Source organism: Apium graveolens, chromosome 8 (assembly GCF_009905375.1).
Source record: "Apium graveolens cultivar Ventura chromosome 8, ASM990537v1, whole genome shotgun sequence".
Taxonomy (NCBI): domain Eukaryota; kingdom Viridiplantae; phylum Streptophyta; class Magnoliopsida; order Apiales; family Apiaceae; genus Apium; species Apium graveolens.
The window spans coordinates 71,456,719-71,528,807 of record NC_133654.1 but is presented as its reverse complement, the minus strand read 5'-3'; the positions used below and the strand labels follow the sequence as shown (position 1 = coordinate 71,528,807).

General features: G+C 35.9%; 2 protein-coding genes across 9 annotated transcripts in view; one reads left to right on the top strand and one right to left on the bottom strand.

Moving 5' to 3' along the window:
• Positions 1 to 11,683: 11,683 nt before the first annotated feature.
• On the bottom strand, positions 11,684 to 55,257 carry LOC141679687 (uncharacterized). The gene is made up of 2 exons (XM_074486120.1): positions 53,101 to 55,257; positions 11,684 to 12,727 (listed from the first exon to the last, which is right to left on the bottom strand). The coding sequence occupies exons 1-2, from the start codon at positions 55,255 to 55,257 to the stop codon at positions 11,684 to 11,686; spliced, it is 3,201 nt and encodes a 1,066-aa protein (XP_074342221.1).
• A 13,399-nt stretch (positions 55,258 to 68,656) lies between these two features.
• The window catches only part of LOC141678199 (putative E3 ubiquitin ligase SUD1), a 3,515-nt gene continuing 82 nt past the window's right edge, over positions 68,657 to 72,089 (top strand). The window contains exons 1-9 of one of the 8 annotated variants that reach the window (XM_074484462.1): positions 68,658 to 69,187; positions 69,263 to 69,299; positions 69,486 to 69,695; positions 69,785 to 69,996; positions 70,089 to 70,223; positions 70,402 to 70,514; positions 70,623 to 70,790; positions 70,898 to 70,984; positions 71,705 to 72,089. The exon at positions 71,705 to 72,089 is cut by the window's right edge and continues 82 nt beyond it. In XM_074484462.1, coding sequence (XP_074340563.1) covers positions 69,591 to 69,695; positions 69,785 to 69,996; positions 70,089 to 70,223; positions 70,402 to 70,438 — 489 coding nt within the window. In that variant the 5' untranslated portion in view covers positions 68,658 to 69,187; positions 69,263 to 69,299; positions 69,486 to 69,590 and the 3' untranslated portion in view covers positions 70,439 to 70,514; positions 70,623 to 70,790; positions 70,898 to 70,984; positions 71,705 to 72,089. Of the gene's footprint in view, positions 69,300 to 69,485; positions 69,696 to 69,784; positions 69,997 to 70,088; positions 70,320 to 70,401; positions 70,515 to 70,622; positions 70,791 to 70,897; positions 70,985 to 71,704 lie in introns of all 8 variants that reach the window. The other 7 variants (XM_074484466.1, XM_074484464.1, XM_074484463.1 and 4 more) reach the window with 7 other exon arrangements.

Sequence of the window (72,089 nt, the reverse complement as noted above, 5' to 3'; positions counted from 1 at the left end):
AGAAAAAGAGAGAGGAGGGAGAGGAAAGAAAGTGAGTTGGTTAAGTGGAGTGATCACAAATGATTACCTTGATCACTTGGTGGGTTTATATGTGTTATTCTAAGTAGTGGGGTTGAGAATTTACCTGATTATCATTTCACTATACTAACCAAAATATGCATGCAAGGCTATGCTAGTAATTTGGCTAGTAGAAAAGATGTTAGTGGGGTTGGAATGACAATAGTGTCCCTCTCTCCTTTTGGATGATCAAATACATGCATGGGCAAATTAGTAATCAACAAATTTTTATTCCAATTTCCAAATATCATTTAAAAGAATGATTTTTATAAATAAAAATATAATTTCATAAATCACAAAAATTATACCATAAAATAATTTAGAATTTTAGAGATTTAATGAGATCACTTTTATAAATTCAAAATAAAAGTATTTGAAAACTAATTTTCATCATAAACCATTATCTTTAAAAAAATCAGACACAAATTTTCAAATAAAATATCTTACATATCGATTTCTACTATTCTGCTATACTAGCCATATAAACACATAATTGACACGTATTCACCCAAATATTTACTATCAAATATTCATATACAACTTAGTTACAAGTAATCAAATATCAGTTGTTACATGTAAGCAGTTGGTAAACGGGTTCAGATTTTCACTATTTACGCGAATTGGCACGTGTTACCACAATTATCATTTTTTGAATAGTTTTGGACGGATAGGGAAGGACTTTCTCATCCATTTGTACCAGGTATCTTTTCGGATTCATCTCAAATACTTTACACTTTCAACTATGCCACTGCAAATGCACCACCGTAGTCATGGTTGTAGCAGCAGCTTCCTGGCGGATAACCAAGGGCTATCCAATTATTTCATTGCGGTAATCACGGGCTGTTGTAACCAAATTTATCTTATAACATTTTTTAAGCTAGAAGGAGGGGACTCCAAAAATCGTTTTTGAGAGAAGAAGATGTTAGAAAATTCCAACAAGAAACGAACACTAAGAAGGGGTCGAAGTGGAAATGATGGCGATCCAAATGGAGAATTTACCAATAAGGACATCTTGAATCATTTGTAATAAATGAGCACTGTGATCAAATCATTGGAGAAAAAGTCCACGAGGATGAGTAGGCGAATCAGGTTGCAGAAACTCGTGGAGAAGCATAACATTGATCATTTTCATTTGGATTTTGTGGATGAAAATGAAAAATCTGATCCTAAGAAAATAAACCTACATTTTTTTGATGTGGAGACTGATCAGGAGAAAGACGATTGCGATCCGAATAAAAAGGTTGATGAAGAACCCGAATCCTCGATTACGTGCAGCGTCGGCGTCTTTGATCGCACCGGGAAAAAGCTCACTACTTGAGCTAGACAGGAAAAAGAAAAAGTTCACTAGAAAGGAACATCTTAAAGGTTCAGCCTCTAAATGTTTGAGGAGTCCAAGGAAGGAGAAGGAGCAGTCCCAGAGTTAGTCTCGGGATATGAGGTCTGGGTCCCAACACGTACCTATACAAATAAAAGGTCATAGTGGCTCCAGTTTCACTCAAAGTTATGCTCATAGCACTGGTTCCAGTGAAAGAAATGATAATGTTGAACAAGTTTGAGATGTAGAAGGGGTACGTACAAGTACAAGAACCTCTCTAAGGTGTTGGATAAAATGAAGGCTGAAAGAAGGGGATTTTTAACTTGACAGTTGCGTCACCCTTTACAAAGAAAGTAAGGGAGTCACCCTTCCCTCGCTCATACAGGGGGTAGGTGACTTGAGGTTTGATGGGGGTAGTGATCCAGTGGAGTATCTCAGCCATTTTAATACAAAAATCAAAGTCTATCAGGTTCCCCATGCATTCTTCAGGATGAAGTGCATTTTGATGTAGGCATATGTTCCCTTCGGCATGATGAAGGCGGTCTCCAGAATATTTCTAGCATTCATAGCGATATGATGGTAGCCGTAGAAGGCGTTAAGGAAGCTGAGAACATGATATCTGGTTGTGGCATCTATCATCTGGTCAATGCTCGGCAAAAGGTAGTGGTCTTTAAGGCAAGCTTTATTTAGGTTGGTGTAGTCGACACACATTCTCCATTTGTTATTTGATTTTTTGACCACTACCACATTAGTGAGCCAGTCTGGGTACTCGATCTCCTCTATGAACTTGGCCTCTAGTAGTTTATCTACTTCAGCCTCAATGACCTTCTATCGTTCTAATGCAAGGTTCTCTTTTTCTGCTTTACAGGCTTGGCCTCGGGCTTCATATTAAGGCAATGCTTAGTCGTCTTCGGATATAGCCCTGGCATATCTTTGGACCCCCATGCGAAGACGTCATGGTATTGCATCACCAATACTATAACTTTCTCTTTCAGGTCATGGTCTATATATTTCCCTATACGAACCATTTTTCCTGAACATCCCACTAATAACTTAACTTTCTCCACTTCGGCTGCTGGCTCATCAATAGGGCAGGATAGGTCGGCCCCAAATTTCTCGAGCTCAATATTCAGCAATTGCTTGTTACCGCTTGGCTCGACTTCCTAACGCTTTCTTTTCCCATTCGTGTCATTTTCCTCGTACTTTTAATCTTTATCAATATTTTCAAGCCTTATGATCCTCATAGTCCTCTGGTCGCCCCTCATTTCTTAAACTCCCTTCTTAGTTGGGAATTTTAGCTTGAGACGGAAAATCGACTCTACCGCTTAGAAGGCGGACAAAATGGTACTCCCATAATTGCATTTTAGGGGCTTTCGACCTTCACAATATAGAATTTCACTTGTTTTTTAGCAGTATAGGTAATTTTTTTCAATAAGAACATTCAAGGTAATCATACCATAACAAGGTATGTGCTGTCCACCGAAGACTTCGAGAGGTGCCTCAATGCATGGTTCCGTTTGTTGTCCGGCTAGGTTCATCTTGGTGTACATCCTATAGAATAAATGTCGGACGAACTCCCTCCATCCACCAATACTTTCAAGATCTTATTTTTTCCAATAATGGGGTGAATGATCAGTGGGTCCTCGTGGGGATGTATGACATCCTCGTAATCCTTTTCAGTGAAGGGGTGAGGCATAGTCTTCCTAACAAGATTGAATTAATAGAGATTGTAAACTTGACGAGCGCACCTTTTTCGGGAATTTTTGCTGTCAAGACCGAGGGCACTGCCTTCATAGATTATCTTCACCTCTCTCCGGTATCTTTCTTCGGGTTATCTACCTCTTCTTTCATTCGGTCCCAACCTATTCCTCACGTCCCTTTCAGACTCATTTAGCGCTCTTGCTTTAATCATCTTTTCTATTAACCTCTTCAGGTGGAAGCATTCATCGATATTGTGTCCATTATCCTGATGGTAATCACTAACTTGTCGGCATTCTTCTTGTGATCAATCATCTTCATCTTAGCTAGACGGATGAAGCGTAGCTAACCCTTAATCTCATAGGAAATCTTGGAGATCAGTCTGTTGAGTGGTGTAAATGCGATCGATTCTCTATCTCTTTGCCTTTCTAGGCCTCCATCGGTCTGCTTTTGATCATCAACAATGCGATCATCCCTTCGGTCTCAGTTTGACCCTCGGGAGTATTCGTAGAGGCTTGACTGTCGGTTGCGATTATCCCTTCCGGGATCTCTGTATCCCTCTAAAATTTCCATCTTTCTTTGAATATTCTCACCCCTCACATATATATCATTAAGGGACTTTAAGGGATAATAATAAAAGGATGATAAGAGCTTCTTACCTTTAAACGGGTCCATTCCAATGGTCAGATATCCCATAGCCTAAATCTTGTTCAGATTGGTAATCATGCATGCTTCTTCCTTGAACCGAGCGAGGTAATCGCCCATAGACTCATTTGCTTTTTCCCTACAATATATGAGAGTTTCATTATTCTACTCCCTTTGATAGAAGTGTGAATAATGCCATATAAATTTTCCTTTGAACTGCTCATAAGAGTGGATCGACCGTGGGCTAAGTGACTTATACCACATTGAGGCCGCTCCTTTCAAATAGATCTTGAACATCTTACATAGTATTATCTGGATATGACCTATGTCCGTCAACAACAACTCATATTTGTTACAATGGTCTTCGGGATCTCCTCTCCCATTGAACTCGGTCATCTTCGAAAACTGATTTTCTTCCCCTGGTGGAGCTCGATAAGCTTCGATCTCTTCGGTCACCACCGGTTCACGGATAAATTTTCTGTCTCCAAACATGGCTTTCTCTAACCTAGATATTCTTGTTCAGGAGACGTCTTCTTCTTCCTCTTGTTCAAAGTCCGAAGTTAGTGTGACTTTCGTCCTCCTTCGCCTATGGTGTGAGTCAGAGTTCGCGGACTCGTCTTCCTCAACATGAACCCGTTTCTCTTTCCAAGAACTTTTGGCCCCTTCAGTTTCTTCTAGTGACGCTCGTAGGGCCTTCTCTTCCAGCTTTAGCTCTTCCATTCGTAGTTTTCTGGCTTTGAGTTTCAGAGCATCAGATTCTCATTTCTTGGCTCTGTCTTGCTCTTCCTTCTCGCGTTCTTTCAATTTCCCTTTTTCTTTAAAAATCCTCTCGCCCTTAGCTTCCTCAATATCGCCTATTCTTCAGGAGTAGGAACGATGTTAGCTTCTTTATCAAATCTGGTTTCTATGTTCTGAAGGGTGATCAAAGGCTGCTTTTGGGGGTTAGTTTCAGATCGATGAACTTAGGAGGGCTCTGGTCGTCATTGTTAGTTGTCATCGTCTCAGACTCATGACATAATCACCTATTTCCCACAGACGGAGCCATATGTTGGAACCGATTTTCGGCCTAAAAAGTCTTCGTCTAACAGTCCTTTCTTCGACCTAAAAAGAGAAGAATGTGAGGGATTGTACCCCCGATTCACCTCCGGTGTGAGAATAAGTAACTGGTTTTTTGTGAGTAATTCAGAATATAAGATATTCTGAGTGTTTGTGTTCGTGTGTGTAGAATGAATTGTACTCTTCTATATATAAAATGTGTAACCAATGTTAACGTTGTGCCTCCGGGGTCTTCGGGCGGTTCCACTTAATTAGAGAGGTGGACGTTGTGGCCTGGAAGACCACGTCCTTCCTTCATCCTTGATTGGTCCAATGAGCTGAATCTCTTTGGCCCATCAATGCTTTCAGCTTTTATCAGCCCATACCGACATAATGGGCCTAAGGTAGATGGGCCTCCAACACCCGAGTTGTCACATGACTTGTACAAAAAGGGCCATTTACGTCTGTTAGAAAGCCTGATATGCGTCTGTTCCCAACAGACACATATGGAGGAGTCGTATCAGCTATAAAGAATATGCATCTATTCCGGACAGACGCATATAGTTATTTAACGTCTGTCCTTAACAGACGTATAAAATAGAGAACAGACGTATAAGATCTAACTTTATACGACTGGTTGCCTTGTGCAGACGTATAAAGTCTTTTGTGTCAATCTTGAACAGACGCATAACCACAATGCACAGACGCATAAACCTTGCCTTTTACGTCTTTTCTTCAATACCAGACACATAAAACATACTTTATACGTCTGTTTTATGTAAACCAGACGCATATAATATAATTTTTTTTTTAATAATTCTTCCATTTTTCTACCTCCACCTGTGTTTTCATAATGCATCTACACTTTTAAAAGAAATAACAAAGATAGGAAATAAATTTATGTTTACAGTTTTAAAATAAGATCAATGAAAAAAACAGAGGCACATAGCCAAGAACTTGCTAAGCTTAGAAAATCAAACTTAATTCAAAGCTACAGTTATAATGCAACAATTTGTAAAGTTATAACAATGTGCGCAAAACAACATCCTTGAAATAGTCAAATATTAACTTCAGTTGCAAAAAACCAAAGTGACACCAAGCTAGATCAACTGTCGGACTTACTTTCCGAACTAATAAACAAATAATGTACCTAAGAAAAAGCAATATCTACCTAAATCTTTCCAGCATCATTCCTTGTTACCAAGTTCATGCACATTCATTTGTGAAATACTCGGCCCAAATGTCACGAATTTCATCAAGTTGTTGTCGACTATAGGGTTCTTCACTAAAAATACCCTGTAATGATTGTTATAAACATGGAAATTAAAATAATAAACTAATCAATATACTCCGAGTATGATAATTGAAAATATACTTAGTTTTTATTTAAATTGTACATACCTTCCTCCAATTAGTCTCGGGATTTTTAGCATATTATGAGACTATGTCATACATGTACCTCATAACATAGTAACCACACTCTGTCCCTCCTAGTTGTTGAGGACACTATAATAACCAATCACATATAATATATATTAAACAAGTGAATTTTGTACTTGAAACCCAAATATAAAAATAAGTACACCTTAACGTTATCATGCCAGTGGATCCTATTGTCCATGCTGCCTTTCTTGTTGCCATATGGTCCGACATAAACTTGATATGCCCTATACATAAAAAATGCACTTCAAAATGGTATATTCATATATTTAGAAATTAAGGTTCTTCTGATTTATTAGTAAGTTAAAATAGATTACTTATTTCTAAACTAAAACACATTACTTACAGATTTAAAAATCCCTTAAGGTGTATCTTTGGTGCTTTTCCTAATGAATTGAACATGTAGACCGCACTTTCGCCACAACAAATAAGAAGTAACACCCAATGATTACTATAAAATAAAGTTAATACTAATGTTAGACATTATGAATAGATGCTTGATAACAACAAACAAAAGAGATATACTTATATTCTTACTCTTGGTTGTACGGTGCTAGGATGAACTGCTTTTTACTAAACGCCCGCATAATATTAGTCATGTAATTTGTGATCAAATCTGTATTCTTACGCACCAATGCTAATACAGAAGGGCACATGAATCTGAAATCATCAATATTACATTCCTTGCAGAACTTGTGCAGTACCTGAAATTTAGTAGATATAAATATTCGTCAAAAGATAAGACAAAAATGGATTTGTCTCTAAAATACAAATAGTCTCACATCATAAAGATCTGTAAAATGGGTATATTTAGGCAACTCATCCTAAAAAATTCAGTTATATCTTCGCGTGTGACTGGTATTGGCTGTCCTTCAACAAGGTTACACTTAAAGACTTCACTATCTTTCACAACTTCAGTAAGTGATTTAGTGGGCAACATCATCACATCATACAAATATTTACATTCCTCACTCAAACTTTGTACATGGAACCCGTCATGCCTCTGAGTACTCGTAGCTGACCCTTTACTTTAAACTGTTTTTTGCTGCTTGTAATGGAATTTAGCCTTCTCAGGTAATATGGGATCCTAATGAATCGATAATACACGGTTTAAAAGAAAATGGGAAAGTTTATTAGGCCATCTAAATAGACATCACTATTTGTAATCCATATAGCAACACAATACATAATTGAAAATTTAAAATGGCTACCTATCCTAATTGCACGAGAGTCTTTGGCCACTGGACAAAACTACCGATCGCATCACCTACCATTTTGTGCTCACTACATGGCACTGGAATGGGAGTTGTTTGAAATTCACCACCAACATCATCTACACATACTTTAACATTATTTGGCAATATTTGTTCACCGTGAAGCGTACGAGCCCCGGGTAAATGTGATGGAAAAACCATCCCTCTAGCTACAATCACTTTTTCAGAATTCGACTTTATCACACATAGACAACACCGGGTTGGATTATGCAGATTCTGCGTTCAACAGAAACACTCAAGATACATAGCCAACGAATTTAGTTAAGACAAAAAATACAAATAATTAAGTAGCGGTGCAACACAAAGACATGAAACAAGAACCAGGAAATTAATTTATTTTCTGATTCTTCCTCGTATTAATTCTAAATGAGATATTGATGTTTATTTACAAGGTTTTCTATGTAACTGCTCTATATCTATTGCATATTCACAGGTTAGTCCTATTTATTAGAGTTGAATAAATTTCAAAGAGAACAATAACACGATTAATAATGTGAATTTTTTTGTCAGAATAATAATAAGTATTTGGAATTTAAAAAAGTACAGAGAAACAAGAACATGATAATTAGGTGACCTGATGAAAAATAGTACCTGGATATCTAATAAAGGATCTGGGGGGTCCGGATCCACTGATTGGCAACTGCTTCGAACTAATTCTCTTGGTGGGGTATTACGCTCAAACCGATGATTATCAGGAAGCGGCATCCTAATTTGCTTGAAATGGTCTAATATACCCTGAAGTTTTGTATGCATTTCATTCACCTCGTTATTATATTTCATACGCATTTCGCTGATCTCTTTATCATACCTGACTTGCATCTCACTCATTTCATCCTTGTATTCATCCCTCACTTTTTTGGTAATTGTAGCCAAGTCATCCATTGATATGACCCCGCTATTTTGTGAGTTTTTTTCTGATCCAAACACATCTGTAAGACATACTCCTCCTCCAACCCCTCTAACGTATCCACCATGCTCCTTCTTCTCAAGTGCACGTGTCAAAATATCGTCATGACCGCGTGGAATCCATGATCCGTCACATATTTTCCCCTTCCATGTTAGCTGTTTTAGTGCCACATTAATTAATTAGTAGTGCTATAAACAAATAATTATTTAGTACATATCATTTACATGATTATGCATTTATATTATATGCATTATTATATACCAAATGCAATTAGGAACAAAAACGATTGAAATAGTACTTAAATGCAAACCGCTCTGCATCCAACAGTTATCACAGATAACTTTGCATACATATGTATATATATATATATATATATGATGTTATGGTGGTGCCCCAATATAAAATCAAGGATTTTTGGTTAAGAGGTAGTTTAGTTCATGCAAATTACAACACAGAGCAAATCATTGATAGAGTAGCAATTTACCATTTTTTCGAACACTTCCTTGGTGGAATCTATCGGAAAGTAATAACCTTCTTCTCCAATTTTCTCCTTGACTCGAGCTCTAACCCAATCAAAACCACGACCACTGCAACCATCAGATAATACAGATGGATCAATGGATTCGGATCTGGATAAATGAATAATAGGATCCTCTTTAAGCCACTCAATCCTCTTTCCGTCATAGCCACCCTTTCCCGAATAGTGCACATGTTTGTTACATTTTTTGTGTTTCTGCGCTTTCTCGCGAATTTCCTGTTTTAAAAAAGGTAATACATGAATAACTAAACAGATTGTGCATTATAATTAACCGTATATATTAAAAATATTGAAAAAGTATTCCTCAATCCCATTACCATAAATTCAGGAGTTTCATGGGTCATCCGAAACTTTTCCCACTGTTCTTTTTTGATGTAATCGTATTTTTCACATGGATTATTGCCTGCAAATAACTCATCAACCATCCGGGACTTAAAATCCTTCCACAATTTCACACCTCTTACCATTATTCGCTTTTTATGTTCATCATCCTTTATATTCCATTCTCCCTGTAATATCAAAATCAATCATGGACAATTATTCATAAGTTGATCTATCTAATTTCGAAAATATATTGTAAATATGTACCTTGATATCTTCCCATATTGTGTGTTTCAATCCTTCACTTACAATTTTTCAACTCTCAATATTGATATCCACCCTTTGTCGAAAAACTGCTGCTACATAAGACGTGAAATTTTTTTCCACTTTCCAATCGGCTTACCATATGCGTCTAACTCAACTATCCTATCAATAACTTTATTGGCAATTTTCTCTTTCAACTTTTTGCATGTTGTTGGACCACGTGATCTTTTTTTGGATCGATCTAGACTAGAATTTGTATCCTCGTCCATGGATAAATCTGAAAAAGAAACAGGGATAGTGAGATTGAGGGTTAGTGAGATTGAGATATACAAATCACATTTTAAATGGAGGTATGACTTTCTTAAAAATTAAAAATAAATAAATAAACAGATATGAACTTATATAAGAAGTTAACATATATGATCTGAACAAATTGATAAGAAGTTAACATATATGAACTGAACAAATTGATAAGAAGTTAACATATATGAACTGAACAAATTATAAATCTGCAGGTGTGCAGCCAATGTCCAAAAAGTTATTTTTTTTTAAAATGTAATCAGGAATTTGGCTTCTACAGACTGCAGTGCTACTGGATTGTTTTATCATGTTGCTGGTAATAATGGCATAATACAGAGAACTATTCTGGAATTGTTCTGCGGAACTGTTCTGCTCTTAGATTATTGGTTTTTTTAAACTTGATTTGAATATCTAATTCAGTTGCAACTTTTATCAAGTGTTATTGAACTTTTAGAATGTTGGTCTGTATATTTTCTCTGGTATAGATACTAACAAGTAACCACTGCATTTTTTAGCATACCAGTTCTATGAGCAGCATTCTTGAACCACACCAGGAGTAAAATTCTTCTGTGCTATTTAGTAATCTGTTAACAAGTAAAAAACACATCAATTAAAAGCCTTATGTGCTATTTAATAATCTGTAAACCAGTAAAAAAACACATCAATCATTAATGAATCTGAATTTAAGTATCTTATCTTTTAAAAGATTTTATTGTCCATATACGTCAAATATTAAAATAATAGAAATGTATGTTATATATATCTTTAACAAACTTAACAAAAGTAAGAAGTGGCATTCTAATTAAACCAAATAAAAACATCAAATTCATAAGTTCATAATACTTAAGTCTTACTTAATAAAATACATTATATTAATTTAAATATAACAATTTATATCTAACAGAAGTACTAAAAAAAGTGCAAGAAAAAAATTAAAAAATAAAAAATAAAATTTGACATATGCATACTCTGATTAATTGCAATATAACCTTAATTGTATGGTTAAGATTTTAGATCTGGTAGAACAAGACAGTTGTGATAGAAAATGATATTATGATTGTAGGAAAGGAAATCATGTTTCTGTTTTAGATAGGTTTAACAATGTCTCTGTTCTCAGACTCTAGTGTAATGCTCTATTTGTTTAAAGAAATGGAATAATAGGGGAAAGAAATTGAAAACTAAACAATGAGCTTGGTGGATAGATAACATTACTGTTAAGCCAGGAAGAGAGGTAGTAGTTACATAGAATCCCAGAGAATGCAATTAACAAAAAAGGCAAAGATATTATTTTCCCATTAATTAAAAAATAGAACATTTATTAGCATACCACTTCTATGAACAACAGTCCTCAACCAGACAGTAGAATCCTTGTGTGCTATTTAGTAAGCTGTGAATCAGTAAAAAACACATCAATATAGAAGGCATAACACAGAAACATAAGAGATCGCAACTTATCAGTCTGGTGTATAATTTCACATGGTACCATTTTATAGTTAACACATGGAAATCAAATCTCACACTACTTATCAGAAAATTAAAGGTAAAAGAAACTATTTTTCCATTAATCAAAAAATAGAGCAATTTTTAGCATACCACTTCTCTGAGCAGCAGTTTTCAGTCTTCAACCAGACAACCAAACCCTTGTGTGGTATTTATTAAGTTGTAAATCAATAAAAATGTTTTGAGCCAGTGGATAATAATATTGCACAAGAACATGCAAGGACAACTCCATAAAAAAATATGGTAACTTGAAGATATAGACTATGACCAAGGATATAAGAAAATCATGTCATTTCACATATTTTTTTTATCATGAAATACATTGTAAGATGATACTCAAAGATATTATAATTTATATAAAATAAAATTATACCTTACACAATTTATACTTAATCAATCCACATTCCTTCATCATGGTCATTTCGTGCATAACTTGTATCAAAACTCTCATCCTCATATGAGGTAGGCAGCCCCGTGGAGAAAGGTGGATTCTCGTCAAATTGGTTGTACTCATCTTCATCTACAACATCATCAATACCGAGAATATGTCTATTTCCTTGAATAACAATCGAATATTTAGAATCAACATGGTCTTGAATATAAAATACTTGTTTCACTTGTGTTGCGAGTATGAATGGGTCATCTTCATGACCAAAGCGACTTAAGTCTACCAAAGTGAAACCTAACTCATCCTCTCGGACACCACGTCGAATATCAAACCATTTACATTTGAATAGAGCAACCTTGAAATCTGTATAATCAAGCTCCCAAATTTCTTCAATAAACCCATAATATGATTTTTTCACATCTCGTGCTTGATTGTTACTACCTCTAGTAATTTCTGTTGATGAAGCTTCCACACATACTCCTCTATTTTGCATAGCACTCTTGTCATCTTGATGTTGGGTATAGAAAGTGTAACCATTAACATCATAACTTTCATAAGACCTCACAAGCACGCTTGGGCCATATGCCAACCACTTTACTGTATTAGATTTCAAACCAGGCATTTGTGGTAGGGTACACATTACTCTCTCTTTAAACCATCCACTGAATGAGCGAATGTGTTCTTTCGTTACCCACATATGATTCTTAGACCGATTTTTCTGCCTAATTTTAGTTATATGTTCCTCTAGATAAACATTAACTTCTGTCATATGTTGAAGGATAAAGATATGAGCTCTATCTAGTAACTCAGCACCAGGAGAGATCATCTTCACGCCCAATGTACCATAACCTTCAAGTCTACCCTCATTACGAGATCTTGGAATTCCAATAGGATCCTCACTTGCTAAATACTCTGTGCAAAATTCAATTGCCTCCTCTATAGAATATGCTTCTACTATACTACCTTCAGGCCGGTATCGGTTCTTCACATATCCTTTCAACGTACACAAAAATCTCTCGAAGGGATATGTTAGGTCACACACACACTGTAGAGGGGGTGAATACAGTGTATAGTACACTCAAATCGAACTTTAAGAACTTAAGTAACAGAAAACAAACTTTATTGAAACAATAAACTCTGTTACAGTATGGAACTGTTACCTCTCAGTGATGAACAAATATCACGAGAGCTGATAGGGTTACAATGAATAATCTTCTCTAATAATGATAACACTTATAGTGTAAACCCTATGTCTGTGTTTATATACTACACAGTTATAAGATAATCGCCAATTGATATGGAATATAATTCTGCTTCCTAAAATATATCAATCATATATCTTTTCTTCCAAGTATTCCATTATTTACGGAATTCCTTCTTCATGCATATCTCTTCTTATGTTTATCTTGATCTTCTTTCCTTTAATCAGCTACTGTCCTTATCTGATTGTCCTTCAGCACTTAAGTTCTGATATTTATCTTCTGATGATTATCTCCTGATAACATAAGTACTGATATCCTTAAGTCCTGACTTCCGGTATAAGTACTGATCAACAGTTAAGTACTGATTTATCCTGTTCAAATAAGATCTGAAAGCTAAACATAAAACATATTAGCCATGACATTATCAAATATATCTAACAATCTCCCCCAACTTGTAAATTAACATAATATACAAGTTTAACAGATATTTGATGATGTCAAAAAATTAAGTACAAATGCATGAGAATTAGACTAGATAACTACAACTTACAGTCCTTAAAGCTTTTACCAATTTCAACTTCTGATAACAACTTCAGTCTGTATAAATATCAGTATTTAAGCAGTTGTAGATCTTCGACTTGGCTTCATCATTTTCTGTTCTCTCTGATGTCAGGAGTTGTTCTGAGATAGTTCTTCAACAAACATTTCTCAGCATATCTTAGTTCATCAATCATTCTCCTTTTGACATCTTTAAGCTCTGCAGTATCTTCACCAGTTTGAAAGATTGCAGCTCTGAGATCATTGATCTTTGCTTTTCTCAACTCCTGATCTAGTCTTATGACATAAGCTTTGTCAGACTCCAGATTGAATTCAAGTCCCTTAATACCAAGATATGTTCTGATCTGTGCAGTATTAGGCTTCATATCAACAATATCACCATTGTGATCTCTGTACTTTGGAACATATATGCTGTCAGACTTAACAGAATAAAGCCTTTTCTGTCTCTGAATCTGTTCTTTTAAGTAGTTTGTAACAGTCTCTGTTATTCTGTCATCCACTTGAAGTAAGAAAAGTACATGCTCCAATTCTTCAAAATACTTCAATGGAATGGCATTTTGTCTTATATGATAAACCCTACCATCTGTCATGAAATACAACATGATGTATTCTTTCAAGTAGGTATGGTAAACCATCTGTACAGATTCCAGTTGATTCAATCTCTCAGGAGTTGCTCCAATACCTGGTTCACTCAAGGAAGTTGGATCATTGGTAGTGTTGTGTACTCTTCTTTCATCAGCACTTCCCAATCCAGTTTTATCTCTAGCTTCCTTTCCAGTAACTACTCTTGCTTCAAAACCACTTGCAGTAGTCTTCAAAGATTGAGTCTGTTTTGCTTTAGTGAATCCTGGTAAGAGTGTCTTTGATCTATTTTCTGATATCAAGTTAACTTGAGCTCTGTCAGAGGTTACTTGCTTCTTCTGAATATCATAACTTACAATTTCTTGATTCTGAACAACTTGATCCATGTCAGAGGTTGTTTTAAGAACTTTTCTTGAAGTCAGAGCAAGATCATCCTTTTCATCAGTAATTTCTTCTTCCTCAGGAGGTACATAAACCTTGATAGGTTCACCAACCTTTTCTTTACCCTTGGATCTTGGATCTATCTGTGGTTGTGATCTAGCCAACGTTGCTTCAGTATGTGTCCTTTCTTTGATCATAATGCCTTGGAGTTTTGGAAGTGAATTTTTACCAGAAGCTTCAGATTTAGATGTGACTTTCTCTGATTTAAGTCTAGCTTCTTCTTCCTTTAAACTTTCCAAGTCCATTCCTGGATTTTCTTGAAGAAATAACTGTCTTGACATTTCCTCATCAAGATCTAGAAGTTCATCAGAACTTATCCTTTTACCAGCAGCAGAACTTATTCTTTTCCCAGTATCAGAACTTGTCCTGTGACTAGCTTGTCTTGATGTAAACCTTCTACCTTGACTATGACCGCTACCCATTCCAGAGTATCCTTGATCATCATTTCCATCATCCTTTCCTTGCAGTGTCTTGTTAGTGTTGCATTTGGACTTAATTACCTTCTCCCCCTTTTTGGCATCAGCAGGTAGTAAAAGAGAGATAAGTAATTCCACTGAGGATTGGATTTCAGTAAGTTGCGATTGCTGAGAAGCTTGATTTGTCAGAATGTCATCAATCTGAGCTTGTTGTTTCTCTTGAGTTTTCTCAATATAAGCAATCCTGTCAATGGTAGGTTGAAAGAACTTTTTCTTATCAATTTTCCAAACTTGTTCTTGTTTGATAAAGTTCTCCTGAATCTTGTGTAGCTCTGCATGAGTAGTTGAATGAAGACCTTGTAGATGTTTAATACTCAATGCAGTGACTCTAAGCTGGGTTTTTAAATCATCAGAATTTAACATTTCATCAGCAAGATGTATTGTAATAACCCCAAAATTTTCAACTTTTTGTAACCCTTGTGAATAGTGTTTTAGCTGAATGAAGAAACTTTTCACGCCACACTATGTAGGGGTTCTGTTATGGATATTCTGGGATATTATTAGTACTCTATGAAGTATATAAGTGTATGTAAAGATCGTCAGAATCCAATTCCGAACACTTTGGTTTTTCCCGGAAATCCACAAGATACGGAGAGAATTGAGTATAAGGTAACAGGATAAAAAGGAATTAAATTAAAGGATTATAATAGAGGATCATAAAAAGGAATATAATGTATTGAGAAAGGTTAAAGGAACCTAAGTAATAAGATCCCGGGTATGATCCTTCAAACGATAAACGAGAACGAAAGTTAAGCGAACTGTATAACAGATCAGCGGTCATTAGGCAAACGATTAGGAAGTTAATCAAAGGGATTAGTGGGAATGATGTCATCCAACCAATAGAAAGAGGACAAGGAAGGGAGGATGACATCATGAGGATGACATAGGCATGACATGGGAAGGAAGGAGGTGTGGTGGCTTTGTAACCACACAAATTCAAGGGCAAAAAGGTAATTGACTAAAGCAAGCACAAAAACCAAGCAACCAAGCCAAGCAAAAATCATTTTCATCAAAAATCAAAAAGCAACCAAGGCTTTGTTCTTGAAGCTCTCGGCTTTTTACTATTCATAAGGCAAGAACAATTCAAAACTCAAGATCCAAGCTTCCTAAATTGGTAAGATAATTCCCTAATCATCTTCATGCTTAGTTAGGACTATATCATGAGTTTAAGCCATTAATTCCTTCTCAATCTTCTTCATTTAATCAAAGAAGAAGACTATGAATAGTGTTTTCAAGTTTTTTAACTTGAAGTTTTCTTGTTTTTCTTGAAGATCCAAGCTTTCCTAAGACTTCTCAAAGCTTCTTAAGGCTTCCTAGCTCATCCCACCACTTCAAGGAAGGTATACCATCTCCAAACCCTAGATCCCTATGTATTATAAGATGATTTTAATTGGTAGGATGATATTGTAGCTTGTTGTTGTGATTTAGAGTTTGGGATTTGGAATGGTAGTGAAATGGAATGGTAAATGTTGTGGTTTTGATTAAAAGAACTTAAGTATGATTAAAGTTAAGTTTAGGCATAAGTATGATGATTAAATTGAATTGGTTGGGGTTGTTATGATGTGATGAGGATGGATGTTGGTTGTATGTTGGATTTGAGGTTGGTTTGTGGTTGGTTTTGAATGGTTAAAAATTGGGAAATCGCGTAAACATAGCTGTCGTAACGTCCGATTTTCTTTGGACTGTTTTTGTGCATAGCATTAGGACCCGAGAACCCCCTGCTAGATTATGACCACTGCCATGTTTAGATAGCTCATGTTACGAGCTTCGTTTTGATATGTAGTTCGTTCGATTCCGATGCACGGTTTAGGAGAAACGACCGTTTCAAGTAACGGCATTTCGCGAACGAAACTTTTTCCCTCGCCTTACTTTGAAACATAGGTTAAAGACCAAAAAGGGTTAATTAATGTATGAAACATTTATGGTAAGTGTGTTAGGCAGTTGGTAAGACACTCGCGAAGGAATCGCTTTAAAACTCGTAAAGGTTAAATTATTAAAAATGGTGGAGCCGCGGGTACCCGAGTGACTTAAGCAAATCAGTGAGCGCAAAACAAACGTTAGAGTCTAAGTTAGTTAAAGTATAGATTTACAAGTGATTTTGGTTTAATTCCAACTTAATTGTTGTTTATAGGTTATCAGACTCGTCCCGAGCCTTTCTCACCCCCAAGTCGCTCAGGCAAGTATTCTATCCGTTATACTGTTGTTGTGATGTATACATTTGTATATGCATGATCTTGCGATAAATGCATATTGGTTATTTAGCAAATTCTTGCGATATATTGTAGCATGTGATATGGTATATATGCATGCCTGTTTCATATTCTTGAAATATATATCTGTTGGTTCAGTTGATAATACCTATGCTAGAGAATAGCGGTAACTTGCATATACCCTTAGTATAGGGACCCAAAAGGTGAAAATATTTTCTAAAAACCGGGAGTCGAGGATCCCGAGTAATCTTGTATATATGGATATGGATATATATATATATATGGTTATAGTTTTCCAAACTATTAATCGAATAAGGTTTATTCGATAACTTTAACTTTATTTTATTAAATGAATATTATTTTGAATCTTCATTCGAGGACTTATGACTCCTTTTACTTTATTAATGAATATTATTTTGAATATTCATTCGAGGGCTTATGACTCTTTTATATTATTTATTGAATATTATTTGAATATTCATTCGAGGGCTTATGACTCAGTTTATATTATTTAATGAATATTATTTGAATATTCATTTGAGGATCTATGACTCCGATTATTTGCTGAAATATATTCTTTATTTTATTAAAGAATAAGGTGTTAATAATCAAACTTATTTTTGATTATTCAAATAAAGATAATACTTTCATATAAGTATATCTTTGGTTATTTAATACTCGTTTCAAGTATAAGTTTTAATACTTCTACTTCAATTATTTTTATAAAGATTATTCTTTATGGCAATATTATTTAAATAATAATATTCAGTCATTTTCTAAATATTCTGGGGACTGATTTACTTCATTAAATCAGCTTTACTCCAAACACTCTATAAAGTGTTTTCGAGTCTTCAAAATGATTTTTAAAGTCAGAGCGGATTCCAAAACTCATTTTTATATTTAAGATCTTCCTTTTTAAGGGGATTTAAATACTCGCTCAAAACCTGGGGAATCCGGCTCTGTGGTGTATTTTATATTCGCAACGAGGTTGCAGTTTTGGTAAATGAATTGATTACTTGCCCAACGTTCGGGAAGTAAGCCCATCTAATTGAGTCGGCATAAGCGACAGGCCGGGGTACGGTCTATGAATGTGTAAGTGGCTGGGTGGCAGTCCATCAACGCGTGAGGGGCCGGGTAACGGTCTAGCGCGAGGTCCTAATGCGGCCAGGGTGATGACCAGTGAGGAATTCATCCATCTACAGTAGAAAAGGTTACTTATTGGTATCTTTGCCTGATCAGCAAGATATCTGGTTTATGCCAAAATTCTTTTCCTTTCCAAAATTCATTGGATGTTTCAAACTCTGTTCATACTTTACATAACAAAGGTTCCAGGAAATGTTTTAGAGATATATATATGTGGATATATATATATCGGGACTAAATAAAGTATCTCATAACTTTTTCATTCAATAATATTTCAAAGATTGAATCTATTCAAGTCTTAACTTGTGGTCTCATCTATGGGATGTTTTTCTTAAAACTTATAATACTTTGAACGGTGGTAGTTCAAGTAGCTTTATAAATGATATAAGTGTGGTGAAGTATTGGTAACTTCATTCCTTGTTTTTACTTATATCTAGTAAGTAATTATCTTACACACGATAAAGATTCTAGTAAGTATCCATTTAGATACTTATATTATTGTTATCACTATATATTATCTTGCGAGCTGTAAGGCTCACTCTTGCTTTATTTCTTCATCACACAACAACAGTTAGGAGAGATGGCCAGACTCCAGCAGACCCAGCGCAAGCGCGTGGGAAGCGTCCCGCGTCTTCCCAATGATGTTGTAGCTGCTATAGCTGCAGAGGTAGATCCATTGTAGTTCAGACCATCTACTTTTGAGAATCAAATTATGTATAATTATAACTTGTGGCAGATAATGGCAATTAACTGTAAATTTATCAAGTAATCATTTTGGGTTGTAATAACTTTTAAATGGTGGATTCAAAGACTTGTACTTATTTCAATTTCATCTCTGAGACTATAACGGGTTGTGGTGTGTGTTAGTATGGGGTCACAGCATGAGGTTTTATTATTAATTAAGTGAAGTGATATTGTGGAAAGAAAGACCGTGACAACCCGGATCCCCGACCCCGGATCTGGGGGTGTTACAGAATTGTATCAGAGCTAAACATTATAAACCTCAGAGATGATGTGACGTTAAGATAATAAGTTCACTAAGATAATAAGAACTCTTGCCAAGTTCATAGTCGGGCTACCTAACGTAGTACTGACAGTTAAAACCCTTATGGGAACCCTTATAAATATTGTGATAGTAGCGTAGTTCGTTATCGTATATGGTAGCGGGATTCCGAACCCTGAGGTTGAGGAGCAACAATGCGATGATGTTTATTACTTATTAGAGATCAGATTATGGATCCGATAGAGCGTCCTAACGCGGGATCGGATGATGTTCATATTGAGGATATAGCGGTTAAGGATGTTGTCCTAGAAGGGATAGTTGCTGAGGAGGATCCCATGGAAGATCCTGACAAGAATGAATAAAGGACCACTGAGGAATTGATGACCATGGTTAGGGCAACTACCAGAGGTAGGATTGGCCGGTCACTACCAGAGGTTCGTTCAAGTTTGTAAAGATAGTAGCCCCCTTTAACGCGGCTTACTCGTAAGACTGAGAAGTTCGAATGGACAGAGAAATGCGAGAACAGCTTTCAAGAACTGAAGCAGAGGTTGGTGATGGCCCCTATGCTGGCGTTGCCGGATGGAAAAAGGAGATTTTGTGATTTGTAAGTGACGCTTCGCATAAGAAATTAGGGTGCTTCTTAGCACAGCAAGATAATCGCGTCTGCGTCAAGACAATTAAGGTAATATGAAATTCGATATCCCCGACCATGAGCTTAGGCTCGTGGCAATAGTTTTACCCTAAAGATTGGAGGCACTACTTGTATGGAGAGAAGTGCGAGAATTACCTAAGCCATAAGTGCTCTAGTACATTCTTACGTAGAAAGAGCTCAACATGCGCCAGAGGAGATGGTTAGAACTAATCAAGGACTATGATTGTGAGATTCTCTATCATCCAGGGAAAGCCAATGTGGTGGCGGATGCCCTTAGTAGAAAGGAAAGACTCAGAATGATAACGACTTCGGAAGAGTTGATAAGGGATTTTGAGAGAATGGAAATAGAAGTAAAGGTAACCGGAACCGGAACTGAAAAGCTTTTTGAGATCTCAATGCAGCCAGAGTTATTGGAAAAGATCAGATTGTGCCAGGAGAAAATAATGAATGAAGGCAGAGAGTCAATGACTGGAGAGGAGATCCATACTGAGAAAGATGATAAAGGGATAATGAGGTACTCCTACCGAATTTGGGTTCCAAATGTTCAAGAGCTTAAAGATGAGATCTTAGATGAAAGCTAGTTTGAGGAATAAGATTTAGAGCAAACCCTGAACGTGATAGTCAGGGAGGTCGCCATCAAGATAGAAGGAACCCATGACATAATGGAGTGGAAAATGAGGATTTTAAATTAAAAGATGACCCCAATTATGGGGAGTAGGATGAAACATTTTATACTAAGGAAACAAAAAGTCGAGTAAGGAAAGGAGACCCGAGATGGTACCCCTATACGGCAATTCATGGACCTGTCTAAAGAGAACTTAGACTATTATCCCCAACCACCACCCTGAGAAGACAGTACGGTGAGAAATTCTTTCAGGACCTTTAAGTCGCTAAGCTCTCAGAGTTCCAAGGAACAAGCTGACCCAGCCGAGGCAAGAGCCTGGCTAAAGGAAATAGAGGAATCATTTGAGATTCTAAATGATTGACGAACCACAAAGGACTGTTTTTGTCACTTACCCTCCTAAGAGAGAGGCCACCCGCTGGTGAAAGACCAAGAAAGGCACGGAGCCAGAGGTTATAATAAACTGATTTAAGTTCAGTCAATTGTTTTAGGAAAGTACTTCCCAAGGTTATGGAGATAGTTTAAAAGCTTTAGAGATGGAACAAAGGCAGACGAGTATGATGAATTATGAATCTAAGTTGTAAAAGTTATCAAGATTCGTTCTGAGGACACGAATCCAGAATGACGGGATGTATGAAATCAATGTTTATGTTGTGTTGGTCCATGAAATAATGATAAGAGAAAGGAAAATAAAAAGAAACTGAAGTGGAAAGGAATATAAAGGCAATAGAGTTTGAGGAATGATAAGGGAGTTGGGTATGAGGAAACCCTAAAGACTCGTAGCAATAGACATAGAAAAGTATGTAATCGTCAGGATGAGGGTGATATACCATGAGTTAAATTGATGGTTGAAGGTATAAGAGATACATATATATTATCCCCTGTAAGTTGGGAGGATTCGAAGAAACCTTGAGATAGTTCGAATGATAAATAATGAGACGCGGATAGACTGAGGAGACAAGAAAGTAAGAAATTAAGAAAATTGGATGAAGGAAGTGACCTTCAAGAATGTGAAGTGTAAGACCGGTGGCTTGATACCCAGGAAGGGAGACGCCAGGTATGAAAGATATCCCAACATTGAGATGACTGTTGAGATAAACAACAAAAGTAAAGAAGGATTTATTAAGAAGAAGTTCACATTGAACACGACCAATATCTTCCAGATCATCCATGTGATCATTACCAAATCAGGAAAGAAAAGCGGATAACCATTTTTATCTTTTGGAGGCCATGTGGATTGACCTTAACTTGAATAAGGATGCTATTGTGAAATTCGGTATAGACTATCGAGGTGGGAATGATTGAATAAGATACCCTTATCAGGGATATATGACTTTATTTATCCATGGAAGGATGCTTGTACCTTTTTAAAGGTGGAATTAAGGATAGAACATCGGTAACTTAAAACGAATCCTAGGGGAATGCATAAAGGTTGGCATTTCACCCTTAATAGGGATAGTATGAGTTTTGACAGTATGAATTGGAAAGGATTAAGGTAATAATAACCTTTAAGGATCAGTGGAGAAATTTTTCAGAAGTATATAGATAATGGTTCTAGTATTAGTAAATGGTATTTTGATATGCCCTGTATATAGGGAATACAGGAGGAACGATTGAAGGATAACCTTAGAGGTTTTACAAGGAGAAAGGAAATATTCGAAATTCTCAAGAATAAAAATGTTGATAAAGGAAATATGACATAATTATAATGATGCCAAGTGGGGCACGTGTTAAACCACGAGAAAGTATGGATCGAACCAGTAATGGTCGAAATTGTTCAGGGCAATTAGGACTTAAGATAAAAAATGTTCTAAGTATGATTGAGAGTCAGTCTTGACAGTGATTAGCCTCTAAAGATTGAGGCAATAACTTATGGAAAAATGGTGATATTTTTTTTTCTTTTCTTTCCCATCTGATTTTAAGGAAAACATCTTCACTCAAGCAGTGATCGGAAATAAGGTAGAAAATTTATTTGGAGGTGGTTAAAATGACATTGACTGTAAGGAAATTTTACTATCAGGAAAGGCCAAAGAGGTGGCCGACACTTTAAAGGTAAAAGGATAATTGTAGGCGCTTGTGCCAAAGGAATACAGTGATGATGGTTAAAACTGTGAAGGTTGTATTATGGTTTGGAAGATTGACATTCCTTCTGATGACTGTGCAATACCCAACCGTAATAGTAGTTGGTAAAGGTTTAATTCGTGTAATCGCCATGAACGGGCTATCTATCTTAGAAGGTCCTATCTTGAGATAAGCCAGGACCATGTTTCAAAAAGGACTAGATGAACCCTTGAGTTAATTCTTCTATTTAGGGCGTATGATTAAGAATGGTATTAACCTACTATCGTTGCTTTGATTGAAACTCTTCTGCACTTTTATCTGCTTCATGTCATGTATGTATGTCAGGATCAGGAGTGTTCTTCATGAATCAGGAATGGTGATTATGTTACCTCCTTAGAAGGATTTGATACGAGATGTATGGACTCTGTATGGTTAGCTATTAAGACTTCAGGGAAAATGAATGACTACAGTGGGTCAGTGGTGGACCATAGTAAGGCAGCAATGATTCTGCGAGTAGTGAGCTGATTACAACCATGAGAGTTGTATTGGAATGGGTGTTGAGATTGAGTACCACTAATCGGGTCGTGGTAGTGTATAAGTTATCATTGATAGACTAATTAAGTAGAGTATCTACCTAGTGAATAATTATTCTTTCTTATCAATAGAGAGTCGTATTATTATACGAGGAAGGTTGCGGTGCAAGCATAGAATTCTAGTAACGATGATGTATAGAATGAGATCCCAAATTCGATTTTCGATGTCGAGGGAGTTTCAAAGGTGATTATGTATAAGCTCGAGGAAGAGTGTGGGTCCATAGAATGATGGACGGGATAGCGAAAATATTTAGGCATGGGAAATACGAGGCTATAATGCTTGATGATGATATAAATACGTATATGTTTTGTTCTCCTATGACAAACCTCTATAGTTCAGAGGTAGGTTCCAAGCCAGATATTTTGTGGCAGTATATTTTTTTCATATATACAATTCTCTTCAATTCGTTCTTTTCTCTTCTTTTCATTTCATGTAAGCTGAGAAGAACAACCCTTCCAGAAAGGGGAGGTATTGCCGAATGACTATCTATCTGTGTGATAGAAGCCTAGTAGGATACCAGCTATTGTTTAATTACTTGTCAAGTACTAAAGGCTGGCCACCTTCTGTACTAACTAAGCGATATAACAAGTGTTCATGATCATAGTGATCTCTCAACAAATTCCTTTACTTCTATATGAAGGATTAAGCTTCCAAAGATAGAAGCAGCTGAAAAAGGAGTAGTAAAGTTATGGTGGTATTCAGAATGGAAACACGTTCATGATACTAAGGTTGACGTGGTTATTAAAAGGTTATAGAACACTAACGAGCAAAAGTGTAACCAGTATAATATTATGTACGGAAGATAGCAACGACTACGAACTGGAAAAGGATGGGTAGTGAGAAGCAAAAGATATAATGCTAGAAGCTATGATGAGAGCCGGTGCAATAGACTTGAAAGAATTTGGAATGATCACTTAACGCAGATTAAGTTATCTCACGATAATCGATCGTATGTTAGTATCGAGGTATCGCCTTATGAGATCCTTGAGGGAAGACAATGTCGATCTCCCTTATGTTAGGATTAAATTGTAGAACGCAAGATGCTCGGACCCGAAGTGGTCCAAAGGACCAAAGATATAGTGGATCTTATCAGAGGGCGACTTGTAGCAGCCCAAGACAGACAAAAGAAATATGCAGACCTAGCCCGAAAGGACAAGGAATATGAAGTAGGGGACTTAGTACTGCTGAAAGTATCCCCTTGGAAGGGATTAATGAGGTTCGGAAAGAAAGGAAAACTAAGCCCAAGATACATTGGACCTTTTGAGATATTAAGACGGATTGGAAAGTTAGCTTACGAGCTAGCCCTACCCCCTAATTTGCAATAAGTTCATAATGTGTTCCATGTGTCAATGCTAAGGAGGTATCATCGGGATGCCAGGCACATAGTGGAGTACGAGCAGGTGGATATGCAGCCAGATCTAACTTACGTGGAGAAGCCAGTAAGGATTATGGATAAGAAGGAGCAGGTGCTTCAGAACAAAGTGATCAAGCTAGTCAGAGTACTATGGCAGAATCATAATGTGGAAGAATCAACTTGGGAACTAGAGAGCACAATGCTAGAAAAGTACCCCCATTTGTTTTCTGTTTGATTCCGGGACGGAATCCTTTTATGGAGGGGAGACTGTAATAACCCCAAAATTTTCAACTTTTTGTAACCCTTGTGAATAGTGTTTTAGCTGAATGAAGAAACTTTTCACGCCACACTATGTAGGGGTTCTGTTATGGATATTCTGGGATATTATTAGTACTCTATGAAGTATATAAGTGTATGTAAAGATCGTCAGAATCCAATTCCGAACACTTTGGTTTTTCCCGGAAATCCACAAGATACGGAGAGAATTGAGTATAAGGTAACAGGATAAAAAGGATTTAAATTAAAGGATTATAATAGAGGATCATAAAAAGGAATATAATGTATTGAGAAAGGTTAAAGGAACCTAAGTAATAAGATCCCGGGTATGATCCTTCAAACGATAAACGAGAACGAAAGTTAAGCGAACCGTATAACAGATCAGCGGTCATTAGGCAAACGATTAGGAAGTTAATCAAAGGGATTAGTGGGAATGATGTCATCCAACCAATAGAAAGAGGACAAGGAAGGGAGGATGACATCATGAGGATGACATAGGCATGACATGGGAAGGAAGGAGGTGTGGTGGCTTTGTAACCACACAAATTCAAGGGCAAAAAGGTAATTGACTAAAGCAAGCACAAAAACCAAGCAACCAAGCCAAGCAAAAATCATTTTCATCAAAAATCAAAAAGCAACCAAGGCTTTGTTCTTGAAGCTCTCGGCTTTTTACTATTCATAAGGCAAGAACAATTCAAAACTCAAGATCCAAGCTTCCTAAATTGGTAAGATAATTCCCTAATCATCTTCATGCTTAGTTAGGACTATATCATGAGTTTAAGCCATTAATTCCTTCTCAATCTTCTTCATTTAATCAAAGAAGAAGACTATGAATAGTGTTTTCAAGTTTTTTAACCTGAAGTTTTCTTGTTTTTCTTGAAGATCCAAGCTTTCCTAAGACTTCTCAAAGCTTCTTAAGGCTTCCTAGCTCATCCCACCACTTCAAGGAAGGTATACCATCTCCAAACCCTAGATCCCTATGTATTATAAGATGATTTTAATTGGTAGGATGATATTGTAGCTTGTTGTTGTGATTTAGAGTTTGGGATTTGGAATGGTAGTGAAATGGAATGGTAAATGTTGTGGTTTTGATTAAAAGAACTTAAGTATGATTAAAGTTAAGTTTAGGCATAAGTATGATGATTAAATTGAATTGGTTGGGGTTGTTATGATGTGATGAGGATGGATGTTGGTTGTATGTTGGATTTGAGGTTGGTTTGTGGTTGGTTTTGAATGGTTAAAAATTGGGAAATCGCGTAAACATAGCTGTCGTAACGTCCGATTTTCTTTGGACTGTTTTTGTGCATAGCATTAGGACCCGAGAACCCCCTGCTAGATTATGACCACTGCCATGTTTAGATAGCTCATGTTACGAGCTTCGTTTTGATATGTAGTTCGTTCGATTCCGATGCACGGTTTAGGAGAAACGACTGTTTCAAGTAACGGCATTTCGCGAACGAAACTTTTTCCCTCGCCTTACTTTGAAACATAGGTTAAAGACCAAAAAGGGTTAATTAATGTATGAAACATTTATGGTAAGTGTGTTAGGCAGTTGGTAAGACACTCGCGAAGGAATCGCTTTAAAACTCGTAAAGGTTAAATTATTAAAAATGGTGGAGCCGCGGGTACCCGAGTGACTTAAGCAAATCAGTGAGCGCAAAACAAACGTTAGAGTCTAAGTTAGTTAAAGTATAGATTTACAAGTGATTTTGGTTTAATTCCAACTTAATTGTTGTTTATAGGTTATCAGACTCGTCCCGAGCCTTTCTCACCCCCAAGTCGCTCAGGCAAGTATTCTATCCGTTATACTGTTGTTGTGATGTATACATTTGTATATGCATGATCTTGCGATAAATGCATATTGGTTATTTAGCAAATTCTTGCGATATATTGTAGCATGTGATATGGTATATATGCATGCCTGTTTCATATTCTTGAAATATATATCTGTTGGTTCAGTTGATAATACCTATGCTAGAGAATAGCGGTAACTTGCATATACCCTTAGTATAGGGACCCAAAAGGTGAAAATATTTTCTAAAAACCGGGAGTCGAGGATCCCGAGTAATCTTGTATATATGGATATGGATATATATATATATATATATGGTTATAGTTTTCCAAACTATTAATCGAATAAGGTTTATTCGATAACTTTAACTTTATTTTATTAAATGAATATTATTTTGAATATTCATTCGAGGACTTATGACTCCTTTTACTTTATTAATGAATATTATTTTGAATATTCATTCGAGGGCTTATGACTCTTTTATATTATTTATTGAATATTATTTGAATATTCATTCGAGGGCTTATGACTCAGTTTATATTATTTAATGAATATTATTTGAATATTCATTTGAGGATCTATGACTTCGATTATTTGCTGAAATATATTCTTTATTTTATTAAAGAATAAGGTGTTAATAATCAAACTTATTTTCGATTATTCAAATAAAGATAATACTTTCATATAAGTATATCTTTGGTTATTTAATACTCGTTTCAAGTATAAGTTTTAATACTTCTACTTCAATTATTTTTATAAAGATTATTCTTTATGGGAATATTATTTAAATAATAATATTCAGTCATTTTCTAAATATTCTGGGGATTGATTTACTTCATTAAATCAGCTTTACTCCAAACACTCTATAAAGTGTTTTCGAGTCTTCAAAATGATTTTTAAAGTCAGAGCGGATTCCAAAACTCATTTTTATATTTAAGATCTTCCTTTTTAAGGGGATTTAAATACTCGCTCAAAACCTGGGGAATCCGGCTCTGTGGTGTATTTTATATTCGCAACGAGGTTGCAGTTTTGGTAAATGAATTGATTACTTGCCCAACATTCGGGAAGTAAGCCCATCTAATTGAGTCGGCATAAGCGACAGGCCGGGGTACGGTCTATGAATGTGTAAGTGGCTGGGTGGCAGTCCATCAACGCGTGAGGGGCCGGGTAACGGTCTAGCGCGAGGTCCTAATGCGGCCAGGGTGATGACCGGTGAGGAATTCATCCATCTACAGTAGAAAAGGTTACTTATTGGTATCTTTGCCTGATCAGCAAGATATCTGGTTTATGCCAAAATTCTTTTCCTTTCCAAAATGCATTGGATGTTTCAAACTCTGTTCATACTTTACATAACAAAGGTTCCAGGAAATGTTTTAGAGATATATATATGTGGATATATATATATCGGGACTAAATAAAGTATCTCATAACTTTTTCATTCAATAATATTTCAAAGATTGAATCTATTCAAGTCTTAACTTGTGGTCTCATCTATGGGATGTTTTTCTTAAAACTTATAATACTTTGAACGGTGGTAGTTCAAGTAGCTTTATAAATGATATAAGTGTGGTGAAGTATTGGTAACTTCATTCCTTGTTTTTACTTATATCTAGTAAGTAATTATCTTACACACGATAAAGATTCTAGTAAGTATCCATTTAGATACTTATATTATTGTTATCACTATGTATTATCTTGCGAGCTGTAAGGCTCACTCTTGCTTTATTTCTTCATCACACAACAACAGTTAGGAGAGATGGCCAGACTCCAGCAGACCCAGCGCAAGCGCGTGGGAAGCGTCCCGCGTCTTCCCAATGATGTTGTAGCTGCTATAGCTGCAGAGGTAGATCCATTGTAGTTCAGACCATCTACTTTTGAGAATCAAATTATGTATAATTATAACTTGTGGCAGATAATGGCAATTAACTGTAAATTTATCAAGTAATCATTTTGGGTTGTAATAACTTTTAAATGGTGGATTCAAAGACTTGTACTTATTTCAATTTCATCTCTGAGACTATAACGGGTTGTGGTGTGTGTTAGTATGGGGTCACAGCATGAGGTTATTTATTATTAATTAAGTGAAGTGATATTGTGGAAAGAAAGACCGTGACAACCCGGATCCCCGACCCCGGATCTGGGGGTGTTACATGTATTGCAGTTGGAACACATGAAACTGAGTTCCATTCCTTAGTCCACTCCTGACCTGCAGGAGTTTCACTCCAAGGTACTGGTGCAGCCCCGATAACAAACTTCTTTACCAGTTCAGACTTAGGAAGAGTCTGTTGAGGAGTATGTCCTGAAGGACCTACTTCATCAGCATCTACAGTTGGAGCAGCATCACCAGTATCTCCAGCATTTGCAGCATCAGAACTTAAAGAATCAGTATCTTCTGATAAGACAACAGTGTGAGTAGCAATGGAGGCTTCAGCATCCTCTAATTGCTGATCTGATACTAAGTTCTGATCAACAGCCATATCCTGATGCTCACCTAAAGTCTGATCATCAGCATCTTGATGCAGAGAAGGTGTTGTTGATAACTCTGGAGTTTGAATATCATCAGTAACAGGTGTTGTGGAAGGATTATTTGTTGTTGGAGCTTCTAAGAGAAATACTTCAGACACAACCAAGTGTTGAACATCAATATCAGCACTTGTGCCTGGATCAACAAGAGACACAGATGGTGAGTTAGCCTTGTCAGAGACAGCTTCCTGAGATGGAGTTGATGGAGAAGAAGTGACTGGAGCAAATTCCTTGTCTTGTGAGATCAGAGATTCCTGATCCCCTTCCGTAGCTGCTTCCTCTTCATCATCTAAAACTGGCCTTTGTGCCCTCTGTTTCTTGTACTTCCTTGTTGATTTGGATTCCTTGGGAGTTTCAGGAACTGTCATTCGTCTAAGCCTCTTAAGAAGCCTAGAACCCCCAATTTCAGAATCCTTCTGAGAAATCTCTTTCTCAGCTTCAGATACAACAGGTTCTCTAGCAGGAACCGGTTCCTCAGAATCAGATTTATCGCTCAATGTAATCCTCCTTCTCTTTTGAGATGTTTAAGGAACATTCTTTGTCCTCTTTGGCTTGGAAGATGAAGATTTCACAGTAGGTGCTGAAGATGAAGGTCAAGCAGTCTGTGAAGTTGAGAGATAGGATTTGAGATATGTTCTGAGGGTAGGTTGAGTAGAATGAGAGGTAGGTACTGAGGTTGATGGATTTTGGGTGTTTGGAGTTGGTTGGACATCAGAGTAAACAGATCTATAAGTATCAGGATCAGCATTTACCAGGATCTGTTTTACAGACTTAGGAATCTGTAATGGTCTAACCACTTTTTTCTTAGTATCAGCATTTACCAGGTCATTAAAGTATCATTTTGCAACCTTAAAAGGTGGGGTTTGAGTGCTGACTAAATGAGGTTCATCAGTACAATAAGTGTAAATAAGTTGACAGAATCTAGCAAAATAAACAACATCTCGATCCTCTGTCATCCTATCCCCAATAAAACCAATTATTCCAGTTGCAAAATCAAAATGAGTTTGATGAATAATAGCATACCCTATGTGCTGACTCAGAATTGGGATAGCATCAAAATTTGAACATTTGTTCCCAAAAGCTTTGGTGATGCAATCAAAGAAGAAACTCCATTCTCTTCTGATATTAGCCCGTTTTAACTGTCCAAGTTTCGTCAAACTCTTTTCATATCCCAATTCAGCCATTAACTCCCGAAGGGCTGAGTCCTCTGGAATTGAGAAAGTACAATCTTCTGGAAGATGTAAAGCCCTGCGTACTGTACCAGGAGTGACTAAAAAGGATGAATCACCCACTTGGAAGATAATACTGGGAGTTCCACGTTGACCACCATCATCAAAAAGTCCAGTCCTCCAAAGCCTCAGAACTTGTTGGCTTGAAAAGAATTCAGGCTGTGTTAATGCATACCCAACCTCACTATGTGCAAGAAGATTTTGCACAAAGTGCAATTCAGGTGGAGCTTCAGTGTGATCAAGAACTGCAGCATAGTTGTTGGGGACAAACTTAGCTCCATCAATGATTAAATCCTTTGGTGCCATGTGAAAAAAAATGAGATTCAAGTATGCCTGTTAGGTGTTTGAGATAATGTCTGTATGAAAAACCAACGTGAGAAATAAAGAGAAAGAGAGTAGAAGTAAGGAGAGAGATAAAATATAAAGAAAATAAAAGATTAAAGAAATCTTCTCTCTGTTGTACTTAAACTCTGAACAAAAATGTTACCGTTGGACACCTGTCAGACATGCAGTAATAACGGACAGTTACTGGGCTCGAGAAAACAGGAATCATTACTTACCCATTTGCCTAGTTTCAAGGAAAAACTGTTCCATTTATCAAGAGAAACAGTTTTAATTCAAAATTTAAACCGTTATCACTGATTGAATTATTTTTCACTGCATCATTGATATTCTGAAAATACATCACATGAAAATGACCAAGATAAATTAGATAAGTAAGTGCTGAAAATGAATCAGAACTTAATATAAAACAAAATTTATATGGTCATCAGAATATCAATCAGGATTTATCAACACAAGATAAAATAACTCAGAGACAAAATCTTGAAGTAAAAAAAACTTTCATTAATATATCAAGACAATACATTTATGAAATGGAAATTACATCAATACTTATACAAGATTTTCCCTAAGCTTCTAAACCTAACATCAACAGCCTTAGTCCTAGCGAAGAAGCCTGACAAAGCTGATGATGAAGAAAAACAGGAAGAAGACGAGATTAAGTCATCTTCTTCTTCCTACTCTCGACAAACAGAATGGCGAGTCTGATGATTCGCTCTTGCTGGCGGAGAGCTTCCAGCCTTTCCTCCTCCAATCGCTCCAGATGGCGATGGTAGTCCATATAGAAGAACAGAAGGTGTGTCAGTACCTCCTGTGGGACAGAGTCCCATATCTCCTCAGGAATGGCTGTGACATGCCATTCCTGCTGCCACTCGGCACAGCTTAGCTCCATATTGAAGTTTTGTTAGTTCAAAAACATGTTGTATCTGACCATTGTGTTTTTGAAAGAAGAAGTATGAAGATAAGTGTGTGAGAAGAATTTGATGGAAAGAGTGATGTGAAGTGGCTGCTTATATAGGCAAGAGAATGGCAGGAGACGCAAAGAAATTGAATGCTGACAGATAGAATTAATTCTACCTCATCTCCCTAGACTTTGAAAAAGAATAACATTCATTGGAAAGAGGAATCATGGTTTAAAATGCACAAGAAACAAGAAACAGTGGACTGTTCAAGGACGAATACCATTAATCCTAATCATAGTGACTATTAATCTTCCACTTCAACATATTCTAGTTCGAACTGAGACTGTTATCAAATTGTATTCACAGATAAGCCAAGTAAAGGATTAGACTGAGAAATCAGAACTTAGACCTATACCAGAACTTAACAGTCATCAGAACATAATTTCTTAACTCAAAAAAAAAATGCCCATCTTAGTAACTCCTCATACAAGTTCTGAGTTATAGACGTCAGAACTTAATCATCAGAACGTGTAACTAGAACTTGTCCTCAGAATTTGTGCATTAATGACACAATGACTGTTTATTCTAAAATAACATAGACCACCACAGAAATTTTCATCATTCAGATGGAGTGATTAGTGTGTGCATTAAGCTAAATAACAGACAAAGAGTAAAGTCTGATTCACTTCAGTACATCTTAGAAATAAGGCATAACTAAAATTTTGCTAAAGAGATGTCATTGTCCTGAAACCTACTGATGAATGAGTTCATGCTTGAGTCCACCTCAACTGTTTTGTGCTAATTTTATGCATCTTTTGAAATTCTATTTTACAGTGGCTTCTCAGTGTAAGTGAGTCACGACTGTTTATCAGAATTTATGCTATTATCAGAGTATTTCTCCAGTAATCATAGAGTGTGATAAGTCACCAAGAAAATATTTTGCTTTTCTAATGCATATCTACTTAATACCAGCAATGCACTTGGGTCGTCCCTTCCACATTTTTACTCTATATCTCAAAGGAGTACCTGATTTTATTCTTTGATCTTTTTGCTTTTTCTTTTGATAAGTGAGGTTTATCAGCACTTAGTACATTCAGCAGTTTTACTAGTATCAGAACTTAACAGATGAGTAGCATTATTCTAATTTGTGACTTAGTAATAAGATATACAAAGTAAACTTAACTAAGCTCAATTATCAGAATTTGCTAGTGTCATAGGGTTTCCACTGAAATAATTACCTCTTACATGGAATCATTTGTTTATTGAAGACTACTAGGTCAGTATCTAGCACAGTTATCCTCATAGGATAGAATAGGTACTTGAACAGACATATCACTTATCAGAGTTTAAAAACATATATCAGACAACAGTCAGTACTTAAAGACATTTATCAATTAAGCACAGAATACACAATGAGATTAATTCTGTAAATACTGAGCATAAAGTCTGATAACACAGAACAAGACTAAGCAGATTTAGAGAAAGAACCTGAGACCATTCCAAGATCATTTACCAATCGTGTAAAAGTAGCTTCACATAGTGGTTTTGTGAAGATATCTGCTAGTTGTTGATCTGTGGGAACAAAATGCAATTCCACTGTACCTTCATCCACATGTTCCCTGATGAAGTGGTACCTGATGCTGATGTGCTTTGTCATTGAGTGTTGAACTGGATTACCTGTCATAGCAATAGCACTTTGATTATCACAGTAAATAGGGATTTTAAAATATTTTAACCCATAATCCAGTAACTGATTCTTCATCCAAAGAATCTGTGCACAACAGCTTCCTGCAGCAATATACTCTGCTTCTGCAGTTGATGTGGAAATTGACTTTTGTTTCTTGCTGTACCAAGAAACCAATCTGCCTCCAAGAAATTGGCATCTTCCACTTGTGCTTTTCCTGTCAATTTTGCAACCTGCAAAATCTGCATCTGAGTAACCTATTAGTTTAAAATCTGATTCTCTAGGATACCATAATCCCAGAGCAGCTGTTCCTTTAAGATACTTAAAGATTCTTTTTACAGCTGTTAAGTGAGGTTCTCTTGGATCTGCTTGAAATCTTGCACAAAGACAGGTAGCATACATGATATCAGGTCTACTAGCAGTTAGATAGAGTAAAGAGCCAATCATACCTCTGTAGTCAGTAATATCTACTGATTTACTGGTATCCTTATCCAGTTTTGTCGCAGTGGCCATTGGAGTGGATGCACTTGAACAATCTTGCATTCCAAATTTCTTCAGCAAGTTTCTGGTGTACTTGGTTTGACAAATAAAAGTGCCTTCCTCATTCTGCTTGACTTGAAGGCCCAGAAAATAGCTAAGTTCCCCCATCATACTCATCTGATATCTTGACTGCATTAGCTTGGCAAACTTTTTGCAAAGTTTGTCATTTGTAGATCCAAAAATGATATCATCAACATAAATCTGGACCAGAAGTAAGTCCTTTCCATGGTTGAGGTAGAACAGTGTTTTGTCTATTGTCCCTCTGTTGAATCCACTTTCCAGAAGAAACTGAGCTAAAGTCTCATACCATACTCTAGGAGTTTGCTTAAGTCCATAAAGTGCTTTATCAAGCCTGTAGACATAATCTGGATGTTTGGTATCTACAAAACCTGGAGGTTGTTCAACATATACCTCCTTCTCCAATTCTCCATTGAGAAAAGCACTTTTCACATCCATTTGAAAGACAGTAAACTTTTTGTGAGCAGCATAAGCCAAGAATATCCTTATGGCTTCTAACCTAGCAACTGGTGCAAATGTTTCATCATAATCAATTCTCTCATGTTGAGAATATCCTTTTGCAACCAGCCTTGCCTTATTCCTTGTAATTATGCCATCACTGTCAGTTTTGTTTATGAATACCCACTTTGTACCAACAACAGATCTATTCTTTGGTTTTGGCACTAGGGTCCAGACTTTGTTTCTTTCAAATTCTTTCAACTCTTCCTGCATTGCTTGCACCCAATCAGCATCTTGAAGAGCTTCTTCCACTTTCTTTGGCTCAGTCTGAGAGAGAAAAGAATTGTAAAGACATTCATTTGAAGTACCTGTTCTAGTTCTGACACCTGTATCAGGATTTCCAATTATCAAATCAGGTGTATGTGATTTTGTCCACTTCCTTGCAGATGGAAGGTTTTCTCTAGAACTGGATGCTCCCCCATGATCCATGCTATTTTCATTTTCATTTTCTGATACTCCCCCTGAAACTATGCTCTCTTAGTTGGATTCTTCAGTATTTAGATTTTCAGCACTATCAGAACTTGGCTTATCAGAACTTGATGAATCAGAACTTGAAGAGCCAGATGCATGTTCTGATGTTTCTTGAGATGTGGTAGGATCTTGAGTATGCTCCCCCTGCATAGGTGCATCTTCCTTTGATGTAGTCTCCATAATTTCAATAACATCAGAGTTTAATCCATCAGAGTTTACAGTATCAGGACTTAGACTGTCAGGATTTTCTATATCAGAATTTGAGTCTTCATTTTCAAATCTCAGCTGATCATGGTCAATGAAATCTTCAAGACCAGTAATCTTTTTGTCATCAAAAGAGACATTGATAGATTCCATGACCACTTTTGTTCTCAAATTATAGACTCTGAAGGCTTTTGTGGAAAGTGGATATCCAATAAAGATTCCTTCATCAGCTTTTAGATCAAACTTTGATAGCTGTTCAGGATGAGTCTTGAGAACAAAACACTTGCATCCAAATACATTAAAATATTTCAGATTTGGCTTCTTTTTCTTCACCATCTCATACGGTGTTTTTCCATGCTTGTTAATGAGTGTTGCATTTTGAGTAAAACAAGCAGTCTGCACAGCTTCAGCCCAGAAATAGGTTGGAAGCTTTGCTTCTTCAAGCATTTTACGTGCAGCTTCAATGAGAGTTCTATTCTTCCTTTCAACAACTCCATTTTGCTGTGGAGTTCCAGGAGCAGAAAATTCATGCTTTATTCCATGGCTTTTGCAGAACTCTTCCATTATCAAATTCTTGAACTCAGTGCCATTATCACTCCTTAAAACTTTCACGGAATCTTTGACCATTTTATCCAGATGTTTGATATGATCAATCAAGGTTGATGCAGTTTCACTTTTTGTATGCAAGAAATACACCCATGTGTATCTGGTGAACTCATCCACTATGACCAACGCATACTTCTTCTTTGCAATAGATATGACATTTAATGGACCAAATAGATCAACATGTATTAGATGATAAGGCTCAAGAATTGATGATTCAGTCTTGCTCTTGAATGAAGATTTTCTTTGTTTGGCTTTCTGACATGAATCACAAAGACCATCAGGAGCAAATACTATGTTTGGCAATCCTCTCACAAGATCTTTCTTGACCAGTTCATTTATATTGTTGAAATTTAAATGAGAGAGTTTCTTATGCCAATTCCAGCTTTCTTCAATTGATACTCTACTCATCAGACAGATTGCAGAACCATCAGTACTTGTTGAAAGCTTAGCTTCATAAATGTTACCACGCCTGTATCCTTTCAAAACAACTTTGCCTTTAGATTTACTCACAATTTCACAGTGTTCTTCAAAGAAATCAACATGATAACCTCTGTCACAGATTTGACTTATACTCAGTAGGTTGTGTTTAAGTCCTGAGACTAGAGCTACTTGTTTAATTATGACATTTCCAAGATTGATATTGCCATATCCCAATGTTTTTCCAATGTTGCCATCTCCATAAGAAACACTTGGGCCAGCTTTCTCAACAAAGTCTGATAGCAGGGCCTTATTTCTAGTCATATGTCCTGAACATCCACTGTCCAGAACTAGAATATTTTTCTTGTTACCCTGCAATCACAAAGACTACTAATTATAAATTTTAAGGACCCAGACTTGCTTGGATCCTTTGGCCTTTGTTACGACCGGCATTTTATGTAATATTATTTGTGAATAATATTAAGTTAAATAAAAATATATTCAATGCTTGTACGTTTGTGTGAGTGAAAATTTATGCATTATAAATTTGCTTTGGGTAGTATATGATTTTTCAAAGCAAGAATTTATTTAATTTCTTTATTTTTGATTTATAAGGAATATTCTAAGCTTTGGAAAAAATTTCTTTTAAAAGACATTTTGTACACAAATTGTGAAAATGATTTTATAAAGTCTCTAAAAATACAAGTTAATTTATGGTAGAAATTTTATAATTTTTGAACTTGTATTTTATTATATAAAAATAAATCTTTGAAAATTAGTTGCTTAATAATTATCAAATTACATGATTACCCTTGCATGCAAACTCTCTTCTATTTCAACCAGGGGGCAAGGAGGGCAATTCCAACCCCACTCACTTTCATTTTACTAGCCACATTACTATTTTGTCCTTGCATGCAAATCTACCTAACTATGATTGGAAGGTTACTATTGTAATTTCTCTCATCCACTCACTTATGGGCAAATAAAAACCAAGTAAACATGACAAACACACCACTTTCACTCCACCATTTCCACACTTCTCCTCCCTCCTCCTTCTCCTCTCGGCCCTTCCCCCCTCCTCTCGGGTTTTTAGCCGAAAACCTACCCCCTCCCCTTTTCTTCATTCCACATTCAAGTTTCCACCTTCCATACAAGTAAATATTACTTCCTATATCATGATCATTCATATTTCAAAGAGTTTTAAGTAGAAAGTTTAAGTTTAAGGGTTGCATGTAAAGGTTTTAGTGAAACTCAAAATACAATCTTGATTCTTATGGATTTAAGGTTGTTTTCGAGAGGACTACAATAAATGGATAAGTGCCAAGTCTTGAGAAGGAAACTCTTGATGATTTAATGGCCATTTCCATCCATTTCATTCGGCCATGACCATATGGGAGCCGAATGAATGGTCCTTGAAATCATTCTTGTTGTTTTGTTAAATTTTTGCATGTTTATGTGATAATGACTTGAATTTTATGGTGAAAATTTGATAAAACTCCTTGCATGCTAAGTGATCATCTAGGTATACCTTATGCTAGGCTTGCATGTCAATTTTAAGATGGAATATATGTAGAAAATATGTTGTTTTGGTTTGAAAAACCCGAAGGCATGCATGCATGTGGAATTCTCTTAGTTTGTTGTAAGATTTTGATCATTTGGAAAGATTTTGTTAGTGAGCCTTAATTTCAGTAGGAATAATGTGATAATATTGATTTATGCTCCTTGTTGCATGGTAATAATTTGTGGTTATCTTTTATAAATATATATATCTTGTTGTTTCAAAAGCATGAAGATTTGCAATTTGTTAAGAGTAGTCTCTTTTGTTTTGCCATAGTTGCACCTTAGGTAAGGATGATCTCACCAAGGTTATTTTGAGAAAAAGGGAGTTAGTTCAGTAGAATACCAAGTATAGGTCTTGGTTTAAGTATTTAGTTGTTGTTAGTTGGGTTTGTCAAGTCAAAACCTTGGAAAATGAGAAGTTATAGTTTCTGCAGAAAAATCAGTTTAGTACCCTGAGGTTTAGAGTGAGTTTTGACCATGTCATTGATGTGCACTTTGAGGCCCAAGCCACCAGAAGTTAGTATGGGGAGTATATAATAGGTTTTAGGAGTTGGTTGAAGGTTTGCATGTCATTTGGTTAGGTGCACAAGTAGAATAACAAAATATGTCCAGCAGGGGACAGTTTTGTTGCAACTTAGAAATAGGGAGATTTGGCCATGTCATGGGTAGGCCCTCATTAGGCCCAATTGGGCCTTAGTTAGAGGATATGTCAGAGAAGTTTTTCCAACCATAGTTCATAGGATATGAGCTAGAACCATGTGTCACAAGTTAATTCAAGTCAGGGCATTTTCTGCCCAGAAAAACAGGGGAACCTTGGACTTTTAGCTTAGGCCCAAGAAGGCCCAAGCCAGGCCTATGAGCCACATCAAGCTTATGAGATGCCCTTAGGTCAGGAGAGTCTTGTGTAAAAATTTTGAAGAAAAACTTGTAGTTTAAGAGTGTCTAATGCACTCAAGAAACCTTAGTTACCATTCTGAAATTTGCACCAGTGAGCACTTTCACTTATCACATAGTTTTAGGACACTTAGAAGTGAGTATTAGGTCGACCACCATAGTTGTAAGATAGTATAAGGTCAGTAGAACAAAAGGCACAAGTGAGGGTCAATAGGTTTTGGATAATTTAGGAAAGGCACATTGAGTTAGGAAGCCCAAATTCGAAGACTTCGTTTAGTTAGCGACCAAGTAACTTAAGTGGTGAGTCGAGATCATCCGAGCCTGGTGTGGCATTATGGTGTATGTGATGTTATTTGGTATTAATATACGATATGTGATTATGTGGCTACGTGTGTACATTTGAAAATATAAATGGTGGATATGAATTAAGTGTGTATAGGCCTAAGTGCCATCCATGTTTAATTTTGGGTTGTAAATAGGTTAAGATGGAAAGAATATATTATAATGAGGATTATTATTATTTATGTAGGATCTCGAGACGAGGGAAAACTTGCCATAAAAGTCGAGTGAAGCTCCAGTTGTTGCTCCTACCAGTCAGACCAGACCAGTCTATCTCAAGGCAAGTGATTTAACTTGACCTTCGTATTTACTGTAAACAGTTCATATATATATCGATGCAATTATCCTGAGTCATTTTGATATATTTAAATCAAGCGTATCTTTTGTTTATCTTTGAGTTACATAGAGATGCCATGAACCCTCGAGTACGTATTGCAAGTAGTTCAAAAGTCTTTCAGGATAGTTTAATGCCATGATAAAATAGAGATCTGTTATAATACCTTATTGATCCTTTTGATTATCATGCTATTGATCCCTGAGAAATCTTGATATTGCACCCTGATGCTTTGATTCAACTCTTGAAATAACCTCGATAGAAACTTTATCTTGATACCTAAAAGCCAATCTTTTCTTAAATTCATTCATGATTGTTTGATAACCCTATCCTTACCCTAAAGCTTGATACCCTGTTATATCTTGAGCTGATGATCACTTCCTTTATATTTTAACACCTCTATCTTATTGGAACCAGTGATGCTTATCTTCTTGATGTTCTAATACCTATACCTTGTCTACAACCATTGCTTTAAGCCTAGTTTGGCATTACTCTTTCATATTATCCAATAGCCTTGCTTAATTTCCTTGTCAAAATTCTTGTTTATGGAAATCTCTCGATAACCCTAATATAGTAAAGTCTAGTGGATCATGGCCCTGAGATTTAGTGTCATATTTCCAGTGTTTCAAGTTGATCTATAATCCCCTGATAAAAATGATTTCAGTCAAAAGAGATTTTGTCATAAATCGGCATCAGTTTTCAAAATGAATAAAGGTGGATTTTTCAGTCCCAAAGGGGGACAAATGTTTTCTTGAATGGTGGATCTGGACTGAGACGCGAGTCCTTTCCACACTTATATTAGGCTTAAAAGTTGCCTAGGGATTCCCAATAATGTTTTAGAACCCAGCGAGGTTCGGGATTACTTCGCGGCTGATCACCGGCTGTAATCCGTAGCGTCATAAAATGATTTTGATTAAGAATGGTTTTAAAATTTGTTTTGATGCAAGCAAAAATGATGCCAACTCACATAAGTTTTATCTCTCGATTATCATTGATTATGTCATTCCATTGTCATTCCTAAAGGTATATCTCGATTTATGCTTTGCGTTGTATTGTTAGCACTTGTTGAGCTTTTGGCTCACTTCTTGCTTTATCCTGATATTACAGCTAGCAGCCATGGTTAGATTCAAGCAGACTGCCCGTAAGACCTGTGATGCTGATGCTTATGTTCGAGCTCAGGTAGAATAAGTAATATTAGTTGTGTGAGGACTCGGTATTTGTAATCAGATGTAATAGTTGGTAGTGTTGGGCTGTTCCAAACCCTAAACTGTAAGATCTTGGATTTTTGGTTGTGTAATACTTATTAAAATGATGTAATAGCTATAATTATTTTGCTATTTAAGTTGGGGGTGTGACAGGTTTTGGTATCAGAGCTACGGTTTAGAGTCCCTGGACAGCCCAAATAGGTTATAGGATTTGTGTGTAGGTTATAGATATTACGCGAGAGAGAAGGTAAAGTAAATTATTATTAATACTCCTCTTATTGGTTGTCAGCAAAGGGCGCATTCCTCGTCATCCTCTGGGTCGGACGACACTATTGCTTTCTCCGTGTATGCTGAGTTGAGGCGCAAGTTCGACATGCTTCAGGGCAAGTACGACCGACTGATAGACCGACTGAAGAACGTGTATCCGGACAGCCGAAACTACGAAGGGAAGCCCAAGGAGCAGATGATTGCGAGACTTGAGACCTTGGTTCAGTACGTCAACACTAAGCTTGAGGAGATGCCAGCACACCGAGACCGTACCAGCCAGTATGTCATTCAGATGGTGGCGGATGAGCTCCAGAGCATTGTGAAGACGCTTCGAGAGGAAAAGACTACCAAGCCCCGTTCAGATGGAGTGGAGCCTTAGTTCTTTCCATTTACCTTTCATGTTGTTGTACTATCAGACTCTATGGAATCCCCAGTTGTTTCCGTCTTTCCTTTAAATAAGCCTGTTATTCCTAGAATCAGACTATGTCCCAATCCTATGTACTGTGACCTTTAAAAATTTCAATAATTATGTGCTATTGTTCTATTTGCTCTCAACTGTTATTTTATGTTTTTATCATCATATCTGCTTAATTTGGAAACTTGACCCCATATGTAAACAAGAATGCCATGCGATACCCTCGAATCATTTTATCATTCATATTTGTTATAACACAACTCTTATTTCAGGATCATGCCTCCCAAAAAGAAGAATCCAACAACCACCTTCACCACAGACCCAAATATTCTTCGACTACTGGAAACCTTGCAACAGCAAACCAATGCTATAGCTCAACAACAACTAACTCTTCAACAACGAATTGAAAACCAAGATAACCGTGAGCCATACCAACCACCTGAACCACCAGTACCACCAAGACAAATTGTCACTTTCAAGGCTTTTCAGAATGTGAATCCACCTGTATTTCATGATACCACTGATCCAGTGATAGCAAACACCTGGATCAAGGAGATGGAAAGGGCTTTTGAGTTGGTACAGTTAGGAGACGATCAGAAGACGCCGTATGCCACTTACTTCTTGAAGGGAGAAGTCATCTATTGGTGGGAATCAGTAAAAGCTATGGAAGTCACTCAGCAGGTTTCTTGGGAGAGATTTAAAAAGTTATTTCTGGACAAGTATTACCCTAAGTACATGCAGAATCAGATAGAGCTAAAATTTCTTGAGTTGAAGCAAGGGAACATGACTGTATTGGAGTATGAGAAGAAGTTCACTGAGTTGTCAAGGTTTGTGACAAAGTATACTAGCACTGAGGAAGAAAAAGCAAAGAAATTTCAGCAAGGATTGGAGCCTTGGATCAGAGATAGGGTGGCTATGTTTGAGCTTGAAACTTATGCGGGAGTAGTACAGAAAGCTGCTCTGATTGAGAATAATAGGATGCAGTCAAGGAAAGAAAGGGATAACAAGAAGAGGAAGGTTCCATTTTATGGAGAAAAGTCTGAAGCTGGAAGTTCGCAAGATCGGAATGTAAAGAGGATTGGTTTCCAGAAGGGCGGAAATTTTCAAAGGAAAGGAAATTTGGGCAAAAGGCAAGAATCAAAAGGGAACAATCAGGCAAGTCAAGGGCAAGTTGGAGAAAACAGGTTCCAGAGGCCAGAATGCAAGCACTGTGGAAGAAGGCACCCCGGAGTATGTAATAAGCTGAGTATGACCTGTTATAGGTGCAATCAGAGGGGACATTTGGCAAATGAGTGCAAGATGCCGAAGCCAGGAGTTACGTGCTACAAATGTGGGAAGACTGGACACATGGCTAGGGAGTGTAAGGCAACAGGACCAGTCAGAGCTCTGATGAACGTGGCAAGTACCAGTGCAAGCGTGCCAGCTGAGGTATTGGCATTACCTCCACCACCCGCACCAACCCCGCAAGCAACAGCAAGGACATTTGATCTAAAGATGAAAGATGCTGTTCAGAATTCTGAGGTGATAGCAGGTACACTTTTACTCAATAATGTCAAAGCCAAAGTATTGATTGAGTCGGGAGCCACAAGATCTTTCATATCAGAATCTTTTGTTGATAAGATCCAATGTGATAAAACGGTTATGAGTGAGGTAGTAAATGTGGTAATTGCGAACCAAGAGAAGATTCCTGTGAATCAATTTTGTCCAAAATGTGAGATTGATATTTCGGGATATAAGTTCTCGGCCGACTTGATACTCTTCAAGCTGGGAGAGTTTGATATAATTTTAGGAATGGATTGGTTAGGAGAGAATAGCGCTCAGATAAATTGTAAGACCAAGAGAGTGTATTTAAAGACGAAGAGTGGAGAGAAGGTAGTATTTAAGGGACAGAGGCAAAAGCGACTATTTCTTACAATTATTCAGGCTAAGAAGTTACTTAGAAAAGGTTGTGAGTCGTTCCTAGCATATGTAGTGGATTCAGAGAGAGGCAGCCCCAGCATGGAAGATATTCCTGTAGTTAATGAGTTCCCCGATGTGTTTCCCGACGAACTACCAGGCTTACCACCAGATCGACAAATTGAGTTCGAGATCAACCTTGCTCCAGGCACGGAACCAGTTTCAAAGGCTCCGTATAGGATGGCACCAGCAGAAATGAAAGAGTTGGCGAGCCAGCTACAAGAATTATTGGATAAGGGAGTGATACGACCAAGTACGTCGCCATGGGGAGCACCTGTTCTCTTTGTAAAGAAGAAAGATGGGAGTATGCGTCTATGCATAGATTACCGGGAGTTGAATAAAGTAACGATCAAGAACCGCTACCCGCTACCAAGGATAGATGACCTTTTTGATCAGTTAAAGGGAGCAAAATGCTTTTCGAAGATTGATTTGAGATCGGGATACCATCAATTAAAGATCAAGGAAGAAGATATTCCCAAGACCGCATTTAGGACCAGATATGGGCATTATGAATTCCTAGTAATGCCGTTTGGATTGACCAACGCTCCGGCCGCATTCATGGATCTGATGAATCGAGTATTTAAGAAGTATTTGGATAAATTTGTCATGGTATTTATTGATGACATCCTTATTTATTCTAAATCGGAAGAAGAACATATGCAGCACCTCTGGATAGCATTGGAGATACTCCGACAAGAGAAGTTATATGCCAAGTTTACCAAATGTGAGTTTTGGTTAAAGGAAGTTCAATTTTTGGGGCATGTTATTGGAAATGATGGAATTAAAGTGGATCCGGCGAAGATTGAGGCAGTTATGAGTTGGGAGAGGCCAAAGACTCCTACGGAAGTGCGAAGTTTTCTAGGATTGGCCGGATACTATAGAAGATTCGTCAAGGATTTCTCGAAGATCGCCACACCATTGACCAAGTTAACCAGAAAGAATCAAAAGTTTGAATGGAGTGCAGAATGTGAAAGTAGCTTTCAAGAGTTAAAACAGAAGTTGGTAACAGCTCCGGTGTTGGTACTTCCCGATGATCAAGGGAATTTTGTAATATTCAGCGACGCTTCACATAAGGGTTTGGGTTGTGTGTTGATGCAACACAGTAAGGTAATAGCATATGCGTCAAGACAGTTGAAGCCGCACGAGTTAAAGTATCCGACGCATGACTTGGAACTAGCCGCCATAGTGTTCGCACTCAAGATTTGGAGACACTATCTCTATGGAGAAAAGTGTGAAATCTACACGGATCACAAGAGTTTAAAGTACATTTTTACTCAGAAAGAGCTCAATATGAGGCAGAGGAGATGGCTGGAATTGATTAAGGACTATGACTGTTCGATAAATTACCATCCTGGAAAGGCGAACGTAGTGGCCGATGCGCTGAGTCGGAAGGAAAGATTGAATGTAATGATAACATCAAAAGAGTTATCTGAAGAAATCGGAAAATTTGAATTGGAACTTTGTGCTTATGGGAAAGTCAAAGAAGTTTGTCATGCAATGACCTTTCAGCCAACACTACTGGAAAAGATAAAGAAGTATCAAGAGGAAGTAATGGAAAAAGAGAAAAATCAGTTATCTGGAGAAGAGATTAATACTAAAAGGGATGAGCAAGGAATACTAAGGTTTTCATCCAGAATATGGATTCCCCATGTATCTGAATTAAAGAATGAGATCCTCCATGAAGCCCACCATTCGAAATTTTCAATCCACCCGGGAAGCACCAAGATGTATCAAGACTTAAAGAAGAACTTTTGGTGGCCAAATATGAAAAGAGACGTGGCAGAATGGGTTGCGAAGTGCTATACCTGTCAGAAAGTAAAGGCAGAACATCAACGACCAAGCGGATTAATTCAGCCCCTGAAGATTCCAGAATGGAAATGGGAAAATATCGCTATGGACTTTATAGTAGGACTACCGCGAACAAAGTCCGGACATGACGCAATATGGGTTATAATTGATCGTCTTACGAAGTCGGCGCATTTCCTTCCAATAAATGAGAAGTCGTCACTGGACAAGTTGGTTCATCTGTATGTGCACGAAATCGTATTAAGGCATGGAGTACCTGTATCAATAGTTTCAGACAGAGATCCCCGATTTAACTCAAGATTCTGGAAGCAATTCCAGGAATGTCTTGGCACGAAGTTGAATATGAGCACGGCATATCACCCGCAGACTGATGGCCAGAGTGAAAGAACAATTCAAACAATTGAAGACATGTTGCGCAGTTGTGCAATCGATTTTGCTGGAAGTTGGGACGACCACCTGCCATTGATTGAATTTTCATATAACAACAGCTATCATTCCAGTATCGGCATGCCACCATATGAAGCTTTGTACGGGCGAAAATGTAGATCACCAACAAGTTGGGATGAAGTAGGAGAAGGAAGAATTCTCGGCTCAGAATTGGTACAACAGTTGCATGACTCAGTCAAGTTAATTCAGAAAAGGTTGCTTGCTGCTCAAGATAGACAGAGGAAGTATGCGGATCCAGCGCGTAAGGATGTTCAATTCCAAATTGGCGAAGCTGTGTTGCTAAAAGTGTCACCTAGGAAAGGGTTGATAAGATTTGGCAAGAAAGGAAAGTTAGCACCTAGATACGTAGGTCCTTTTGAGATTTTGAGTCAAGTAGGAAAGGTGGCCTACGAGTTGGCCTTACCACCTCAGTATCAGCATGTGCATAATGTGTTCCATGTGTCGTTGCTTAAGAAGTACAATCCTGACGCTAGCCATGTGATAGAATATGAACCTGTAGAAATTCAGGCAGACCTGTCATTTGTGGAGCAACCGGTTAAAGTACTCGACTGGCAAGTAAAGAGTCTTAGAAATAAATCAGTAAAGTTAGTGAAAGTACTTTGGAGGAACCCTAAGGTCGAAGAGTCGACTTGGGAGTTAGAGTCTGATATGCGTTCCCGGTATCCCCATCTGTTCTCTTAGATTCTGGGGACAGAATCCCTTAAGGGGGAGAGGATGTTACGACCGGCATTTTATGTAATATTATTTGTGAATAATATTAAGTTAAATAAAAATATATTCAATGCTTGTACGTTTGTGTGAGTGAAAATTTCTGCATTATAAATTTGCTTTGGGTAGTATATGATTTTTCAAAGCAAGAATTTATTTAATTTCTTTATTTTTGATTTATAAGGAATATTCTAAGCTTTGGAAAAATTTTCTTTTAAAAGACATTTTGTACACAAATTGTGAAAATGATTTTATAAAGTCTCTAAAAATACAAGTTAATTTATGGTAGAAATTTTATAATTTTTGAACTTGTATTTTATTATATAGAAATAAATCTTTGAAAATTAGTTGCTTAATAATTATCAAATTACATGATTACCCTTGCATGCAAACTCTCTTCTATTTCAACCAAGGGGCAAGGAGGGCAATTCCAACCCCACTCACTTTCATTTTACTAGCCACATTACTATTTTGTCCTTGCATGCAAATCTACCTAACTATGATTGGAAGGTTACTATTGTAATTTCTCTCATCCACTCACTTATGGGCAAATAAAAACCAAGTAAACATGACAAACACACCACTTTCACTCCACCATTTCCACACTTCTCCTCCCTCCTCCTTCTCCTCTCGGCCCTTCCCCCCTCCTCTCGGGTTTTTAGCCGAAAACCTACCCCCTCCCCTTTTCTTCATTCCACATTCAAGTTTCCACCTTCCATACAAGTAAATATTACTTCCTATATCATGATCATTCATATTTCAAAGAGTTTTAAGTAGAAAGTTTAAGTTTAAGGGTTGCATGTAAAGGTTTTAGTGAAACTCAAAATACAATCTTGATTCTTATGGATTTAAGGTTGTTTTCTAGAGGACTACAATAAATGGATAAGTGCCAAGTCTTGAGAAGGAAACTCTTGATGATTTAATGGCCATTTCCATCCATTTCATTCGGCCATGACCATATGGGAGCCGAATGAATGGTCCTTGAAATCATTCTTGTTGTTTTGTTAAATTTTTGCATGTTTATGTGATAATGACTTGAATTTTGTGGTGAAAATTTGATAAAACTCCTTGCATGCTAAGTGATCATCTAGGTATACCTTATGCTAGGCTTGCATGTCAATTTTAAGATGGAATATATGTAGAAAATATGTTGTTTTGGTTTGAAAAACCCGAAGGCATGCATGCATGTGGAATTCTCTTAGTTTGTTGTAAGATTTTGATCATTTGGAAAGATTTTGTTAGTGAGCCTTAATTTCAGTAGGAATAATGTGATAATATTGATTTATGCTCCTTGTTGCATGGTAATAATTTGTGGTTATCTTTTATAAATATATATATCTTGTTGTTTCAAAAGCATGAAGATTTGCAATTTGTTAAGAGTAGTCTCTTTTGTTTTGCCATAGTTGCACCTTAGGTAAGGATGATCTCACCAAGGTTATTTTGAGAAAAAGGGAGTTAGTTCAGTAGAATACCAAGTATAGGTCTTGGTTTAAGTATTTAGTTGTTGTTAGTTGGGTTTGTCAAGTCAAAACCTTGGAAAATGAGAAGTTATAGTTTCTGCAGAAAAATCAGTTTAGTACCCTGAGGTTTAGAGTGAGTTTTGACCATGTCATTGATGTGCACTTTGAGGCCCAAGCCACCAGAAGTTAGTATGGGGAGTATATAATAGGTTTTAGGAGTTGGTTGAAGGTTTGCATGTCATTTGGTTAGGTGCACAAGTAGAATAACAAAATCTGTCCAGCAGGGGACAGTTTTGTTGCAACTTAGAAATAGGGAGATTTGGCCATGTCATGGGTAGGCCCTCATTAGGCCCAATTGGGCCTTAGTTAGAGGATATGTCAGAGAAGTTTTTCCAACCATAGTTCATAGGATATGAGCTAGAACCATGTGTCACAAGTTAATTCAAGTCAGGGCATTTTCTGCCAAGAAAAACAGGGGAACCTTGGACTTTTAGCTTAGGCCCAAGAAGGCCCAAGCCAGGACTATGAGCCACATCAAGCTTATGAGATGCCCTTAGGTCAGGAGAGTCTTGTGTAAAAATTTTGAAGAAAAACTTGTAGTTTAAGAGTGTCTAATGCACTCAAGAAACCTTAGTTACCATTCTGAAATTTGCACCAGTGAGCACTTTCACTTATCACATAGTTTTAGGACACTTAGAAGTGAGTATTAGGTCGACCACCATAGTTGTAAGATAGTATAAGGTCAGTAGAACAAAAGGCACAAGTGAGGGTCAATAGGTTTTGGATAATTTAGGAAAGGCACATTGAGTTAGGAAGCCCAAATTCGAAGACTTCGTTTAGTTAGCGACCAAGTAACTTAAGTGGTGAGTCGAGATCATCCGAGCCTGGTGTGGCATTATGGTGTATGTGATGTTATTTGGTATTAATATACGATATGTGATTATGTGGCTACGTGTGTACATTTGAAAATATAAATGGTGGATATGAATTAAGTGTGTATAGGCCTAAGTGCCATCCATGTTTAATTTCGGGTTGTAAATAGGTTAAGATGGAAAGAATATATTATAATGAGGATTATTATTATTTATGTAGGATCTCGAGACGAGGGAAAACTTGCCATAAAAGTCGAGTGAAGCTCCAGTTGTTGCTCCTACCAGTCAGACCAGACCAGTCTATCTCAAGGCAAGTGATTTAACTTGACCTTCGTATTTACTGTAAACAGTTCATATATATATCGATGCAATTATCCTGAGTCATTTTGATATATTTAAATCAAGCGTATCTTTTGTTTATCTTTGAGTTACATAGAGATGCCATGAACCCTCGAGTACGTATTGCAAGTAGTTCAAAAGTCTTTCAGGATAGTTTAATGCCATGATAAAATAGAGATCTGTTATAATACCTTATTGATCCTTTTGATTATCATGCTATTGATCCCTGAGAAATCTTGATATTGCACCCTGATGCTTTGATTCAACTCTTGAAATAATCTCGATAGAAACTTTATCTTGATACCTAAAAGCCAATCTTTTCTTAAATTCATTCATGATTGTTTGATAACCCTATCCTTACCCTAAAGCTTGATACCCTGTTATATCTTGAGCTGATGATCACTTCCTTTATATTTTAACACCTCTATCCTATTGGAACCAGTGATGCTTATCTTCTTGATGTTCTAATACCTATACCTTGTCTACAACCATTGCTTTAAGCCTAGTTTGGCATTACTCTTTCATATTATCCAATAGCCTTGCTTAATTTCCTTGTCAAAATTCTTGTTTATGGAAATCTCTCGATAACCCTAATATAGTAAAGTCTAGTGGATCATGGCCCTGAGATTTAGTGTCATATTTCCAGTGTTTCAAGTTGATCTATAATCCCCTGATAAAAATGATTTCAGTCAAAGAGATTTTGTCATAAATCGGCATCAGTTTTCAAAATGAATAAAGGTGGATTTTTCAGTCCCAAAGGGGGACAAATGTTTTCTTGAATGGTGGATCTGGACTGAGACGCGAGTCCTTTCCACACTTATATTAGGCTTAAAAGTTGCCTAGGGATTCCCAATAATGTTTTAGAACCCAGCGAGGTTCGGGATTACTTCGCGGCTGATCACCGGCTGTAATCCGTAGCGTCATAAAATGATTTTGATTAAGAATGGTTTTAAAATTTGTTTTGATGCAAGCAAAAATGATGCCAACTCACATAAGTTTTATCTCTCGATTATCATTGATTATGTCATTCCATTGTCATTCCTAAAGGTATATCTCGATTTATGCTTTGCGTTGTATTGTTAGCACTTGTTGAGCTTTTGGCTCACTTCTTGCTTTATCCTGATATTACAGCTAGCAGCCATGGTTAGATTCAAGCAGACTGCCCGTAAGACCTGTGATGCTGATGCTTATGTTCGAGCTCAGGTAGAATAAGTAATATTAGTTGTGTGAGGACTCGGTATTTGTAATCAGATGTAATAGTTGGTAGTGTTGGGCTGTTCCAAACCCTAAACTGTAAGATCTTGGATTTTTGGTTGTGTAATACTTATTAAAATGATGTAATAGCTATAATTATTTTGCTATTTAAGTTGGGGGTGTGACAGCCTTATTAAGTTTGTTAACATTTGCAGCGGATTTAGCATCAGAGTTTATGTTAACATTTTTCTTATCAGAACTTACACTATCAGACTTTGAATCAGAATTTACACTAAAAGGAACAATGGAAACTTTCTTCAAAGAAGGTTTTATTTGATAATAATCATAGTACAAACTATGATATTCCTTACAAGTATAAATGGAATGCCATAAACTACCACAATGAAAACAAGGATTTTGTGGTTTGTATCTAACAGATTGACTCTTAACTCCTGATTTTGAAGGTAAGGAGTTAATATTCTTATTCTTCCTGCGAAAAAAAGCCAGATGGTTAGAACTTCCACAGTTATGACATGTTTTCCTAGGAGCATCAGGAACAGGTTTATAATCATTGCTTTTATTCACACCTTCCTTTCCATTCCTATTTTTCCTAGGTGATTTTACCTTGTTTGCATGCTTGACATCTTTCAGCTTATGCTTAAGCTGCTTCTTTGTCATTAAGCCTATGTTCACTTCAGCTGTCTTTTCATGTTTTAGTTTGTCAGAAGTTGATTCCTTTGTAACTTCTAATTTTTCATTTTCAGACTTTACAGTTACAAACTTAACAGGTTTTAACTTTGGCTTTTGCTTATTAACAGACTTAATTTCTTCAGTTCCTTTATATGTCTTATCTTCTCCATAACCTAAGCCCTCTTTCCAGTTTCCACTACTTAGCAAATTTTGAGTTATTTTGCCAGAGTTAGTCCAAGTCCTGATAATCTCTCTTTCCTTTTCTAACTCAGTTTTTAGAGATTCATTTAATTTTAGCACTTCATTCCTAACATAAAAAGCATCATCTCTATCCTTCTGAGTTTGATGGAACATGACTAACTCTTTTTCTAAGAAATCATTTCTTTTCTTAAATGCAAGATTTTCAGAAGTTAATCTTTCACATGTTAAAGTTTGATCTCTATAACTAACAAACATGGTTTTAAGATATCTTCTCAACTCATTAATATCATCAGTATGAAAAGCATAAGTAGTCTGATGTACCTTTGTTTCAGCAGCTTCAGAACTGCTCTCAGCACTTTCTTTATCAGCATTTGCCATCAATGCATAGTTTTCCTTACTTTCAGAGTCTGAGGTGTCTGTCCAGCTTTTCTGCTTTGTGACAAGAGCCTTGTCTTTGTCACCCTTTACCTTCTTGCAGTCAGGAGATATGTGGCCTTTCTCACCACAGTTATAGCATTTAACATTGGTGTAATCTCCTCTGTCAGACTTTCCTCCTCTGCCTTCAGATCTTCTAAAATTCTTTTTATCAGAACTTATGCCTTTCCTGGAAAACTTCTTTCCCTTCCTGAACTTCCTGTATGCAATCTTTGTAATTCCTTTCACCATAAGAGCACACAGCTTCATCATCTCCTCATCAGCATCAGTCTCAGGCAAGCTTTCAGAATCTGAGTCATCATCACTCTCAGAACTTGATGACTCAGTATCAGACTTTATGAAAAGAGCTTTACCCTTGTCTTTCTTTGAGGAAGCTGTTTTGGGGAATTCTTCTTCAGCCTTAAGAGCAAATGTCCTTGACTTTCCTCCTTTCCTCTTGCTTCTTTGTTCCATCGCCAGCTCATGAGTCTTGAGCATTCCATAGATTTCGTCAAGAGTTGTTTCATCAAGATTGTAGTTGTCTCTTATTGTCGTTGCCTTCAAATCCCAGCATTCAGGAAGAGCTAACAGGAACTTAAGGTTTGAATCTTCAAGATAATACTCTTTATCAACCAATGACAAATCATTCAAAAGTTTGACAAATCTATCATATAAATCATTCAATGACTCATTAGTCTTTGAGTCAAAGTGTTCATACTCTTGAGTGAGTATTGTCTTCCTGTTCTTCTTAATTGTGTCAGTTCCCTGACACCTTGTTTCCAGAGCATCCCATATCTCCTTGCAGTCTTGCAGTTGATTACCCTATTTGACATTACATTATCAATGGCGTTATGCAGTAAGTGTCGTACCTTAGCATCCTTAGCAATTGATGTTATGTCTTCAGCAGTATAATCACTCTTTTCTTTTAGTACGGTCTTTGCTGCTTCACCTGCAACTGCAACAGCAAGCTTGGTTGGTTTGTGAGGGCCTTCCTTGATTCTATCAAGGTATTCTGGATCTGTTGCTTCCAGGAACATGGTCATCCTTACCTTCCATATGGGATATTCAGATGGTCTCAGTATGGGAACTCTGATGGTCTCATATCGACTCTGAATTTGTGTCTTTGGTGATTCCTCAGTTTTGGTAGGCTTAGTTGGAGTTTCTGTATCCGACATGATTGTGTTTAGATCTTTAACTGTATGTATGTTAACAGATAGGCTCTGATACCAATTATTAGGTCACACACACACTGTAGAGGGGGTGAATACAGTGTATAGTACACTCAAATCGAACTTTAAGAACTTAAGTAACAGAAAACAAACTTTATTGAAACAATAAACTCTGTTACAGTATGGAACTGTTACCTCTCAGTGATGAACAAATATCACGAGAGCTGCTAGGGTTACAATGAATAATCTTCTCTAATAATGATAACACTTATAGTGTAAACCCTATCTCTATGTTTATATACTACACAGTTACAAGATAATCGCTAATTGATATGGAATATAATTCTGCTTTCTAAAATATATCAATCAGATATCTTTTCTTCCAAGTATTCCATTCTTTACGGAATTCCTTCTTCATGCATATCTCTTCTTATGTTTATCTTGATCTTCTTTCCTTTAATCAGCTACTGTCCTTATCTGATTGTCCTTCAGCACTTAAGTTCTGATATTTATCTTCTGATGATTATCTCCTGATAACATAAGTACTGATATCCTTAAGTCCTGATTTCCAGTATAAGTACTGATCAATAGTTAAGTACTGATTTATCCTGTTCAAATAAGATCTGAAAGCTAAACATAAAACATATTAGTCATGACATTATCAAATATATCTAACAGGATACAAGTGGCGCAAGTATAGAGGACCACATAATTTGACCTCTCTCACTAAATGAACCACTAAGTGCACCATGATGTCAAAAAATGAAAATGAAAAATACATCTCGAACTGGCAGAGTGTAACTATAATATCAGCTTGTAATTTATCCAACGAATCGGGATCAATCACTTTGCTACATATTGCATTAAAGAAGAAACAAAGTCTTGTGCTAACAAATCTCACATGCTTAGGTAGTATGCCTCGAATTGCGACTGGTAGTAACTGTTGCATTAACACATGATAGTCATGTGATTTTAAACCCACTAGTTTCAAATCCTTCATGGAGAATAGTTTTTTGATATTTGAAGAATATCCATGAGGAGCTTTCACACTAGATAAATACTTGCAAAAGCTAATTTTCTCTTTTCTGGACAAAGTAAAACAAGCTGGAGGTAGATATGAATGCTTGGTAGACTCTTGTGGTGCTAACTCCTTTCGTATTCCCATTTCTTTCATGTCTAGTCTAGCCTTGATCCCATCCTTTGTCTTTCCTGCTATATTTAACAATGTTCCAATAATACTTTCACATACATTTTTCTCAATATGCATTATATCGAGACTATGTCTAACCTGCAAGTGTTTCCAGTATGGAAGCTCCCAAAATATAGACTTTTTCTTCCAAATATTCTCCTGTGGCCTTTTATAGAACTTCCCAAATACAACATTAAGATCTTTAACCTTCTCAAATGTCTGCAATCCAGTTAAAGGCAAACGAGCTTCTCGAGTCTCGACATGTCCATCAAAAGACCTCTTTCTCTTATGATAAGGGTGATCAAGAGGAAGAAATCTTCGATGATTCATATAAACATTTTTCTTGCAGTTATTTAAGCGGTGGGTGTTTGTATCTTCTTCACATATTGGGCATGCTTTATCTCCTTTGATGGGGTATCCCGATAGGTTTCCATAACCCGGGAAGTCACTTATGGTGCAAAATATCATGGCACGCAAATTCAAATTTGATTGACTATAGGAATCAAATACTGTCACACCTTTGTCCCACAGCAAGTTCAAATCTTCAATAAGCGGTTGAAGATAAACATCTATATTATTTCCTGGTTCTTTAGGTCCAGAGATTAGCAAGGCCAACATTATATACTTCCGCTTCATGCACAACCAAGGAGGCAAATTATAAATCGAGAGAAGAACTGGCCAAGTGTTATGATTACAACTTAAAGTTCGATATGGATTCATGCCATCCGCACAAAGTTCAAGTCGTAAATTCCTAGCATCATAACCAAATTCAGGAAACTTTCCATCAATAGTTCTCCATTGTGGAGAGTCACTTGGATGTCTAAGCATCCCATCTGATTTCCTTCCTTCGGCATGCCACCTTAAATGCTTTGCATCTTTTGTATTTGCAAATAAGCATTTAAATCGATCCACAATGGGTAGATACCAGAATACCTTGACAGGAGGCCGTTTCTTGTTCTTTTCCGAAGAATTATTGCCATCGGGCTTATATCGAGATGCTCCACACTTAAGACAAGCGAGTAAGTCTTCATGTTCATTTCGAAACAATACGCAATCATTTGGACAGGCGTGTATTTTTTTAACATCCATACCCATGGGACATAATATCTTTTTAGCCTCGTATGTAGAAGTAGGAAGATCATTATTTGGAGGAAGTATGTCTCGCAAAAGTTTTAACAACTCTGTAAAACTTCTATCAGTCCACCCGTTCTTCACTTTCATTTTACACAACTTCAATGTTGTTGACAACCTAGTGTATTCATTGTTACACCCGGGATATAAAAGTTTCTTCGAATCGCGGACTAAGTTCTCAAGAATATCTGGTTGGTGAATAAATTGGTCCTCTACATCTTGTATCATCTCCTCTACTCTATCATTTACCAAATCATCTTCCTCATTGTTGGTCATGCTATCTCCGTCATCTTCATAATTTTTATGGGAAGTCCCTCTAGAATTCACGACCTCACCATGCCAAATCCACTTCGTATAATTCCTTTTAAAACCATTACGAAATAGATGGTCTTCCACTATGTTAATGTCTGAAAAAAATTTCAAGTTACCACATATATGACACGGACAAGAAATCAAGTCTTTGTAACCAAGTTCCTTCTCTTTCATATCCTGGTGTTTCAACGCGCATGAAATAAACTCATTAACACCCTTAATATAATTCTCATCAACATGGGAGATCTTGTACATCCAAGTTTGGCGATCCATGAACTAGTTTTCTACGCGGCATAAAATGATAAAATTAAAATTAAAATATATCATTTATTTGTTATCACATAAACATATATATTCACCTACACCTAATTAACTTGTAATTAAACCACACCATCTAACTTGTAAACCCAACAATCCAATCATATTAACTAGTACATAAATTTGAATAAAATCAGTGCAAGGTGCTTTACAGAATATAAAAATTACTAGAAATAACAAGGAAAGACAATTTGTGTTTCAAAAAAATCTGATGAATTTAAATAATTTAAGTAATTTATTAGAATTAAAAAGATACTTTATTTATTATATCTAAACTGAAATAAATATTAAAGATATTATCTTAATTTATTATTATGTTAATTGAAGAGGTATTGGTCTGAGAGGTTTGAGGTTTTCTCAAGTACCCAAAACTACAAAAAGTCCTTGGATGCACATAATAAAGAAACAAACATGTATAGATATATAAAAAATTGACTGACCTTACAACTACATTTAATGCCAACCATGCTAATCCTATATTTGGAGGTATCAAAGATGATAACTTTTTTAACTTTAACCAAAAATTTAACTAAAGCAAGAAATAGAGCATGATTGCATTTAGTCCAAAGTATGGACAATGTTATACCACCTCTTAGTGAACCACAGGCAAGCCTGCCTAGCCATTGTAGGGTGAGACCCTACCCTCAAATTTGAATGGTGAATAATTTTTCCCTGGCCCAACAACACCACACAAAGTTACCATCTGTTTTTACTGCTAATCACAAATTGGAAACTGTAAGTCATATGTCATAGCCTATTTGTATATTCGAGGATTCAACTCAACTCAAATAAGAATGTAATAAGTAAATAGTGGATCGACCGTCAGAGAGATCTCGCAAAGTAATATCTGTCAAAGGATTCAGAAACAAGGTTCATCTACAGACTTGAGGAGTTAATTCACTGGAAGAAGTTCAAGAAGTTGATCATGCCTCGGTAATATAAATCAAGATCGTGGATTTAATCAAGTGACAGAGATCTCGTCAGAGTATCATTAATTACAAGGATTTAATCTCAAGAAAATCAAAGTGTCAAAGTCAAGACATGAAGAAACGTCACGGAAGTTAGTCACTCATGAACCAGACAGTACATTGAGTGTCAACATTGAAGTGGTGGAATTGATTCATAATTTCAGTGATTATCAGAAGATTTTCAGAAGAATGGATGCTGCTCAGGGTTAGTATTAATTCTCTATTAACTAATTAAGTCATTTAATTTAATTAAGAAAATAAATTATATCTGCAAAGATTAATTTATTGATTAATTGAATTAAATTGATTAATTAATTTAGAATTAATATTGAGGATTTACAAGATTTTAATTGGTTTAAAATCTGCTTAAATTCAAAACAAGACAATTCATTTGAACTAGTATGACAATCGGTATGACAATTGATAGTCATACCGAAAGTCATGCCAATACATTTAATTGTCTTATTAGAATTTATGTTTAGATTAAAATCTGTTATTAATTCAGCAAGACAATTTATTTGAACTAATATGACAATCGGTATGACAATCAATAGTCATACCGAAAGTCTTGCTAGTTCATTTTGATTGTCTTGCTAGTTGTAAACATTGTCCTACCGAAAGTCTTGTCAGCTATAGGATTGTCATGCCAATTCAATTCTATTCGGCTGTTGATTAAAAAGAAGCAGAGAAGCAGCAACTCAATAATCCTGAAAAAATAGAAGCCAAGAACAAACAGAAAGAAAAAGCAGCCGCCTCTGAAACATTCAATTTTTTATCTGCTTAATTCAAGATCAATTTCTAGATTGCAAAGTTAAATCCAATCAACTAGAAATCTTTATCTTGTTCTTGTGTAACAATCTAGCGGATCAAAATCCCTAGAACTTAATCTCAAATCGCGTTTAGCATTTGATTCTAATTATTGCAAAAATAGAAAAAGTTCATGTCGAATTTATTCTAGATTTGTGATAATTGATTTGAGATTAATACCTTGTAATCGATACAGTTGTTGTAACACCTTTCAAGTTTAATAATATTCTTATTTAACTTGAATTTTGTTTCATATTTTTTATTCCGTATTTAATTCGATTATTCGGTACTGTTTGTATTCAACCCCCCCTTCTACAAACACATTGGGACCTAACAATTGGTATCAGAGCCTTCTGATTAACGAACAAATCAAGATCCTAGACTTTTGTGATTTTTCAACTCCTTGAATTTTTATTTATTCAAAAATTCATAATGACTTCACATAAAGTTGGAACCGTTAATATTCCACAATTTGATAAAGAGAATTATATCATGTGGAAGAAGAAGATGCTATTATTTTTACAAGTTGCAAATCCCAAATATTCAAACTTGTTAAAGAAGGGTATAAAAACTCTGATGGTTATTGAACCGGAGGTAATAATAGATGGTGTGATGACTACTAAAGCTAGAACCTATCCAAAAGAGCCCGAAGATTTTACTCCTGCTGAGAAGGAAGAAGCCTCCTTGGATGCCAGCCTTCAATTAATATTAATTGATTCCCTGGATCCCTTGATGAACAGACATGTGATGAACTGTAAAAATTCTAAACACATGTGGGAAACTATTGAGGTAATTAATGAAGGCACAGAGGAAGTTAGGGAGAATAAGTTGGAAATCCTAACCTCTGAATATGAACATTTCAAATCAAATCCAGGAGAAGGAATTACTGAAGTGTTTGAGAGGTACAATGCGTTGATCAACAACCTGAACATCAATGGAAAGTATTATTTAATCAGGGAGGTCAACAAAAAGTTCCTTTTAACACTGCCAGCTCATCTTGAACATAGAATCACTGCCATTAGAGAAGCTAGAGATCTGAGTGAGATTTCTTTGGACAGGCTCTATGGAGTGTTAAAAACCTATGAGTTGGAGCAGATTCAACAGAAGGAAGTCTATGGAAAGGATAGAATGGTCAGCACATCTACTGCACTTGTAGCTGAAGGTCAACAACAACAACAATCTCAACAGTTAGAAAGAATGGTACAGTTTTCCAAGGGTGAGGAAAATGAGTTAGTAGCAGAATATGATCCTCCTACTACAAATCAATCAAGTGATGATTTTTATTCCTTGGAAGAGCTGGAGCAATTGGAAGACGAATCAATGGCCCAAATTGTCAAGAGATTCTCTAATGTCAGATTCAGGAGGAATCCCAAGCTTAAGTACAAGTCCAACTACAACAAATTCCAGAAAGGTGGATCTTCATCCTCTAACACCAGCAGTGGTGGGTACAAAACAGGGATGGTTGATCGAAGCACCATTAGATGCTATAACTGCAATGAGTTGGGACACTTTGCCACAGAATGTAGGAAGCCAAAGCAAGTAAGAAAGAACTCTGAAAGGGCTTATCTGGCAAAAGGAAGAAGCTGGGATGATACTGACAGTGAAGATGAAGAAGAAAGAAATCTTGCTCTTATGGCTATTGATGGAAAAGCTTCATCGTCAAGAATAGAGGTAAAACTTTCTGATGCTGAAATGGTTTATCATCTAAGAGGTAACTTAGATTGTGCACGTCGTGATAATGAACTGTTAAGTTTACAGATCACAAACCTTGAGAAAGAGGTCAATGAATTAAGACTTGTGCACATTAATCAAGACAAATTAAAAGAACAGGTCTCTTTTCTAGAGAATAGAGTTGACTGTTATAGGAAACTCGAAACTATTTTCAAAGACAAGATCACCGGTCTTGAGACTAAGGTTAGAGCCTACTTCAATTCTTGTTCGAAGGCTAAAGAGTTCTACAGTAAGCAAGCTGTTAATCAAACATCTGGAATAGGTTATGATTACAATGCTGCTATTGGAGAATTAGGCATAAACTCCCCTCCTCATGTATGTGCTAAAGGGAGGGAAGTACCACATGTGCTTAAGGGTGTTGATGAACCCCTCTATAAAGCATCAATTGCTGAACCATTTGATGTGACCTCTTCTGTTATTCAAGAAGAAATACGTGCTGAGGATCATGCTTATGAGAAGATTGTTTCCAAGTCAAGTGAGTCGAAAGTTCCAGTCAAAGTTGTGAAAGCAACTGAGACTAACTCAGACACACATGAGTTGGATAACAATAATGCCATGTCTACCATGCATAAATTACCTGCTGTTAATCACTCTCATAAAGCATGTGGTGTTGCTAATTGTATGTCTTGTGCTTTTAATATGATGTATGCTTATTTTAATGGTAAGCATGTGTCTAATGATAAGACTACTCCTCGTCAGCATGTGAATTACAAGAAGCATGATAGGTCTAAGACTGCTAGTCCTTCTAAGGCTAGAAAGGAGACATTTGTGCCTAAGCTTAAACAGAAATTTGTTAAGGCTGTTTACAAGGTCAAATGTTCAGTCATTGAGAAAGTTGAGACAATTAAAATTAAAAATGTTATTTTGTCTGACAAAGGACAGTTCTACAAGTATGTCGGGCCCAACCAAGTTTGGGTTCCGAAGAAGGTCTAATCCATTTGAAGTGCAGGGCAGTATACAGGTGTAACCGGTAGTGTGGATTCTTGACAAGTGGATCATCAAGACTTATGACCGGAGATAGAGCCCTGCTATCAAATGTGGATTGAGAAAGCTGGCCCCCTGATTACCTTTGGAGATAACAGCAAAGGTTTATCTGAGGGATATGGCTGTTTGCAAGCTGGAAATGTAATCATTGTAATTTTGTATATTGTGCTAGGTTATTATCAGGAAGTAGTATCTAACATATAGCACCAGTGACGATACTTGAGAATATTACGACATATCAGGCACCTGCTGCACATTATACTTGGAATTGTACTCTAGTAAGATGTGTACAAGTGTACTCCTGATTGGTGAATTAAAAGAGGAAGTCAGTGCACCACAGTTCATGGACTTTGCAGCTGCAGATCTATTGGACTATGCAATCTCTTCTTCACAATCTCACTTCAGGTTGGTATGAACTAGTATACTGCTCAAGCAATTGTCAAGGACATGGCATGGCACTCTAACTGCAGTTACAGTTTTATATGAATAAGTAGAGTCGTCATATTTATAACTATCTTATCACTAGGTGCAATCATATTGTTTTATATGTGCAGTGGTATATTAATTATGCAACATAACAATTAGTATCTAAAGTACTTGACAAGTATCGGTCAATGATATGTTGTTAACATTATGTTGTAGATATTTGTAAGCTTTTGATATGAATGAGAATTACTTAGACTTTACCCTAAGTGATCAATGTTTTATCCAAAAACTCATTCATATTGAAAAACAAAATTAAACTTCTTTCTACATTAGTGATTTCTTATTTCATGTAAAATCTTTTGAAATCACTATTGTAAATCATTTTCTCTCTATTACCATATATTCTGTGTTACAGGTTCAGTCTCCAATGACTTTCTTTCATTAACAGTCATGAGGTTGAAAACCCACAACGTCTATCCCAGACTGTAAAGACAAACACAAAAACAGAACCAACCAACACTCTCTTACCACTAAATGTAGTATGAATGAGCGTGAGGGAGATAGTGCCTAGTGCACCACATAAGGAAGGTTCTGTAGTCAACCCAGTAGCTCTGTCTCCTACATAGATGAGTAGTATTTAAACCGAGACAACTGCTAGCCCCCATACATCTTCTCAAAAAGATGTAATGGCTGAAAAGGCACTAAATCAGTTACTAGATTCATTCTCTCAACAGGGTGCGTCTATTGAATTTTGCCTGTCGGCCAAGGTATCCGATGTAGTGTCACCACTTCAAACATAAACAATTCTTGATGCACAAGGAGAGGTTACACACACAAAGGATGAGTTGACGGAAATAAGAGTTTCGACCATTTTAAGGTCAGATTCGATTGTTCAAGGTTCGTTAGTGGACCAATTGCCTTTACAGGTGTTAGGAGAGGATATTGATCCAAAAGCCATATGTCAGTGGTCAGTGTCTACCTCCCCAGGCTTAAATCCCCTGGATGCATCTGCGGATAGTGGATCTGACATAGGTGCAGATCGGCAACTTGTTGACAATGATTCAGATATTACCTGATGAGTCACAAGGAAATGTCTTCACAGACATTAGAAGGGAACTTTGATCTTTATGCTAAATTTGTTGGATCATTGTTTACCTTCCCAGAATTCAAGTCTGGAACCCTAAAAGGGAAACTAGCAACTTGTAGATTATGACTCAGATTCATCTGACGAGTTTAACAAGGATAGGGATTTGCGAACTCCCATTGCACCACCTGTGACCTCCTTAAGGATGGCTAAGGTGATTTTCCTTGCAGGTACAGCTGGATTATGGAGCTATGAGAGAAGAGTGATACACTTGTGAGAATGAGTGTAAACACGAGTGGAGAGAAGAGTGAAACACATGTGAGGTACACTAAATAGAATCACACACTCACAGTGAGGAAGAAAGAGAAACTACTTGTTATTTCTTTTCCAACCAAGTGAAATATGAGAACTTCTTCAGACGACGGCATACATTCCTTTACTAAGGGGGAGATAAAAGCTTAAGTAATAGTTTGGAGGATTCCTCAACTAAGGGGGAGAAATAGCAGGGAGTAAGAAAAAGATCCTACATGTACACTACACCACACCATTGTTGTTTGTAACTACGGATCCTATTGTACGGGAGAGGTGGTAAACACAAGGTGATTTTCTAGTAAGGGAAGAAGCTGTTAGGGGAGTACCATTGGTTTTTATCTGCGGATCCTATTGTACGGGAGAGGTGGTAAACGAAGGTGATCTTCTTTAATCAGTTGATTCTCATAGGGGGAGAAGCAAGAGATATGGGCTTCTCAACAGGAAATGTGGTTGTACAAATGAAGATGGAACTACTTGAAGATATTTCAGTCTAGAGGAACATCTACTTGGAATCTGGAAAATGTTAAATCTAGTCCAGAACTTTTCTACTATTTACTTTGCATTTCTTTTTATATCTTTTTCTTATTTGTTAGTTGAGTTATCCTCTAGGTATTTGTGTGTTATTGTCTAACAAACAAATAGGGGGAGATTGTAAGTCATATGTTATAGCCTATTTGTATATTCGAGGATTCAACTCAACTCAAATAAGAATATAATAAGTAAATAGTGGATCGACCGTCAGAGAGATCTCGCAAAGTAATATCTGTCAAAGGATTCAGAAACAAGGTTCATCTACAGACTTGAGGAGTTAATTCACTGGAAGAAGTTCAAGAAGTTGATCATGCCTCGGTAATATAAATCAAGATCGTGGATTTAATCAAGTGACAGAGATCTCGTCAGAGTATCATTAATTACAAGGATTTAATCTCAAGAAAATCAAAGTGTCAAAGTCAAGACATGAAGAAACGTCACGGAAGTTAGTCACTCATGAACCAGACAGTACATTGAGTGTCAACATTGAAGTGGTGGAATTGATTCATAATTTCAGTGATTATCAGAAGATTTTCAGAAGAATGGATGCTGCTCAGGGTTATTATTAATTCTCTATTAACTAATTAAGTCATTTAATTTAATTAAGAAAATAAATTATATCTGCAAAGATTAATTTATTGATTAATTGAATTAAATTGATTAATTAATTTAGAATTAATATTGAGGATTTACAAGATTTTAATTGGTTTAAAATCTGCTTAAATTCAAAACAAGACAATTCATTTGAACTAGTATGACAATCGGTATGACAATTGATAGTCATACCGAAAGTCATGCCAATACATTTAATTGTCTTATTAGAATTTCTGTTTAGATTAAAATCTGTTATTAATTCAGCAAGACAATTTATTTGAACTAATATGACAATCGGTATGACAATCAATAGTCATACCGAAAGTCTTGCTAGTTCATTTTGATTGTCTTGCTAGTTGTAAACATTGTCCTACCGAAAGTCTTGTCAGCTATAGGATTGTCATGCCAATTCAATTCTATTCGGCTGTTGATTAAAAAGAAGCAGAGAAGCAGCAACTCAATAATCCAGAAAAAATAGAAGCCAAGAACAAACAGAAAGAAAAAGCAGCCGCCTCTGAAACATTCAATTTTTTATCTGCTTAATTCAAGATCAATTTCTAGATTGCAAAGTTAAATCCAATCAACTAGAAATCTTTATCTTGTTCTTGTGTAACAATCTAGCGGATCAAAATCCCTAGAAATTAATCTCAAATCGCGTTTAGCATTTGATTCTAATTATTGCAAAAATAGAAAAAGTTCATGTCGAATTTATTCTAGATTTGTGATAATTGATTTGAGATTAATACCTTGTAATCGATACAGTTGTTGTAACACCTTTCAAGTTTAATAATATTCTTATTTAACTTGAATTTTGTTTCACATTTTTTATTCCGCATTTAATTCGATTATTCGGTACTGTTTGTATTCAACCCCCCCTTCTACAAACACATTGGGACCTAACAGAAACCCAGATTTCTTTATAAATGGTTTAATATGCATTTTTATATGTAATTTTTTACATAAATTCAATTAAATTTTAATTTTGAATATAATTTTTTTTAAACAAATAAAGAGAAAACAATCAAATCGAGTATTACAAAATATAATTTTAGAGAAATTGATTACAATAATATATTTCCCTCTTATTTTTTTTGTTCATAGTTTCATGGAATATGTACTTAGTTTTTAGACTCAAATTTGAAGTCATATTTTCTGCCAAATGAATTTGAAGTCAATTTTTCCTCTTCCTACAATGTTATAGTTATTTATATTATTAAATATTTTTCACAATTTTTTACTTAGTATCATATCTAGCTCCTAAAAATTTGGCTCACCCTAAACAAAAATGTTAGCTCCGCCACTAACAGTAGGTAAAAAATAAAATAACTATATAAATTAAAAGTATGAACAATCTACTCATTTTTGGCTAAAATTATATTGAATAATAAAATAGAGTCAAGTTGGTATTTTGCTAAATTATTTTGTATTTCAAATTAAAAGAACCAGCAAAAACAAAAATCACCTCATCTTCATCTAGTAAATGAATTACATAATCAAAACACCTAAAATTAGTGTAGTCCAGTGTATACATAGGACAAAAGATATATTTTATACACAAATGTCTATCGAATGAATTATGTAATTAAAATAGCTAAAATTAGGTGTATACATAGGACAAAAGATATACTTTTCACACAAATGTCTACAACAGTGAACACAAAAATACAGAGAGAACAATTAAAATTAAGAATTAAGTGCTAAATTATATAAAACACAAAGAAAGAGGGAACTGGAGAGGAGATGAAGCAAAGCACAGAGCAAATCAATCATCAAATACATAAAAAACACATATACATATACACATATACATAAACAAACTTAGGAAATTAAAACACATAAACATAAGTGTACACATATGTCCTGCGTTTGATTGTGAGAGAGAGGAGGATGAGGGAGAGAGTTATGAACATACCCACAATACCCACAAGCAACGGACCAGCGAAATAATGACTCAAGACTTGGAATTGGTGGTTGCGGCAACAGCGATTGGAATGGACCAGAGATGAGGATGAGGAGCGGGTATAAGATTGGGGGTTTGATGTTTTTGTTTAAGGTCGTGGCTGTTTTATTTAATTTTTATTATGAAACTTTTATGTCTGATGTAAAAAGATGTAAGTATATAATTTTTTAAGAGACATATAAAATTATTATCTTATTTTCTTTATTTATTTTTTAATTTTAAAAATAAATATTTTTTATGTCTGTTACAAATACATAGACGTATATAATGTGACAACAGACGTATTAAATAATTTTTTTGTCTCTGCTGTCATACAAAGACGTATATAATGTGACAACAAACGTATTAAGTAGTTTTTTGCGTCTGGTGTCATATAACAGACGTATATTCATCCCCGACAGACGTATATTCATCTCCTTTATCAACATATGCGTCTGTGGAATATACAACAGACGTATATAATTACTTTATATGTCTGTTACTCTTATAGCAGACGTAAAAAGGGAGATGCATATAGAACTTTTTGTACTAGTGCATATGGTATTAGAGCCGACTCTCGAAAATTTCATTCGTCAATTTGTCGGAGGTGGGGACACGAAATCTGGTGGTATTATCATACATCGGCAAGTGGTACGGAGCGGGGATAGAACACCTCCGATATTTTACCACAATGGCTAGAGATGAACAATACTTCGGACTTGACGAGGACGTCCGAAGTTTAAGTGGGAGATTTTGTGACATCCTAGTCCAACATCGATAAGAGTTGATACTTTTGTTCAGTTTATAAGGCAAAATACTACTATTAAGTGCACGAACAAATCATGATCTTTTGGACACTTTGGTTGGCTTGTTGTATATCCGAGCTTGTTGCATTTGGGACATTAGACTTTCACTTATTTATAGCTTAGAATTGGGATTTTGAAAAGATAATTTGACCCGATTATCACAGTTACACACTTAACATATCGATATACATAAAAAGGATGAACTTTATTCCCCATAATGTAGGTTTACTTATGAACAAGCCCACCATAAGAATTGGGCTCTAACATGGCACTAGCTGAGATCGCTTCTGAGCGAAAATTGGTGGGATTGTTTGTACACTAAAGTTGACAATGGACTTCACATATTGGCCGTTAAATGTGATAATTACAAAAATATATATATATATATATATATATTTATATATATCACCACACTCCTGTTTTTATTTTTGCTGATTGATCAATACAATTACGATATTAATGGACTATATTTATTAAATTAATGTCCATAAGTTGGTTTCTATTTCTTGTATATCTTTCAATTGTTTGGAGTTGTGTTTTTCCATATTGTGAAATAGAAGCACCTGCATAATTATATTATCACATAGATGAAGAGTATTTCTTTGTTTTTCAGCAACTTAGGAGGTGACACGAAAGTCTAGTGCACGCGGTTTCGAATGAGAGAAGAAACTGAGACATTCGATTTTCCACTCTTCAACACTTGGAGCCTTTGCTTTTCTTGATCGTAGTTGAAAGTTGTTGAATGCTTCGTGACCCCTAGAATTTTCTAAATTTCTTCATGTATTATGTACTATTTGTTTTGTGTGTTTGTTGAAGTTCAGGATTAAATGTGAGTTAATTATAACTAGCTTACAAATAGGACAAGTTATTTAGTAATAATTTATTATTATTATATTATTATTATTATTATTATTATTATTATATATATAATTTTGATATAAACAATTAAATATTTAAAAATAATTAATATATAATTATAATATTATATTGATATTTATGATGAAAATTAAATAATATAAATTAATGTGGTCGATAAAATTTGAATCATGTACTTCTATTTGTAATTTCGAAAATAAAAATGAAATTATATGATTTAATATGTCTTTGTTGGGATCCGAACCATCTAATTTTAAAAATTAATAATGTAAATGTATGATTTAGTATTGTTTCCAATATTGAACTTTTGATTTTTTTAATATTTTTAGTATTTACATATAACTTATTAGAAAGATCTAAGGGCTATGATGACTTCGTGTATGAGTCTGACTTGTTTAATTTCTCTATTTAGTAAACCTTTATTAAATGAGTTAATGGTATATGAAAAAATATATATAAGAAGTTTTTTCTTGAAATATGATTTTTTAAGTTGTTTTACAAAAATATGTTTTTAATAAAATTATTTGCAAAAATATGTTTTTTAACAAAAATATGATTTAATAACCATATACAACTAAAATTAACCTCTTATGAAACCAAAATCAATTTAAGTCATTTTTCAAAAAATATAAAAGATGTTCTATATATATCAAGATACTTTTGGCTTGAAACCTCTTTTTTACAGAAAAAAATTAGGAAAGTAATAAAATTGTAGAAATTTAAAAAAAAACTAATTTTGATAACTTCTTAAAATAATATTTATTGAATATTGAGTTGATTTCAATTTTGACCTGTCACTCTTTACTACAAACTAAAAACAAAATCTTAATTCCAAACATTCTAATTTGGCCGGAGTCAATTTTATTAGGTGGTCCAGCAAAATTAAACAAACTGGGAATTCTTAATACCATTTTCCCAATCATGAATAGACTGAGGAATCACTTAAAATTATAAATAAAGCTAAATGACACCAACAACGTACCTAGCATGCAAGGTTTGTATTGTGACAGAGCAGAATATTATTCATGCAAATATATAAAAACAAGTACTACAGACCTAACATTTCTTTGGTTTATCTCTCGCGTGCATGGAAGTTTGACATTCTTCTAATTTTAAGCTTCTAAGTATCTTTCAAAGAGTAATTACTTTGTTTCTTCTATCTAGAACTTTCATTGACAAAGACATTTAACCTAAATTAATTACGTACTGGGTTAAAATAATTGCATGGGAATTAATTTAAATGCTATTGATTAAATTATACTTTAAAACATTATGTATTTAAGTGGGGTTATGTTATAATAATTGCAAGCACCTCACTAAATACTTGACTATTTCACAATCACAAGATGGCCAATAGATTAAGCCAAGTCTTTGAGGGGCAATTTAAAATTTGAATGAATTTATTCGAAATTCTTGGACGCTGCGTTTGAAAATGGGAATATCATGCCGGTCATGGCGGTCCGGCCTCAGTTTGTTGCTTTAAAAGGAAAAATGAAATGCATTAAATTAAGAAGCGTACTTATTTAGATGACCTTGACCTTTTATTTTGTTAACTTTTATAATTATGTAAGAATTTGAACTTCCCAGTAAATAAGTTACCGACTTACCGCTATAACTTTCAAGTTAATTAAAATATACGTATTTGGTTTATTAATATGTAATTAGAGTTTACGAAGTTAATTTTTTTTAAGTAATTAATGTTTTTATATTTAATAACTATGTAATTTGTGGTGACCATAGTTGAATTTGATAACTAACTTCCCCTCTATTCGGGTAACTATAAAAATCATGGAACTTAAGTTCACTTACTTAATTTAAAAAAAAATATTAAACCAAACACTATAACTCATTTCGAATTCAAGAAATTTTAAGTTATGTTGTTAGGTTACATTGAAATAAACGAGACCTTTATATCATTATCATATTTTCCTTATACTTCAAATTATATTTTGGGGGTGAATAGGCTCCTCCCACTACTAAAAATAGTAGATACGACATTGGTGCTTAGACATCGGTATGTAATGCACCCGATGTTAAAAGCCTGTTTAACATCGGTTTAAAAAAAAGCGATGTTAAAAGCCTATTTAACATCGGTTTTACATAGTATCCGTTGTCTATATTCAATTTTAAAATAATAACAAATTAATGTTTTTCACTTTAACATCGGTTATTTATGCTAACCGTTATCTATAACCATTTCTAAAAAATGACTAAATAAATGTTTCAGTTCCCCCGCCGAGTACCCAAATTTTCCCCCGTAACAAAAAAGTTAAAAAATTATTTCCCCCTTCTCCATTTACTCACACACCCATACATCTCTTTCGCTATCTCTATCTTCATCTTTATCTCTCTCCCTCTCTCCCCCAAATCTGGACTCACACTCGCGGCTCTCTCTCTTTGATGTCTCTCTTTCAGATCACGATTACAGTTCTCTCTCAAACCTCCGCTCTATCTCAAAAACCCTGATTCTCTCTCTCAAATATCGAACTTCATCTCCTTCATCTCTCTCTCTCTCCCTCTCTCTTTCTGTCTCTCTGTCTCCTTTCTTACCACTACTTTCTTGTAAACCCAATTAAACCTAATACGAAATCACTAAATCGCGATCTGTCTCTCTCTTTCTCCACTCTCTTCCGTCTCCCTATCTAGATCTTGGTGGAAGTTTCGATTTATGTAAATTTGATTGGTGAAGGTTAGATTTTGGCCATGGTGAAAGCGATTGATGATGGTTTGAAGAAAGGGAAGAAGTTTTCCGTTACAAATCGAGCTAGAAATTGGTGGTCTTATTTAATTTAGTAGCTTAAAATTGAGCCGAGAAAGCAAATATTTGGTTTGATTATGTATTTAAATTTTAAATTTATTTCAAAATTTTACGTTTTAATTTTAATGAACCTTTTGTTTATAGGCCTGAAGTTTTGGAGCTTGAAACCAACCTTCAATCGGTAACATATCTTTCTCTTTTAGCTTTATTTACATCCATTGTGTATTTATATAGATCTGTCGGTGTATATTTATATTTGTATATTCAATTTTGTTTATTCTATTATGTTCTGCTATTAAGTTTAGATTTTATTAACACATTTAACTCTATATTTTTTTGTATTAAATCTCTATGCTTGTGTCACTAGGAGCTATGTCATTTGGACTGTTGTAACTTGGTGTTTTTCCTTTGATGTGTGGGTGGTGGCCGGATGTTTGTACCATAAGAATGTTTGGGAAGTCAATAGCAGAGAATGGATTTTTTTTCAGTTTTTCCATTAGCAAGCTCGTTGATTCATTGGGTTGTAGGAATTTTCTATATGCTACAAATTAGCATCTTTGTCAGCCTTCTTCGAGGAGTATGCATTTCTCTTTAGTTATCATTACTGCGTGGTTTTTTAGCTTGTCAGTTGTCACAGGCTATTCTAATACTATGTGTTATGTATAGGTTTTGCGCAATGGGTTTCTTTACTTCCTACGTGATCCTGTTGATCTTAATTACAATCCTTTTCGTGATCTGATTGATGCAACTGTTCACAAGCATGCACGCAGAGTTTTGTTGTCTATTGCTGTTTATGGAAGTCTTATTGTGATGCTTGTATTTCTACCAGTTAAACTTGCCATGCGAGTAGCTCCTTCTATCTTTCCACTTGACATATCGTAAGATGTTCTCTCTTTAAGTGTATTTATAGTTTGTGTTTACTCTCTATGTTTGGGTTAATGAACTTTGTTGATTTTGATTGATTTTGCAGGGTATCAGACCCATTTACTGAAATTCCTGCCGATATATACTTCGGTGCCCATGATGATTTGAATAGCAACAGGAACTTACGTGCTAATGGCACTTCTGCAGACGAGTTTGATGGTGATGAGCAATCTGATTCGAAGTAAATTTTATTGAAATATGCAGTACACTATATGTAGAGCATGTAGATACCTATTTTATGTGGTTAGAGATTTACTGCTTGGCGGAGTTTTTTCTGGTATTTGTGTGGGTATAAAGGGTTTTTCTTCTTTTTTGCAAATTTTGATTTTGTGAAATTTTATATGATGGTTTGATTGCAGCTTAACCGTATGGCTGATAACCAAGGGACATGTCTGATTTCGTGGATGATGCTGATGACGAATATTATGGTGTAGCTGTTGCAAACGACACTGCTCTTGATGACTATGATGTGGTTAGTTTTCCGTTATTTTTTTCTGATTTTTTAATGTTTGAATCAATTTTGTAAACATTTTGTTTTCTTTAAGTGTCGTTATTAGATAATTATTACTTTTGTTATTAGCTTATGAAGGTAACCGATACGTCTGCTACCCAAGCAAGAAAAGGTAAAGACATTCAGGGTATACCATGGGAAAGACTAAATATAACGCGGGAGAGCTACAGATTGACAAGGCTAGAACAATAAAGGAATTATAAGAACATCCCTCTATCGGGTGAAGCAGTAGATAAGGTTGGCCTTTAAGTAGTTTATATTTTTGTGTCTAATTGGTTTTAGGTTATTGGAGTTCATGTCCTGAATGTTCATTCCGATAATGTGAAAACAATCTTGATTTACAGGAATGCAAACGAATGCAGAAAGGTGGCTCCTACTATGAATTCTTTTACAATACAAGACAAGTAAAACCTACTATTCTGCACTTTCAGGTTTGCCACAAAAAGTTCGTGTTATTAGTGTACTTTGATTTAGTTTTTTATTCACATTCAAATATCCATTTTGGCTGCAATTATTGTTGTATCAAATGTATATCCATTTCTTTGATATACAATTCCCATATTTTCACTTACAGTTGTGTAGAGGCAAAAGTTTTTCCTGTGTCTTTTTGTTGAACTCTTTATACATGAAATGCATGTTGTAACAATTGTATGTCAAGTATTTTGTTCAGTGTCATTTGTGGTCTTTCCAAGTTATTGTTCTGGACTTGAAATTAAATGGGGAATGGACATAGTTTAGCTATCTTAGGCATATATATATATTGATGAAACAAAGTGATAGTTTCATGGAAACATTTTTTAACATTCCTCATTTATAGTACTGAACTCATTGGCTAAAAGCAATTGACAGAAGTGATTTTCATGGTTTCCATGGCTCTTTCTCTTTGCACCTTGATTTTTTCAAAGGATATTTGTGATGGTACCCATTGTAGTATTTATTTCTTAATGGTGCCATGTTCTATTTTTGGCTTGCTCATGGTACACTTGAACTTCAGACTTTTTAGTCTCTAGTAGACCCAGGATTCACAGATTGACCTGCTGGTTTGATGTACTGTTTGATGGAAGGTTCTCTCCATGATTACTATTTTTTTCATGTCATTGGACTTCGTAAAGTTGTAATTTCTTACTGAAGTTGAAATGTTTGATCTACAGCACGGTTCAGAGGTGGCTGACCACTGCTCCTGGTACACCTACAACCCACAGGGTACCAACTACGCTGCGTTCTTTCTCAACCACTATATGTCATGCCAGGACAAGAAATAGTTGGTCATCTTCATATGATTGCTCATAGTGCTCAGAGTTACACAATCAATCTAACTATGTCAGATTGGTGTTTTCTGTATTTTTGTGATCAGTATACTTGATCTAATCTGATGTGTTATCAAATGTCTTTGATTAGTTAAAATGTGGGGCCCTGGTGCTGAACAAGGAGGAATTCTGCTAATATCCCTTTTGCAAGCTTGATCTGAAAGAACCTTACCATCGGATGTCTCAACCGTAAGCCTATTCACTGGAACAAGATCAGCAGCCCCATCAA

What these genes read in the sequence shown, in the direction of transcription:
- LOC141679687 (XM_074486120.1), bottom strand. Translation starts at nt 55,257, where the DNA reads ATGGATCGCCAAACTTGGATGTACAAGATCTCCCATGTTGATGAGAAT. An exon ending in TTTCATTTTTTGACATCATG is followed by an intron (nt 12,728 to 53,100) that starts GTGCACTTAGTG and finishes CCCCCTCTACAG; the next exon opens with TGTGTGTGTGACCTAACATA.